Source organism: Marmota monax, unplaced genomic scaffold, assembly GCF_021218885.2.
Source record: "Marmota monax isolate L192 unplaced genomic scaffold, Marmota_monax_Labrador192_F-V1.1 WCK01_AAM20220418_F8-fsc00038, whole genome shotgun sequence".
Taxonomy (NCBI): domain Eukaryota; kingdom Metazoa; phylum Chordata; class Mammalia; order Rodentia; family Sciuridae; genus Marmota; species Marmota monax.
Window position 1 is genome coordinate 11,314,606 of NW_026692498.1, and position 69,275 is coordinate 11,383,880.

At 52.5% G+C, this 69,275-nt stretch overlaps 2 protein-coding genes across 4 annotated transcripts; one reads left to right on the forward strand and one right to left on the reverse strand.

The window, feature by feature from the left end:
- Positions 1-3,370: 3,370 nt before the first annotated feature.
- On the forward strand, positions 3,371-32,490 carry Vps37c (VPS37C subunit of ESCRT-I). 3 transcript variants are annotated; one of them, XM_046445626.2, is made up of 5 exons: positions 3,371-3,589; positions 24,824-24,922; positions 28,305-28,476; positions 29,079-29,161; positions 30,201-32,490. In XM_046445626.2, the coding sequence occupies exons 2-5, from the start codon at positions 24,830-24,832 to the stop codon at positions 30,927-30,929; spliced, it is 1,077 nt and encodes a 358-aa protein (XP_046301582.1). In that variant the 5' UTR covers positions 3,371-3,589; positions 24,824-24,829; the 3' UTR covers positions 30,930-32,490. The 3 variants fall into 3 exon arrangements, with proteins under 3 accessions (XP_046301582.1, XP_046301583.1, XP_046301581.1); XM_046445627.2 differs by lacking the exon at positions 3,371-3,589 and adding an exon at positions 3,756-4,049; XM_046445625.2 differs by lacking the exon at positions 3,371-3,589 and adding an exon at positions 12,185-12,313.
- A 2,594-nt stretch (positions 32,491-35,084) lies between these two features.
- On the reverse strand, positions 35,085-54,963 carry Cd5 (CD5 molecule). Its single transcript, XM_046445629.1, has 11 exons — positions 54,851-54,963; positions 45,135-45,173; positions 42,701-43,012; positions 42,251-42,313; positions 41,681-42,019; positions 39,671-39,961; positions 38,651-38,776; positions 37,903-37,956; positions 36,733-36,852; positions 36,097-36,188; positions 35,085-35,834 (listed from the first exon to the last, which is right to left on the reverse strand). Exons 1-10 carry the CDS (start codon positions 54,900-54,902, stop codon positions 36,100-36,102), a joined length of 1,485 nt encoding a protein of 494 aa, XP_046301585.1. The 5' UTR covers positions 54,903-54,963; the 3' UTR covers positions 35,085-35,834; positions 36,097-36,099.
- Positions 54,964-69,275: the final 14,312 nt, after the last annotated feature.

Sequence of the window (69,275 nt, forward strand, 5' to 3'; positions counted from 1 at the left end):
CTGATATGCATAGCTCAGAAGGGTCTGTGGCAAAAACAAGGTCGTCGGCCCTGGCTCTCCTGACCTAAGTGAAATAGTTCATCTTAGTTTTCTGGCACCTACCGTCAATGCTAGTTCTTACATTAGGCTCAAAGTAAAATGCTTGCAAAACCAACAACAAGGTACCCCCAAGGAATTGCCAGGCACTGGGGGCAGCAGCTGAGTTGGCTTCTTCACTGCTCCCTTCTAGGATAGGCTGTGCTCTGAGCGGTGGCCACTGATTAGAGAGGGTGGCCACTTGATGCAAGGGGCATGAGTCCATAGGCTCTCTGGTGGCCTGTGAGGTGGCAAGCATGAGGAAGTTCTGTTCCATGGGGGTCTTGGATATGAGGTGTCCCCCCCAAACTCCCGTGCTAATGCGGGGACATCCAGAGATGCAAGGCTTAGGTGAGGAGAGCTCTGACCTGATCAGTCCATCCTAGTTCAGATGGATTGTGGGAAGGTGGGGAGTGGCTGGAGGTGAGTCCCACCGGAAGGTCTGCCCTGTGGCCCCTTCCTCTCTCTGCTTCCTGATGCCACGAGGTGGACAGGACCCCTCCACCATGCCCCTCCACCATGCCCCTCCACCATGATGTTCTGCCTCACCTCGGGCCCAGTGCAAAGGACCCAGCTGACAGGGACTGAAACTCCAAAACCATGAGCCCAAATACACTTTCCCTCCTCTAAGTTGTTCTTGTAAGGATTTCAGTCACAGTGACACAAAGCTGGCTATCACAGAAATTGGTAGCAGAAGTGGGGTCGTTGCTGTTACTAACCAGACCATGGGATTCAAAAGCCTCTGGAGCTAGTATGCAGGAGGAGTTTGGAAAAGTGTGGTGGATGCAGGCTGGAAAAGGGTTTGAATGTTGTAACGGGAGCTAGATGGGTGATCATGGTGGGAACCCAGCAGACCAGAAAGGAGACACGAACCCTCCTGAGGTTTCAGAGGGGAATGAGGACTCTATTAGGAACTGGACTAGAGGCCACCCATGTTACATTTTGGCAAAGAACTTCTCTACTCTTTGTCCATGTCCTGGGATTTTATGTGAAACTGAATTTAAAGATGATGGATTAATTAATCTGGTGGAGGCAATTTCAAGGCAGCACACAGTATTTAGGCAGTGACTTGGATTTTGCTGGTAGATTTTATCTGGGTATAATGTGAGAATTGGGAACAGAAAGCAGAGCTAAAGAATTTTTAAAACTTGTGGACTGGCTGAAAGAAAAATGTGTGTAAACCTGGGGCCAAGGAAGCTGTGATTGCTAAAGAGGTTATAGACACTAAAGAGATGCTGAGTACTTTGCACAAGAGGCCCTAGGGAAAAAGCCTTGCAGGCATCTCAGGAATTTGCAGGACCACACCCATTGCAGGATCAAGGTTGTAGAAGGGAAAACTCCTTTGAGACCTGATCATGGGGGCGCCTTGCTCACACAGGGTGGGCTAGGAAGTAACTGTGCTCAGCTTCCCGGAGGCCACTACAGCCATGATCAGGATGCTGGAATTAAGGAGTCATGGAGGCTTCCACTGAGATTTTCAAGGAAGGCCTGGGAGGCCAGGCAAAGTGAAGCAGGGTCAGAATCCCTGTGGGCTGCCTGGAGAGGGTGATGCAGGAAGCTCTGAAGGTGAGCTGAAGCTGGAACGGAGACCCCAGGAATTAAGAGAGGCCAGTAACATGGATTGTCTGCCAAGAAAGGCAGCTGGCTGTGGAGAGAGCCAGGCTAAAAGAGCCCATGTGCATTGCTACCCGCCAAGGGAGAGGGACCGCTCTCTTTTGGAGAGCACATCTTGCTGTCATCTGTGCTAGATGTTGTACAGAGTTACAGGACCTGTTTGCCTGGCTGGGTTTTGGTTTTGTTTTGGTCCCATCCCTTCTTTCTATGCCTCTATTCCTCCCTTTTGGAATGGAAATGTTGACTCTGTGCCACTGTATGTTGGACCTGTGTAACTTGCTTTTGATATTTTGAGCTTGAACTTTTGGGCAATGCTGAAATTGTTAAGACTACGGGACTTTTAGAGGTGAGCTAACTGCATTTTGCATTGTGAGATGGACATGAGCTTTTAAGGGCTAGGGACTGAATGTTCTGGTTTGGATATGAGGTGTCCCATAAAAGCTCCTGTGAATGCAGGAATATGCTAAGGTGCAATGATCACAAGAACTGTACCCTAATCAGTCCACCTTAGTGGACTGAATGCAAGGTAACTGTAGGTAGGGGGACATGGCTGGAGAAGGTGGGTCAGTGGGGTATGACCTGGAAGGGTTCATCTTCCCCGAAGCCCCTTCTCTCTCTCTCTCTCTCTCTCTCTCCACTTTCTGGCTGCCATGAGCTGAGTGGCACTTCTCTGTCCCACCCTTCCGCCATTATGTTTTGCCTTACTTGAGTCCAAAGCAATGGACTCGGCCCATCATGGACTAAACCTCTGGAACTGGGAGCCCAAATAAACTTTTCCTCCCCTAAGTTGTTCTTGTCAGGTATCTGGGACACAGTGTCACAAAGTTTAATAACACTAGGGGCAAGATGATTATCTTAGCCAATCAGATTCATTTACTGTAGAATTTGAAAAAAAAACAAAAACAAAACACTTTTGAGGGAATTTACTGAAAGGGTGCTGACATAAAAAAGAAAGAACGCTGTCAAGTGGAGAAGGATAAGACCTGGGGTGATTTGGCGCTGGGTGCTACCACGGCCCCTGGATCCCATTTCCCACAAGCTGGTTGGAGTTGGTTTTTGAGTGAGCAAGAATGGTCTCAATCAATATCTAACTAGGTTTGGAATTTTAGGAGCATGGTGCCCTTGGGCTAAGCTCACAGCTGCTGAAAGGCAAAAGGAATGGCATTCGCCTGCAGGCCTGGTTGATATAAGCTGCACAGAGCAGATAGCAGTAGCCTCAGAGACCTGCTGTGTCACCATGGGTCTTGTCAATGCTAGACAAGTGAGGATGCATAAAAGGCCCGCTGCGGTTTAAGAAGCACTAACCGCACAGAAGGGACTCTTGCAATCTAGGGGCTTGGAAAACGGGTTACTTTGGGGAAAACGGAAGTTGTCCGGGGACACTTGGATCCATGGCCAGTCCTATAGCCAACTTATGGAAAGGAGTGCGCGGAGGCCCCGGGAGTCCGCGGACTGAGCCTAACCCACCCAAGGCCTTCCCTCGGTGCTGGGATTCCGCTGGTTCCGCCTCGGCGGCTCCTCCTGAGCAGCTCTGAGCAGACCTCCAAAAGTCCAGAACCGACACCCAGGGCCGAGAGAGAAGCCGCGGGCGTCCGCGCAGGCGCACTGGCTCCGGGAGCCCGTGGGCGGGGCCGGGCGAGGGGCGGGGCCAGAGGCCGGCGGGGCGGGGTCCGGTGGGCGTCCCGCGAGCGCGGCGCTGGAGGCCGCGACCGGTGGGAGACGGTGTCGTGGCAACTCCGAGGGCCCCGGAGCGGGCGCCTAACGTCGCGGGACGAGCAGCGCGGCCTGCTCCGGCGCCCGGACGCGGGAGGAGAGTCACATCCGGCGGGGGCGGGCCTCGCGGACCCCGGAAGTGTGGGCGCGGCTGCGGCTTTCCCGTGGCGGCGGCGGCGGCCCGCAGGTGAGCGGGGCTCTGGGGGGGGGGGGGTCCGGGTCCGCGGCCGGCGGGTGGGCGGAGCCGCGGGCGAGGAGGGGGCGGCGCCGGCCGCGGCTCCCGGTGGCCCCCGCCCGCCTCCCCTGGCCGAGGCCGGCGATTGGGCGCGAGGGGCGCGTGACTGCCCGCCGCCCCCGCCGTCCTCCACCTGCTGGTTCCTGGGCGGCTCCTGGCTCCGCGTCCGAGCGTCCTGCGGTCACAGAGGTGTCGTTAGGGCCAGTTTGCCCCTTGTACGGATGGGGAAACTGAGGCCCACGAGCGGCGTACGACTCTGGCCTGTGACATCCTGGCCAGTGCCCTTTCCCCAGGGCAGGGAGGGGACGGAACTTCCAGCCTGGACTCTGTTCGCGTCCTGTACCCAGGATTCCCAGTGGGATAGCCCAGCGACACTGAGCAGCCCTAACCCTGCAGGGGGTGTGTGTTCCCGGTGTGTGCCTGCTTCCTCCGCTGTCCCACTTTGTGGGCTGGGAAGGGGTTATCTGCGGCGGTGTTGAGTGACCGGGAGAGCTGGCCACACCTCGGGGTCTCGGCCACACCAGGGCGTGCATACTGCGAATGCCTCTCTTGACCTCGGGCAGCTTCACAGGCTCTGTTCCTTGGCCTCAGTAATATCCCCGTTCTTCAGTTGCTGCCCCAGGCCCTTTTCACCCTCTTCACCGGCTCTGCCCCTTCTGTCCTCGAGTCCCATTTCCTGCTGGTGCACCCAAAATGAGGCCAGTTGACTTAGTTCTGTGAACGTGGACCCTACAGCTGGAAGTGGCTGTGAGAAGGACTTGGGAGGGAGACTCTTTTGGGGCTGTTGTCCAGAGTCGCAGCCCTGGGCAGCCCTGATCCCTGATCTTTGGGGTTCTGGGTGGGAGGAAGGACTGTTGGGGTAAAATATTGGATGCTGACCTGAGTCTGTGTTCTTGGCAGTGGTCCTGCCCAGACAAGCCTTTTTCCTAGATTATCTTGGAACTCTGGCTCCCGGCCCCTGTCATTTCCATTAAGGAGGACGTTTTCATTAAAGACGTCTTCCTCTGGGCAGCTTCTAGAAGGTGGCTGTTTTGCAGAGCATTAGCTCTGATTTCTTGCTTGGCTGCTACACGCTGGTCACTATTGTGGCGGCAGTTTGAACATACTGGATTCTGAGAACACATCCAAGGATATGGTGATCCCACTTTGCAGATAAAGTGAGTGAGTCAGATAACTTCGCTAGTGTCAGCCAGTAAGTGACTGAACTGGAATTCCTGAACTTTGAGTCTCATTTCAAAGTGAGTGTGTCTTTAATTCTGTGATATTGCCCCAGGTTCCTCAGTTTTCCAAATTTGCTTGACCTTAAAAATCACCTCTGATGCTTGTTTAAAAAAAAAAAAAAGAACAAAACAAAAAACCCCAAACAGAGCCTTGCCTCTGGAAATTCCTGTGATATTTCCTGGAGGAAAACCCAGGAGGAACCGTCCCAGGAACCTCTTTTGAACGAGTGCGTTATGTGATTGAGAGTTTGTGGATTTGCTGGGCCACTGGTATCCTGGAAGTGGATTATTATTACTAAGGAGTCTTGTTTTCTTTTGCTTATTGCTTTGAAGCATGCCAATTTGTTGTTAAAAAGGACACTGGGATAAATAGCCATATTAATCATTCCTGGACAATGTTGGCTAGTAGTAGAGGGTTTTTCCAGATTGACATAATCAAGTCATTGAAGACCTTTTTTTAATCCAACTGGACCTCCGTTGTGGGAATTCTGTTGGCAGTTTCGTCGCAGGATCTGGAGTTTTTGGAAGGTTCTTGTTTGTTTCCAGATGGTTGCCCCATGGTGGAGAGATCTCTGTAATGGCAACAGTTTCGTAGCTTTTGCTAGCTACAGAGGCCTGTCTGCTAGTAGGTGCTGCTTCCATTCTTTCCTCTTTCTGATTTCACCAGTTGGGTGAAGAACCAAGCAAATATCAAACAGGTTTGTCTTGATTCAACTGAGGCTGACAAGTGGGGCCCCTGGGGCTTGGGATAGGCCTGAAAGAGGGGAGGGACCATCTTCAGGAACACCACATAACTCCAGTGAGGCAGGCCTAGCATCGAAGACCTGTCAGTATTTAAATCCCTCTGCTAATTTATCTGCCCCTCCTCAGCCAGAGTACAAGTAGTAAGAGGAACGACCCAAGCATTGTAGTATTACTTTATTCTCTCCCCTAATAAATATTGACTTCTAATTTAATTTCTTTATAAAAAGAAGACATACTTTGTATGATTTGATTTGCTTTAAATGTGCTGAGACTTGTTTTATGGCCCAGGATATGGTCTGTCTTGATAAATGTTCTGTGAGCACTTGAGAAGAATGTGTATTCTGTGGTCTCCGGGTGGAGTGTCCTGGAAATTTCAGTTAAGTCAAGTTGGTTGATAGTGTGGCCATGTCTTCTGTGCCCTTGCCGACTTTCTGCCTGCTGTTCTCTCAGGTGTCGGGAGAAGGTATTGCAGCTTCTGAAGGGGGTTGTGCGTTTGTCCAGCGCTCCTTATAGTTTTGTCAGTTTGGGTTTCATGTATTTTGAATTTCTGAAAGTGCATAAACATTTGTATTATATTTCCTTGATGAATTGACCTTATTATGAAATGACCCTTTTAATCCCTGGAAATATTCCTTGCTCTGAAATTTACTGCACCTAATATTAATTTAGCTAATTCAGTCTTTAAGAATTAGTGTTAGTGGCTGGGCGGGTGGTGCACGCCTGTAATCCCAGTGGCTGGGGAGGCTGAGACAGGAGGATCACGGAGTTCAAAGCCAGCCTCAGCAACTTAGAGAGGGCTTAGCAACTCAGTGAGACCCTGTCTCTAAATGAAATATAAAAAAAGGGTGGAGATGTGGCTCAGTGGTTGAGCACCCCTGGGTTCAATCCTCAGTACAAAAAAAAAAAAAAAAAAGGAATTAGTGGATCACCAGAATCCACAAATAACTCCTTCAACTCATCAACAGCAATCAGATAACCCAATTCAAAAATGGGAAAAGATCTTGAGTAGATATTTCTCCAAAGAAAAGAAACAGTAGCCAAAAAGCACTTGAAATGCAAATTAAAACCACAGTGAGATACCACTTCACACCCATTAGGATGATTATTATTTTAAGAAAACAGGTGTTAGTGAGGATGTGGAAAAAGTGAAATGAAACCCTTGTGCATTTTGGGTATGAATGCAAAATGGTGCTGCCAGTTTAGAAAACAGTACATTAATTCCTCAAAAATGAAACAGAGTTACCACAGGACCCAGCAATTCCACCTCTGAGTAGATACCTAAAAGAAGTGAAAGCAGGAACTTGAACAGGTATCTACACCATGTTCATAGCAGCACTGTTTACAGAGGACAAAAGGTGGAAGTAATCCCTTGTGCATTGACAGGTGAATGGTAAACAAATCGTGCTACATACCTTAGATAGACCATGATTCAGTCTCAAGGGGAAGGAAAATCTGATACACGCTGCAGCAGGATGGACTTTGAAGATGTTAAGCTGAATGAAACATGCAGTCAGAAAAGAACAAACATTGTGTCATTCTTAGAGGAGGTTTCCAGAGTAGTCACTTATATAGAAGCAGAGAGTAGGGGGATGCCTGGTGTTTGGGGGTTGCAGGGGGTAGTAGTGTCTAGTGGGCGTAGGGTTTCAGGTTAGGGGTAATGAAAAAGTTCTGGAGATGGACAGTTGTGATGATTGTGCCACAAAGAAAATGTGCTTAATGTCAAAGAATTGTGTACTTAAGCTGTGTACTTAAAATGCCCCAAATGGTAAATATTATGTGTATATTGTTACAGTTTTAAAATAGATTAAAAATTATGGTCTGTCTTTAAATCCTTTGACTTTTAAACTATTTGTGTCTTTATATAAAGTGGATTTCTTATAGGCAGCATACAGGTGGATGTTACTTTTTTTTTAGTTTTACAATTTGCCTTGTATTTCTATATATTTTATTTTTTACAATTTGCCTTTTAATTGACATGTTTAACATTTAATGTGATTATTGACGTTTGAGTTTAAATTTACCGGCTTGCTGTTTGTTTTCAAACTGTCCCGTGTTCTTCGTTCTCCTTTCCTTTATTTTTTCCTCTGACTTTTTTTTGGGATTGAGCAGTTTTTTACTCCCATTTCTTTCCTTTGTTGGCCTATGAGCTATAATACTTTTTAAAAAGCGGCTGCTTGAAGATACATGGTGTCGTCTGTCTTCAGGTGATTCTGTAGCACTTCACTGCAGGACTTTTCCTCCCTCCTAGTCTTGGTATTTTTATTTCTTCAAACAAATGTTACTGTCCCACTTTTTCTTCTACGTATGTTATAAATCTCACAATACGTTGTCATCATCTTTTGCTTTAAACAGTCATTTACCTTGAAGGAGATTAGAAAGAAAGGGGGGGCCTTTCGTATTTATTCTCTCGTACACTGTTCCCGGTGCTCCTTATTCCTCTGTTTTGATTGGGGTTCCAACTTGTTCCATGTTCCTTCTGACTTGAAGACTTCAAAGCCAGCCTCAGCAACTTAAGAGAGGTACTTAGGAACTCATTGGGACCCAGTTTTTAAATAAAATATAAGAAAGGGTTGGGGATGTGGTTCAATGGTTTGAGCACCCCTGGGTTCAATCCTCAGTACTGAAAAAAAAAAAAAAAAGATTAGTGTTAGTGGATCTCCAGAATCTCTAACATTTCTTATAGTTCTGTTTTGTTAGTGATGATTTCTTTCAGCATTTAGATGTCTAAGGAAGTCTTTAGTTTGGCTTTGTTTTGAAAGGTATTTTCCTTGAGTGTAGAATTAGTCTAGGCCGACTATTTTTCTTTCAGTACTTTAAAAGACGTTGTTCTAGAATCTCTGCTTGCATTGCTTCATATGAGTAATCTGCTGCTGAACTTAGTTTTGCTTTTTTTGTTCAAAACGTTTCTTTCCCCTTTCTAGATGATTTCTTATCATGGGTTTAAGCAATTTAGTTATGATTTTTTGGGGTGTAATTTTCTTGATGTTTCGTATGTTGGGATTAATTGAACTCTTTGGATCTGTGTGTTTATAGTTTCCATGAGATTTGGAAAATTTTCAGCAAGAAATTCTTTGAATATTTTTCTGTTCTTCTTTTCCCCCTCTTTTGGGAACTTCAATTATTTGTTTATAAGAGTGCTGCCTGAAGTTGTTCCACATCTCTCTGATCATTTTTTTCTCTCCAGTCTCTCTTTCTCTTTGTGATTTATTTTGGATGGTTTCTACTGTTATATCTTCAAATTACTGATCTTTTCTTCTCCTGTGTCTAGTCTGCTGATATTTCTATCCGTGTACTTTTAAATCACGGACAATGTAGTTTTCAATCCTAGAAGATTGATTTGGGCCTTAAAAAAAAAATCTTCCAAGTCTCTACTTACTGTGCTTAGTTTTTCTTTTAGTTTCTTGAGCATTTGGAATGTGGTTAAACTATTTTTTTTTTTTTTTAGAGAGAAAGAGAGAGAATTTTAATATTTATTTTTCAGTTTTCGGGGGACACAACATCTTTGTTTGTATGTGGTGCTGAGGATCGAACCCGGGCCGCACGCATACCAGGCGAACGCGCTACCACTTGAGCCACATCCTCAGCCCAATGGTTAAACTATTTTAATGTCCTTGTTTGCTAATTCTATTACCTATGTAATTTTTGGGTTTGTTTTCATTGATCATTTTCTTCATTATGGTCATATTTTCTTGTTTCATTGCTAGTATTTTTAAAAAATATTTTTTTAGTTGTCAATGGACCTTTATTTTTATCTATTTTTATGCAGTGCTGAGCCTTGAACCCAGTGCCTCACACATGCTAGGCAAGCACTCTACCACTGAGCCACAACCCCAGTGCTTGCTGGTAATTTTTGATTAGGTGTCAGATGTTGTGAATTTTACCTTTCTGGGTGCTAGATCTTTTTTACTCACATAAAATTCTCTTCATTGTTTTGGGAGGCTTTCTAAGTTACATGGAGACATTTGCTCTTAAGCTTTGTTAGCTAAGACCAGAGCAGCCTCTGGACCCGAGCTAATGCATTTCTTAGTATTTTCCCAATGACCTGTGTTCCATGAGGCTTTCCACGGTGGCAGGTGGCAACACATTCCTATCTTAATTTGAGACCTAAGGATTATTCCCTCTAACTCTGATGGGTACTGAATGGTGCTTAGTGAAGAAGTGGAAGGGACCCCCTGCAGGTTTCTGGAGTTACCTCATGTGGCCCTCCCTGGTTCTCTACCTTGTGAACACTGGCTGCCTTGGTCCTCCTGGGCTCCCCAATTCTTCCCAACTCCGTGCCGTGCCTGGAAACTCTAGGCAGCAGGCTGGGGCAGCTCTAGAACTCACCTGTTTCCTGTTCTCAGGATCACTCTTCTGGGCTTTCTGATGTCCAGTGTTTGGAAATGATTGGTTCATGTTTTGTGTGGATTTTTAGTTGTTTTAGGCATCCCTGTTCCTTTATGTTGGCCAAAAGCCAAAGTTCCCTATCCAGCGAGCACTTGTGGGTGCTCACGTGTGTTCAGCCTTGATTGTAGGTGCTGGGATGCTTTAGAAACGAAGATGACACAGGCTGAGCCCCCAGGGAGCTCACATTCTTGCTGGAGAACTTGCTGGTTGCCAGATCATAAAGCCTACGTGGCATTTACAGAGAACCATGGGAGGGCATGGGAGGAAGTGGCAAGGAAGCTCCATGGAGGGGCTGGCCCGTGGGGATAAGCAGGGTTTTCCTGATGATGAAGGGGGAGGAAAGAGTGTTCCTGTGGAGGGAACCGAGGTGTAAAGGCAAGGCGCTGGATGCCATGAACTCCCTGAGGGCAGGATCCCTGTCTTGGTCAAGTGACTGGAGCGTTGCTTTCTGTCCTGGTAGGACAGGGAAAGTTAGGGTGGAGTGAGCAGCCCAGGGGTGGTGGAGGGAAGGCTAGCTGGGAAGGGAAGTTCAGGGTCAGCTGATAATTGTCTGCAAAGCCAAGGACACAAGATTTTAAACAAAATACCAGAGCTTCACAACCTTCCATGGCTTCCAGTGCTCCCATATAATGCGTGTCTGGAGGTTCCTGGGATGTGTGGAAGAAGATGTGTCTCTTAGAATCAGGCAGGCGGCTGCTAGAAAGGAGGCCTGGGATGGGCATCCTGCAGGAGCCTGAGATGAGTCCAGAGCTCAGTGCAGCCCTGCTGCCACTACCTTTTGCCTGCCCGATGGTGGCCTGCCTGAGAAGTAGATATGAGGAGGCTCTGGCTCAGTTTCTCTTTTTCTGTGGCTGTCCTGTTGCCCTCACCACACCTTTCTGCCTGTTTGTAAATCTGCTGGACCCAGAAGTTCGTAGTGTCAAGCTTATCACTGTCAGAGGTGGGCTCTGCAGCCACCCCACCAGCTACAGCCCAGGATTGCCACAAACCAGTGGGAACAGCGTTCTCATCTTGTGCCTTGCAGAGACACACCTTGCATGACCCTGCACTGACTCCTGGATCTTTGTCCTGAATGTGTCTTTGCTTGGTCTTCACCTTCATTCTCCCTTAAGGGATGGTGGAACTTGCTTGCTTAGCTTGCTCTGTGCAGATTAGAAAGGTGGGCTGGGGAGGACTGACAGCTGTAGGTGGAAATCCTTTCCCGGCCCGCTGAGCAGTCGGGACACAGGAGAAACAAATGTGAGTTTGGTGGAAGATTTAGGATGTTCTTCTTTCAAGTCAGAGCCGCAGGCCAAAGAAGAGACCTCACCAAGTGGCTGGGTTTTACTGTCAGGGAGGCTACTTATTAAATCGCTTGTTTCTTGGCTGTCATATTGATCCAAGTTGGTAACTATTGATCTGATGACATCCAGCCATCGGAGTCATGCCACTCTGTTGACAGACGCTGTCTTGGAGGAATCTTCACTGTCTCCCTCGGAGTCCCCCGTGGGGGTGCTCGAGTTACAGAGCTAAGAATGAGGGGAGGCCCTGCGTTCAGCCACTGTGGGAAGTGCTGGAGCTTCCAGGTGCTAGCCCCCGTATCCCCACCACAGCCCTGTCCTGGAGAAGAAACTGAGGCACAGCGAGGTGGTTACCCGCACGCGGCCCAGCCAGCAGGTGATCCAGCACGCAGGGTTGTCCGCCTTCTGGACGCTGAGCTCTTCCCCCTGGGTCTGCCCCTTAGAGCTAGGGTCTGGAGGAGGCGCCGGGTCCCTTGTGCCTGCCTGAGGATGTGGGGCTTTAGCCTGGGCCCTGGTAAAGGAGTGGAGTTTCAGTGCTTGAATTGGTCGGGACTGCGTTGTGTTGGTTGGATTCTGAACACAATCTAATGGGTCGTACTCTTTTTTAAAAATATTTTTTTATTTGTAAATGGATCTTTTATTTATCTTTATTCAGTAATGAGGATTGAACCCAGGGCCTCACACATGCCAGGCAAGTGCTGTACCACTGAGCCCCAGCCCCAGCCCTGGGTCCTACTCTTTAGGAGGCTAGCGGCAGCTGTCAGTAATGACATTTATTAAGTTCATCCCCCCAGAGCCAGGCACTATTTTTCATGTGTGGTGCAGAGAACCTGGCCCCCTGCCAGGCCACCCAGGTTGAACTTCAGGCTCCACCACCGCCTCTCCTCTGCGAGAGCGCCTTCCGGGCTGCAGTGCTGTGGGGGTTGCGTGCTCTACTGCGCCCTCAGCGCATTCAGCATCCGAGCACTCTGTGAATCTTGTCCGCAGGGACTGTCATTGGTCCTGTTTTACTGATGGACTGTGTGGCTCGGGAGGGGAACAGAGAGGTAGTTAGTAAAGCCTGGTGTGACCCTCCCTTCTGCTGCAGAGCCCTTTCCTGTGCCCTGCTGGTAAGACATTACTGCTGACAGGGAGTGGAGAAGGGACTTGGGCAAGGGGGCGGCGAATGTGGCATCCGCAGGGCAGTGATTTGAGACTCAGCTATTTGGGGAGGAGGCAGGAGGAGCTTTTTAGCCTTCGGAAGGCAGAGGGAGCAGGAACAGTATTTTAAACCAGACTGACCCAGAGGTGCGTGGCAGCAGGTTGTAAGGAGGAGACGCCGGAGGCAGAAGTCTGGTGCCTGGGGCAGGGCGGCGATGGTGTGCTGGAGAGGCTTCCAGAGACTGACCAGGCAAAGCCATGAGCGGCCCGCTGAGTGACTGAGGCTGAGCTCACAGTGGCAGTGGTGGTTGGGAGGGGAATGGGGTTTGGGGGAGAGAAAACTTGGAGTTGGAGTCTCAGGACTGCAGGTGAGAGGTGGTCAGGTTTGGGAGGAGTCTTTGTACAGATGGGCGGGGTCACGCAGGGACAGCAAAATGCCTGGGTCCTTGGGTCCTTGCTGGGGCGTGGGCTCTGCAGCTTGCTGTCTGCACCCTGAGCAGCTGGTGGTTCTTCGCAGGGAGTGGAGAAGCCACTCCCGAGGGCCCCATGGCAGATGGGCTCGTCCCTCCAGGACCATTTCACTTGGGGACCCTGGTCTGGAGTTCCCAGTGGACCTGAGGAGCTGTAGGTCATTACATAATACCTCCTGGAAGCCTTACCCTGAGAGTGGACACGGCCCCACAGACGGACCTCTGTGCTTATTTTTGCCAGCTTTTGTTCTGTCGATGTGGTGCCTGTTTTAGAAGGCCACACCCTGTGCTGTCCCCTGGGATCAGCTCGTTCAGAGTCCTTTGGCGTGTGCCTCGCTGGCTGCCTGGCCGTAAGGTGTGAGGTGTGTGAGTCAGCGCGACCCAGTGCGGCTGGGCTAGCCTGCCTGCAGGCTCCTTCCAGCACCTGGCGAGTGGGATTCTCATGAAGTCCTTGCAGCCTGTGATGAGGTGGTGTTAGTCCATCTTACAGTGAGAAAGGCTGAAAAGTTTGCCCAAGGTTATACAGCTAGTAAAAAGGTCAGGCGGGGTTAAATCTGGAAATATTAGGCTCTAATACCTCATACTCTTTCTGCCACACTTCAGGCTGACTTAACTAGTCAGTGCTGAGGGCGGGGCGGACTTCCAACTCCCAGCCCAGCCATTGCGTAGAAGGAATGAAAACCAAAAAAATCCTCTCTTTCTATGGCTTATGCTCCAGTTTCTTACTTTCTTTTTTTTTTCTTTTAATCTTTTTTTGATACTGGGTATAAACGCAGGGACACTTTATCACTCAGTTACATCCCTGGCCTTTTTATTTTTATAAATTTTGAGACGGGTTCTCACTGAATTGCTTAGGGCCTTGCTGAGTTGCTGAGGCTGGCTTGAACTTGTGATCCTCTTTCCTCAGCCTCCTGAGTTACTGGGATTACAGGATGTGCCACCGTGCCTGGCATACTGCGGCTTTTCAATCTTGGGGAAGACAGAGTCAGTGATGTTTTGGGAAAGGTGGGGAGAACAGGACGGTTTGATTTCTTTTTATTGCCTCCTCTGGGAAGCCAGGAGTCTGAAACTTGGGTATGTGTCTAGAATCATTCTGTGAAAAGAAAAACTAGATCAGGTCAGCAAATATTTCCTCCTTAAGTGGCAGGATTAGGAAAGTTTCCAAGACAATAGTAGGTGTTTTTGACGTGAGGGGTCAGCTGGGGCCAGTTCCTTCAACACGTGCAGATTGAACTTTGCAGGTTGCTATGAATAACTTCTTCCAGTATTGTAGGTGGATGTGGGAAATTTATAAGAAACAGAGGGGCTTTATAACTCCCCTTGCAGTGTGATTTCAGGCTTGCTGGCAAGTTCAGTTGACTGGCAGCATGAGGAATGCGATTGGAGCTGCAGCTACCCTGCCCCGTTGCAGGGCCATTGGGAGATTCAATAGTAGCAGCCAGTTTGCTCGACTCAGTAGTGCACCCCAGGGGCCTCATTGCCCCTAATCATCAGGTGACCCCAAGAGGTGAAAAAAACAGTATTTGTTAAGTGCTTGGGAGTTTGCAAAGCCCTTTCAGGGTGCTCGCTTATCTGAATCACACAATAACCCCAAGGGAGAATTATCATGGTTCCCCATTTTCCAGGTTAGAAATCTTTGGTTAAGGGACTTATTCAGGGTCACACAGTTAAAGAGCCTGGAGTGAAGCGTGAACGCAGGTTGGCTGTGTGGGAACACTGTGCTGTTCCCTCTGCATCCTTGCAGAGAGGGCTGGCATTAAGTGGTTGGGCAGAGGAAAGGAGCAAGGGGTCCTGAAAGACTCTCTGACTGGCATGGACACTGTGATCTCAGTGTCCTCGTGGCTTAGGAATGTCTGCGTGTTGATTTTTGGCTGTACTTGGTCTTTCAGTTTTTTCTGGGGAAGGCTGCCTGACCAGGTGAACTCTGTTCTTGCTGAACAATCATGGCAGAGTTCATTCTTGATCAAGAATCATCAATACATTGCTTTTTTGTTTGTTTTTCCTATTTTAAGAATGGATCTGGAGGCTGCCTCAAGTTTGGGCCCTGGACTGCTCCCCCCAGAGGTTCTGCAGCTGCTTCTGCTCAGGAGTGGCTAGACATGGCACCACCTTTGGTCTAAATCCACTGGCCATTGTCTGCCTTCCGGCCTCCCGCCTTCCACTAGATCCTCCACTAGATCCTGTCACTCTTGCTCAAGGCATGTGGAACAATTTAGTTAAGACACTAAGTAACAAGAGCTGGTACGGTGGCCCCACCTGTCATCCCAGCAGCTGGAGGGAGGCTGGAGGATGGCAAGTCTGAGGCCAGCCTGGGCAGCTTGGTGAGACGGGCCTCAATATGAAATAAAAAGGGCTGGGGATGTGGCTCAGTGGTAGAGCTGCAAGCCCCTGGGTTCAATCCCTGCTGTCCTCTCCCCCCCCCCCCCCAAAAAAAAAAACTAAAATAATGAAAAGAAGCTGAAAGCTGTGCTCACAGCAGCAGGTCTAGATGCAGAGGGCCCCCTCCCCTCGGAGGCTGGCCTGTGAGGCCTGGGCTGCTGGAAATGCTGTCTCCTTGGCTCTGATGGTGACACTCTGGCTTTAAAGTCTCTGCCCCCCCCCCCCCAGGGGTTTGTGGCCAAAGGCAGTGTCTGCAGGCTGCCTGTGACATGTCTTTGCACTCCCCTCTGCCCATTTCTCCTTCCCACTTCTCTGTGCTATGTCATCCCTGCATACGTGGCTGGCAGAGGGTATGGTTTGATTTCAGGCTACACACCATAGCCCATGGGTTTTGGTGGTCCGCCGAGAGAGAGAGAGAGAGAGAGAGAGAGAGAGAGAGAGAGAAGCATTTATATTTATTTAACATTTATATTTATATATATTTGTACATGCATGCATCTCTCTTGACTTTGAATTGTCTGCTGAAACTTACAGCTGGGCGATGCGCCTGGGTCTGGGTCTCGGTCTCCCCCAGGGAGCTGGCGGGCCTGGCTGAGCTGCCTGCCCTCTTCCCTGCAGGAGGAACCTGGAGCCAGCTGGGTCCGTGCTCTGTGCCAGCGGGACACACTCCCTGGTGCTTAGCCTGACTTGCTGGCCAGGGCTTCGTAGGTGGCTGGGGTTGTCACCTCTGGTAGAGGTGAAAACTGGGGAGGAGACAAAACTTAAAAAGAAAGAACAGGGGGAAAAAGAAAAAATTCTTGCTCCTTCTCAGGGGCCGTTAGGCAGACAGTGGGGACTCATTTCTCTTCGTGGTGCAGAGACGGCGGATGTGAGCTCAGGCATGGCTTCTCTCCTCATTCCGAGTCTCATCGCCTCTCTACTGATGGCATCGCCCCCCCAAAGAGGTATTGTTCTGCTGTACCTGGGAATGCTGTGCAGCTGGGCCTCGCCATCCGTCCTGGCTCCCTGTAGGCCACTGAGATCCCAGTGGCTCCCATGCAGCAGGAGTAGCCCCTTCACCCCTTGCCCCACACCCTGCTTCACTGACCCGCCTCTCTGGTTCCTTTCACTGTGTTCACAAGGTGTGTTTTTTTTTTTAAATTGGCTTTTTAAAACCAAACAGTTCCTTGAGAGTAGGTTCAGTTTACACGTTAACGCTCTTAGGAAGAACCCAACAGATACATCTCTCTGCACCGTTTATCCTTCATCCCTTGATGTCGGGCCTTGCACAGTTCTTGGCACATAGTAATTGCTTAGTAAATGTCCCTTCGGTAAAGTCATGGAGAAGTGAAGGAAGCATGAGTAAGTGGAAGGAGGCTGTGTTCTCAGGTCCCTGTGCCTTGTACTTGTCCACCAGCTGACTGACTTTATTGGCAAGCTCTTTGATGTGCTGTCTGTGAGCCAGGCACGGGGGGTACAAAGGTGAATAAAGCAATCTTGTGTACAGGGGGGTTACCTTTCTCACCTTGCCTTCCTCTTCCCCTCCCCCAGTGGTTCATTCCAGAATCCCCCAGAGGAGCACCCAGCTCCGCTGGCCATTGGTGGTGGGAAGGGTCTGGGTCAGGACCCTGTGCCCACAGCCTGAGGAAATTGGACTTGTTAGGTTGTCCAGAAGCAAAAGCCCGTGGACTCTGGCTCGCCACGTAACATCCCACGCCCCCCCCCCGCTTTGTGACATCCCTGGTGGTGTGGCACTCTGAGAAGCAGCCGTTTGGATTTGCCCACCCTGTTGGCTGGCGGGGGGAGTGAGAGTGTTGCCAGCAGCAGATGGCCGGCTGTGGGGCCACTTCCTCAGACGCCTGCTCTGTGGGCCTTGGGCACAGTGGTGTCCGGTTCTCCCCTCCTTTTGTAAATTATGCACCCAGAGAACTGCTTGCTGCTTCTGCCCCTGCGGGGTGGCACTGAGGAGTGGGTGATACCTGACTTGTGAGAGCAGGGCACTGGCTGCCTCGGTGGCAGGTGCTGTGATGGATTTCAAAAGACAGTCCCTGCCTGGCCCAAGATGGGGGCAGTCCTGTGAGCCACCTCTACCTGGGAGGCGGGGCCCAGGGGTCAGTGGCTTGCTTGTGTGGCTGTGATCTCTGGATCTTATAAATAAACTCAGTCCCTGTCACACCCCTGTTATGGGCAGAGTAGGGACAGAGGAAAATACCAGAAGAGGGAAGAGACGGGGACCTCTGGCTGTTTGACCCCCAGAGGTTTGTAGGACCTTGAGCAATACCCTTTCTGTTTCTTCTGAGCCCCAGTTCATCTCTGGAATAGATGTGAGCAAGCCTCGTGCTCACTTTCCTTAGTAGGGTGGTTACATGAATGAACGGGAGGGTTTGCAAAGGGCTTTGATATCAGAAGAAATGGGCCACGTGACCATAAGGGTTGGTTTACCCGTTTTTAGAGGCGAGGAAAACTGAGCCCCTTTAGGGGAACTTTTGGCCTCCAGCTGTCTGGCAGAGTTGTTTGGAAGTCCTGAGCACCCTTCCTCTGGAAGAATTGAAGATGCGTGTCCCCACGGGTCAGCAGTGTGCTCTGAACCTGAGGAGAGAAGCCTGTGGGCAGAGGACCCTGAGAGAGGATGGAAGCACCTCGGCCCTTCCTTGTGGGCCTGGTTTCCTGGCCTGTGGGAAGCCTGGAGTATGATCCAATTGCAGTGGTATCAACCTAAGACAGGAGGCTGACGCCTAAAGGTCAGTTTTCCGATGACGGGTAAGAACCATATGTTGAATTGGACAACCTACCAGGCACGGTCCATAAGCCACATTAACCTCACTCCCCCACTGGCACCAAGGCCAAATTTGGGGGCCAACAGAGGTGAGGCAAAGAACCTCACCCCCCCACTGGTGCATAGACCTATCCACAAGTATGGCTGTATGCTGGACCGGTAGTCAGTGACGGGTATGATTCAATTGCAGTGGTATCAACCTAAGACAGGAGGCTGACGCCTAAAGGTCAGTTTTTCCCATGACGGGTAAGAACCATATGTTGAATTGGACAACCTACCAGGCACGGTCCTTAAGCCACATTGCTTGTTTAATTAATCAGAAGGGGGGAGATGCTGGGAGCCATTAGCCAAGTAGGTATGACAATTTCCTTGCCAGCGTACCCCATGTTGCTGACATGTTGCAGTGACATTGAATGTAAGTGACCTTGCTCAAGGACCAAGGCAGATTAGGGTGTTCCCGGTTTTAAGATAATCTTGTTTAGGGCGTTCCCAGTTTAGGTTCCAGGTTTAAGGTTTAAGATTATTCCTGCTGGGAATAGGGCGTATCCTGCTGCCTGAGTTCCCCTTGAGTTCTCACGGGATTCAGACAGTATATTTTGGAGATAGAAGCCCAGTGGAGGAGAATTTGGGCAGAGAACGTGGATTTCCCCAGAACGTGATTGTAGACGGCTGGTGTGAGTTCGGGAATAAAGAGTTGCTGTTTGAATCTACAAGCTGTGTGGTGGCTCGTGATTGTGTGCCCAGCCAGACTGCGGCATTAAGTCCTGATGAATCCAAATTTAAAAAGTTTAGAGTAAAAAGCGTTATTTTAAGTTTATCTTTGGGGGATATATACCCCCTTCCAATTCCCTCTTTTTGCTTTAATAAGTATATGTCTGTATCTAATAGTTGTCTTAGCTTTTTGCATTTTCTATCTGTGTAATACCTTACTTGACATTTTCAACCATTTTCTATCTTATTTCTATCTTCTAGTTTTTTTCCCTAAGGTTTGTATTTTTACCCTTAGTTGCTTATTTTCCTCCTAGTTTTTTTTTTTTTTCCTATTTTGTGGGTATAAAATTCTTGTCTTCCTACATTTTTTTTTATCTTTCTACATCTTCTTTATCTTTTTTCTTTTTAACTTTCTATACTTCTGTCTTTAAAGTTTTTCACTTCAAATTTTTAATCTATCTTTCTACATCTTTTCTCTTTTTTTACCTTTCTGTACTTCTGTCTTTAAAGTTTTTCACTTTAAATTTTTAATCTTCTTTATCTAAATCTTTTATCCTATTATCTTCCCATTTTTTTTAAGTAATGCCTTTAAGATTAATTAGGCTTCGAATGATGCAATAAAGCAATCTTTTTTCCGCCATGAAGGTATCTCGACCACCTTCAATTTAACCTTTTAAAGCCTTTTAATTATCATCTATACTGTACTTTTAAATGTACTTTTTCACCACCTACAACTTCACTCTTTTAAACGAGGCTTAGATTCTGATTAAATCGCTTTAATGTTAGTTTACATGGCTGCCCTTCAACCAAAGGCTTTTTTTTTTTTTTTTTTAACTCCATTGAGAAGCTTTGTCTCAATCTGCCATGTACAAATATCTTTTTTTTCTTTCTTCCTTTCTCAAGCTTTTAAAGTAAGTCTAGTTTCCTCAAAATCTTTTTAAATGGCATTTTACAACTTTTACTTTACCACATAGAGATTATCTCATCTAGAAACATTTCTTTTTCCTTTAACCTTTTATTATATTAAAATATATTTCCACATCTTGAATCTTTTTCTCTCTTTTTTAACCATTAACCCTTTTTATAAATTCACATTTTGAAACAACTCTTATAAAATTTCTGATTTAGACAAATTACTCCACTTTAATAAGATGAAAGACTTTCATGTTTTGATACTATAATACTATAATTGAAACCCAACTGAAAATTTTTCTACTCTTTGTATATAAATTACACATGATAGAATCTTAACACTTAGTAACCTTGTTTTAGCAAAGACACAGACACAAAGCAATATTAAACATTTTTCCATTTACCAATTTATGAAAACACACATAATGTTTAAATATATTACCTTATGGAACTTAATAAGTAAAGAGTACTTGATTTTATATTTAGTGGTTGATATTTTAACACTTCAGCTTTGTAAATTAATCAGATGTCTGTAAAAACCAAGATCTTAGACAAGTGTAGCAAACAGAACTAGCCATCTCTTTCTTGTTGAAGAAAAATCCTTCTGCAGGATACCATGATGGTCTCATTAATATACTTAATAACTCATCTTTAAAAAGCCATTTGCTACATTTTTGTATTTTATCAACATATGCCTTAACTGTTCTTGGTCTTACTGGGGTGCCTCCTTTCTCTAACAATTTCTCTTCCTCGGAGGCGAACAACTTCAAACCTTGAGTCAACCATTTTCCCCAGTTTGCCTGAGAAAGTTCTAGGAACAGGCAACTTGAAATAAAAACAAAATAAATCAAAACAAGAGCATATTGTTTTTTGAATTGGTCACCCATTCTTTCGCTCTTCCTCAAGGGTGAGAAATTTCACTTACCTCTAAGCTTCAGAAGTTCCCCGTACGGGCCACCAAATGCCGCAGTCTGGCTGGGCACACAATCACGAGCCACCACACAGCTTGTAGATTCAAACAGCAACTCTTTATTCCCGAACTCACACCAGCCGTCTACAATCACGTTCTGGGGAAATCCACGTTCTCTGCCCAAATCCACGTTCTCTGCCCAAATTCTCCTCCACTGGGCTTCTATCTCCAAAATATACTGTCTGAATCCCGTGAGAACTCAAGGGGAACTCAGGCAGCAGGATACGCCCTATTCCCAGCAGGAATAATCTTAAACCTTAAACCTGGAACCTAAACTGGGAACGCCCTAAACAAGATTATCTTAAAACCGGGAACACCCTAATCTGCCTTGGTCCTTGAGCAAGGTCACTTACATTCAATGTCACTGCAACATGTCAGCAACATGGGGTACGCTGGCAAGGAAATTGTCATACCTACTTGGCTAATGGCTCCCAGCACTGGAGTAGCAGAGGCGTCATCTTTTAATGCGCCTCCTGTGTGGTGTTGGCCACAGCTTGGGCCCTCTTCTCATGAGCAGTCGGTCAGTGTCTGCTCTGGGATCCTGGTAACGCGGCGGCCGCCTCACTTGGCGAAGCTCCTTGTTTGTGGGACTGCTAATCTGGAGCCCAGGCCCAGGTGTGATGGGCAGCTTGGAATCGTCTCCACGCTCACACAGGGCAGCCACGGGAACCGTAGGAAGTGCGTTTGGGATTCTGGGCAGAGCCTCACTTGGCAGGAACTGCACAACTCACATTCTCACCTGCCTCTGCTGTGACCCTGTTGACAGACCCCTTGTCCCCTGGGGTCCTTGCCTTTTCATGTCGGGGGGGCTCTATCCACCTGAGTTCCTGGGGAGTGTTGAGGATGGGGAGGATAAAGACAGTAGATGCCAAACCAGCTTGACCCCAGCAGCTTAGTTAAAATTAAAACGGCATTTAAAGTTAACTTCTGTGCCCTGGAGATTCTGAAGTTCTACATCTGGAGGAGGGCTGAGGTCTTTGGCTTTAAACGAGTATCCCAGGTGATTTTGATGCACCTGCCAAGAACCCAGGACCCGTTAAGACCCTGCCACTTCCAAGCTGTGTGGCTAGTGGCTTCCTCTAACCTTCCTCTTTCGGGATGGGGTAATATCCACGCCCACTGTTGACGATGGTTGTCAGGCTCTTCAGATGCTCACACAGTACTTACCATGTTCCAGGTCCCCTCTGTCAGATGGAGAAACTGAGACACCAATAGGTTAGATAACCCAGCTCGTGGGGGAGCCAGGATTCCAACCCAGGTAGTCTGAGTCCAGAGTCTTTTCTCCTAACCTCTAGGAGGCCAGTGACTCTCATAAGGACCCCGAAGGTCTCCCAGGCTCTTCCTGGTTATGCATGAGCTCAGAGCAATTTTCATAATAGTTCTGACACCTTTGCCTTTTTTACTGCCTTCTCGTGTGCACGGTGGCGTTTTCAGAGCATGCCATTCTGGTGGCTGATGTGCTGTGTGCTGTGTATATTTGTGTGTGAAACATTTCTCATTTGTAGTTTCTAATATGGTATGTACTAAAGCTGTGATCCACATGAGTGAACTTTTTGGGGACCTTAGTAATATTAGGAGTGAAGAGGGTCCTGAGACAAAAAGTTTGCCAGTCTCTTTGAGACTCTGTTGCCTTAAAGTCCAGCACCTGGCAATACCATTCCAGGGTAAGTAATTGGGGGAAGTTGGGGACTGTCCCAGGGCTCCCGAGATGAGTAGGAATTTCCATTGGTGAGAGCAGGTCCTGACCCTGTGGGCTGCTTCTGCAGATGGAACTGCTGTCGGTGCTCTTGGTGTGTGGTCAGCCAGCTGCCCATGCGGGGCTTCCATCCTCCACCTGCAGCACAAGCTGCACGTGGCCCTGACTGCAGGAGTGAGCAGATGCTGTTTGGTGGCAGGCCTCTCCCTGGATGGTGCTGTTCTGCACATGCTGCTGTGGCCCGGCAGGTACTCTGGAGGCCTTGGTAACCCCGCACAATCTCTGTGATGTTGAAATCTTGCACTCATACTTGTTTTAAGCAAGGCCTGCGCTGGCCCAGGCTTGGCTGGTGTTATCTCCTTGAATCTGCGAGGGAGGCGCTGTTGCTTGGCCCAGTTTGTGGATGAGGTGCTTGAGGCTCAGGGAGGTTCCAGTTGGGTGAGGCCCACGGCTGGCAGTGCAGGCTCTAGACTCGCTCTGGCTCTGTGACTGGAGCCTGTGAGCTCATGAGTCTTCATCGCTTTGCTCCTGGTTGTGGCAGGCCCGCGGGCTTGCGCTGGAACAGCAGTGTGCCTCACAACTCTGCTGCACCCCACGTTCTTCTCAGGCTGCCGTTCTCTGCTCTAGCTTCTAGAGCGAGGGTTTTGGCACAGCAGGGTGAGGCATAGACAGAGGCCAGTCTTGAATTTTGGCTTTGCTATTGCTGGCCACAACCAACCTAATCTTTCTGATCCGCCATCGGTGTATGGGACAGTTGCTGCCACCTTGTGTTCTTAACTGTGCAGGTGAAACTTGTGCTGTGGCTGTTCAGAAGCCAGTGAGCTCCATTGTGACAGGACTTTCCTGAGGCGTTCTCTTTCCAAAAGACTGGCCCTGAACCAGCTGCTTCATGACTGCAGGAGGGACTGTGGGTCCTGGCCCTGGCCTGGCCTGCTGAAGGGGAGGCTGCAGGTGGGCTGGCTACCTGCAGGGTGATGGGTTGGCCATGCTGGCTAGTTCAGTCCTGGACTAGTTCAGTCCTCAGTGAATGACCAATACTGGTGATGCCTTTTTTGGATAGCTCTTCATTAGTAGGGTGACCACATAATTTGTTTTTTAAAGCAGGATATTTTTGAGCATTAAAGGCATTACCATCAATAGGGCATAACCAAGGGTGGAGACCAGACTTTCCTGGCAAAAGGCAGGAATCTCGCCTGTCAGTCTCCCCTTTCACCTTCCCAACAGCCCTAGAACATGCCTTTCCCTCCCTATTCTGGTAGAGAAGCAGCCCTGGAGAGGGGACTTCTGTCTGTCACTGTGGTTCTTGCTTCCCAAACACCTTGGCTGAGCCATAGCGTGGCTCCCGAGCTGAGTGCCCACAGAGGGAATGGTGGGGACCCTGGGACCCTTGATTGCTGTGGTGCTGGAAGCTTTTGAAAACTAGCAACGCTGGTAATGAGAAGAGCCCAAACTGCAGCTAGAAAATGCATGGCTAGAAAAGATAAAAAGCATAAAAATAGCCAAGCGCCGTGATGTACACCTCCAATCCCAGTGACTCGGGAGGCTGAGTTGGAGGATCGCTTGGCAAGTTCAAAGCCAGCCTCAGCAGCTTAGTGAGACCCTGTCACAGAATAAAAAACCACACGGGCTGGGGATGTAGCTCAGGGGTAGAGTGCTCGTCTAGTACGAGTGAGGTTCTGGGTTCAGGCCCTGGGGAGAGGCATAAAGATGGAGAATCCTGCCAACAGAAAGGAAGGGCATGCCTGGTCCGTGCTTCCTCTTCTCTGTCCCAGCTTCCCTTCTGGGCTGGCTGTGATCCTTTTGTCACACAGATGATGGGTGACCCTCTGGGCAGTGGCAGGGAGAAGACCACTGACACCAGCTCTCTGTCAGAGCAGGCGGCCTGTTTGGGTCGGTCGATTTCTTTTCCTCCTGACTGCCTGAGAGGCCAATTCAGTGATTCTTTTTCTGCTCTGATGAGGCCATACATATGACAGTTCATTTTGGTGACGCGTGGAGAGGACTGCAGTGGCGGGGAAACCTGGTGCTCTAAATATAACAAGCGAGGACACAGCGGAGCCTGTGGTGTGGAAGCAGCAGCGCTCCCGCATGTGGGGTTGCTGTATTTCTGGTTCAGACAGAAATAGATGCCCACGAGAGGGCAGGGTGGCCTCCGCACTGGCAGGTGGCCTTCGGGCAAATTTAGTCTCCATTCCTACTGCCTGACGCACTCCTTCCTTCCTGCCGCTCCTCAGAGCTTTATCTAGTGCCCCTGCGGACGGTGATCTTGCCTGTGGCGGTGCAGCGGCCTTCCCATGCCTGTTGCTCATGGTTTGGGTGAAGGAGGCGCCTTGGTCTCCCTGGGGAGAGCGCGGGCGGAGCTGCAGGAGTGTCTCCCTCCACTCTGCCCCCCCTGAGTTCCCCTGTGAGGTGGTGCCATGATAGAACTCCTGCTTGTTTTTGACAAGTAATACGTGGGCTCAGGTCTACCTTTCTCCCTTCCTGCTGCCCCTTCCTCACTTTGGTGTCACTCTCTGTTCGCAGGGAAAGATGGAGACCCTGAAAGATAAGACCCTGCAGGAGCTGGAGGAGATGCAGAATGACCCGGAGGCGATTGACCGGATGGCTTTGGAGTCCCCTGAGGTAGAGAGGCTGTTGCAAGGCCCAAGGAAGACCAGCAAACTTTTCAAGGGTTTTATTTTATTGGGAGTTTTAGCTAAACTTATCTCCCTTTTCTGTGGATTTCAGAAAATCCACAGAAAAGGGAGGTAAGGTTTGGGCCAACCAGAGGGTCCCCTGAGATTGCATGCCAGTTCTTGGGTCATCTGGGAACCTAGGGAATGGTAGGGAGCCCCCATGTGGACTTGGACCCCTGAGCCCTCCTAGGGACCCGGCAGCCCCAGGAGACTGCACACTTGCTCCAGCCTGAGTCAGCAGGTTCCTCAAGGTGTGGCTTGGTGCCTGCCTTTTCCCCACAGTGGACCTGTGTGACCCCGAGTTTTCAGTGACTCTTACACTTGTAGGCACCCTTCTTGGCTGGGTGTAGCTCATTGCTGTTTGATCTGTTCCCGTCAGAATCGGTACCTCATCTTCTTAGCTCCTAGTCAGAGTCCTCGTGGGAATACACACAGTTTTACACTTAACATTGGACTTTCCCTGCTCTCCCTGTCTCTATCTACCTCCTGTGATCCTGTGACTTCCTGCAACGTGAGAGAGGCCAGGTGACTGACTGTGGCTACCCAGCTGGAAATATGCTTGGTCGCCCCTGAGTGGCTGCAGCCTGCCTAGTGCTCTAGATGCTTCGGCCTCATGGCCCTAATGTGGGGGAGACACAAGCACAGACAGCACCAGCTCACCTGAGTCACATTTGGATCATATTCTCATATTCACTGATGAACTGGTACAGTGTCTTCTGTGGATTCACAGTGTATTAAAAAAATCAAAGGAAGCTGCCCTGTCCAGCACTCCCTGCTCGTCCCTCCCCAGAGTACTTCCCTTGCTCTCGGGATGCCCAGTTCGATGTGTTCCCTGCTTCTGCCCTCACTGTGCTCTCTGTCCACCCGCTGCTCCTCCACCTGGGGGACAGAGGAGGCTGGGGATTAGGTTGGAAGCTCTCCTGGTGGGCAGAGCGCCAGGAGAGGTCCTGAGACTCCTCATGGTGTGTCCTGCTGTCCTGAGGCAGGGTGAACTTATTCATCCGGGATGGGAAGCAGAGGCTGTCTTGGTTAATTAAACTTACGGCCAATTCCTATGGTTAACTGGGCTGTGAGCTTTGCCCGCACCTGTCTTAACCTGGCACAGGTGCTGAGCTGGCTCAGGTCTTCATTCTTTTCTCTTCTACTCATTTCTCACACGTGGGTTGACTGTCCTTTACTCAAAGTGCTTGGGACCAGAAGTATTTCAGAGTTTGGAGTTTTTTGGATTTTGGAATATTTATGTAGACTTTACTCCAAAATCCCCAAATCTGAGATCATCTGAAATTCAAAACTTTTTAAGTGTCTGTAGACACTCAAAAAAGCTTTGGATTTCTTAGCATTTCAGATGTGGATGTTTTGGATTAGGGATGCTCCGTGTGTGTTAAGCACCAAGTACTTCATGAGTCTGTCATGAGCACAGCGTTATGGGGACTCCAGTTCCAGTGGTGCATGGAGCTTGGCAGAAGCAAACCTTTACATAATTATCTTTAGTTGACTTCCAGCTGAGCAGGCTGGTAGGATCTGTGTGATTCAGCCTCTATGAAACACCCTTGAGGAAACAACCTCTTGGGCAAAAGGCACTGGAATCTTGTGGCATGTAGCTGTGCCTGACCAATCAATTTGAAGGCTCCGAGGGAAGGAAATTATTCAGTGTGGACTGGGCAGAAACAAAACAGGGCAGGCTACTCAGACTTTCCAAGAACCTTTGAGTAGCTCTTTTGCCATGGTCCATGGCAAAAGATAATTGAGTAACTGGAATTGTGAGAAGAGAGAGGAGCCCCTGTGGTTTGGAATGTGATCGTGGCTTGAAAAGGGAGTTGGTAGGAGCTGTTTTTTCTGCATAGAAGAGAGTGAACTGAGGGACCAGCGCAGGCTGAGTGATGTGCTTGGAGCAGGGTGTAGGATGCATGTTGACGGTGTACAAAGGAATAGGAGAAGGCTTCATGGTGACCCCCTAAAGGAGAAAAAATTGAAGTGATTGTGGGGAGAGGGAGCAGAAATAGGACACGTTTTAGAGGAGAATGACGCAGTCAGGCTTTGTAAGTTAAGAGGGGGCATGCGGTAGAGGTGCGGGCATGCCCACAGGCCCCGGCCCGTCGGGTGCCTGGACAGGAGGCCATGCCCTCTGACTCAGCCACATGAGTGAAAATGATTTCCGCGGCTGACAGATAGAGTGAAACTCACCAGGGTCTACAGGTCAGGGTGCCCATCTGGTTGCCGAAAGGGTGTGTGTGGCAGCAAACCCAGGCGAAGGGGCCGAGCGTTTGGGCTGTGGGCTGGGCATACGCTGGGCGCTGCTGTCCCTGAGTCATGGAAGCCTCCTTATGGAGGGGAAAGCTGTGGCTTTCCTTTCTCTAGCGGCCTGCCTCATAGTGTGGGCTTGAGGCCCTGCGGCAGGGGATCAGCAGGTGGGAAAACCTCCCCCAGCGCCCTCCTCAGGACTCCCTGGATTCCCGTGGGCTACTGTTGCTGGTGGAGCATGGGCCAGTCTGGCCTGGGTCCCCAGTGCTGGTGCTGGTGGCGAAGCTGAATGGCTCAGGGAACCCATCTTCCCTGAGGAAGCTGGTCTTGCTGAGCTGTACCCTGACCCCTGTGGTGGTCCCCTCTGGTGGTGCCACGAGGTGCTGTGGTATGTGGTCCCCAGCCTCTTGGGGTGGTGGGCCTGACTCTCCAAACCTCCTCAACAGATGGGTAGGGCTTCGTGCACAGGGTGGCTGGGCAGGGTTCTGGCAGCTGCACCACCCAGCTGAGGGGCACAGTGCTGCCTGGCTTGGGGAAGTGTTTTCAGCAGGGCACGTCCAGGGTGGCTCATCTGTACAGTTTCTAGGCAGGACACATGCGGCGGGTCTCCTGCATCAGCATCGTGGTCGATGCCAGGATCCTGGCTCCCCCATCCCCTCAGAATAGCCTGACTTCCGGGCATCATGGAGTGTCCAGCTTGTGTTCTGCTGGGCCATCTTAGTCCTCCTTAGTCCACTTGACTCAAGTGTGGGGTTAAGTGGTTGGGACTTTGATCCTGTCCCTCGTGTGAAGCCTCTGGCTTCTCCTACAAATCGCTTCCCTCCCTCCCTGGAGTTCTGCAGTCATGGTGGCCTTGGCAGGCTGTTAACCTTAATGCCAGTTTCTCGTGTGTGTCCCCCACCGGGCTGCCATGTTGTGGATACAGTGAGGCACCCAGGCCAGGGTGCCTAGTGCAGGGTCTGAACCCAGGCTCCTCTGCCTGTGCTTAAAGGCCGAGCATCACCCAGTGTCCCCAAGATGAGTAATGAACCCAGAAGCCCTTAGCCCAGGGACAGTTGTTCTTACTGTTCGTTTTCCTACTTTTCTAGGTCCAGGACCTGCAGTTGGAGCGAGAGATGGCACTAGCCACCAACCGGAGCCTGGCTGAGCGGAACCTGGAATTCCAGGGACCCCTAGAGATCAGCCGCTCAAACCTCTCAGACAAATACCAGGAGCTGCGGAGGCTTGTGGAACGGTGCCAGGAACAGAAGGCAAAGCTGGGTAGGGACAGCTGGCCCTGGAGAGTGCTCTGGTGGCTCCCCTGTTAATGCAGGGGCTGCATTCGAGGTTGGACTGGGGAGGGCAGCTGGAGGACAGGAAAGGGCCAGCAGCCAGGGAGGCCCTGAGCTGAGCGCGCTCCATACACAGAGGAGTGTAAGAGTAGGGGTCCTGCTGTTATTCACCTTGTCTAGATGAGGAAGATGAGGCTCGGAGAGGTTCAGGCACCCGCCTGAGGTTACAAAGCTAGAAGTTGGTGGTGTTGGGATTGGAGTCCAGAGGGCCTGCATGGCTGGCCAGCAGTGCGGACAGGTTGGTGAGCTTTCCCCTGTGGGGCGAAGCAGCATCAGGATCCAGTCCCTTCCCTTCTGGGGCTGGTATCGGGGAGCTGCTTGGCTGAGCCCTTGAGTGGGCTCTCCTGCCCCACTCTACTCAGGAGTGGGATCGTCAGAGGGAACGGGCCCAAAGGGCCCAACAGACCTACCCCAAGGGACTCTGCATAGATTCCAGGTGGCAGCTGGGCTCTGTATGTGCAGAGGGTATCCTGAGCGCCTCTCACAAGCAGTCAGTGTTGAGATGCCAATCTTTCCTGCCCTCCCTTCCAGAGAAGTTCTCCTCAGCATTCCAGCCAGGGACCTTGTTGGACCTTCTGCAGATCGAAGGCATGAAGATCGAGGAGGAGTCTGAGGTGAGGTGGAGAGTCGATGTTCCTCTGCAAGCGACCCTTGGATGGGGTGTGGGTCCATGGGGCAGGGCGCTCATGATGAACACCCGTGTCTGTAGAGCAAGAGATGGGGGTGGGCTTGGTAGGTGGCAAAGGAAGAGGGTATCTGGGGTCCAGTGGAGACCCTTTGGAAATAAATACATAGTGCCTCTTATCCATGGGGACACTTTCTGAGACTCCCAGTAGATGCCTGAAACTTTGGCTAGTACTGAGCTCTGTATACATTATGATGTTTTTTTCCTGTATTTGTACATCTAATATAGAGATTAGGCACAGGAAGAGATGAGCTATAACTAATAATAAAATAGAACAATTATAACAATATGCTGTAATGAAAGTTATTTAAAGCTTATCAAATGTTTATTTCCAGAATTTTCCATTTAATATTTTTGGGCCAGGGTTGTCCTTGGGTAGCAGAAACTGGAGATGAGTTAGGAGTACTGTGTCAGGGACCTGTCCTTGCTAGATGAAGCAGAGCTGGATAGCTGGCCGCAGGCCCTGGGCCGCTCACAGACCCGGATGGAAGGGCGGTGCACCAGGGGCCTCGAGGATCTCGGGCCTGGTCCCCGCTCCTCCCTTCCCTGTTTGCGGCTTCCTTTGGGCATTGCTTTGGCCTCTGTGGGCAGTCTCCACCTGCCCCAGGTGGAAGCAGCTCCCAGGTCCTCCTCGCCCACAGGCTAGCATGCATTTGCCACCCAATAGCTCACACTCATCCAGCTGTGCAGCACACGTGCAGTGACCACTGTGGGCCTAGCAGGTCAGCGCAGGCCACTGGGGTGACCATGACAGACGTAGTTCTTGCCTTTAAGGAGCTGTCGTTCTCAGGAGGAAAACACGGAACACAGGTCACAGGATGGGTCAGAAGAGGAGGGCCCTCAAAGAGAAGCTCCAGGGTGGGGCTGGGAAGGCTGGGGAGCCCGAGGTGGGCTCAGCGCAGGCCTCGGCAGAGTTCTGACCCAGGGGCAAGTGGGAGGCCCCCATTGTCACTTGACCTGTTTTCCAGGCCATGGCTGAGAAGTTCCTGGAGGGCGAGGTGCCCTTGGAAAAGTTTCTAGAGGACTTCTCCTCTATGAGGATGCTGTCCCATCTGCGCCGGGTCCGAGTGGAGAAGCTCCAAGACGTGGTGAGGAGGCCCCGAGCTTCCCAGGAACTGGCTGGAGATGCCCCTCCACCCCGTCCGCCACCCCTGCCCCTGCGACCAGGCCCTCAGGCGACACCCCCTGTGGCCGAAGAACAGCCGCCTCTGCAGCCATCTGTTGTGCCTCCCTACCCTTTGCCCTACAGCCCGTCCCCCGCCCTGCCCATGGGCCCCACTGCCCAGGGAGCCCTGCAGCCGGCCCCCTTCCCTGTGGTGGCCCAGCCCTCTGCCTCGTACAGTGGGCCTCTGGGCCCTGCCTACCCGTCAGCCCAGCCGGGACCCAGGTCTGCTGCAGGCTACCCCTGGTCCCCACAGAGGAGCACTCCACCTCGGCCGGGCTTTCCTGTAGCCCCGACTAGCACCTCTGGCCCTGGGTACCCCTTGGCGGGGGGCAGGGCCCCTAGTCCTGGCTATCCTCAACAGACCCCCTACCTCCCCACAGGAGGAAAGCCTCCCTACCCAACACAGCCTCTGCTCCCAGGCTTCCCAGGACAGCCCCAGCCCTCAGTGCCCCCTCGGCCCCCATATCCCCCAGGGCCCACTCCTCCATATGGGTTTTCCCCACCCCCAGGCCCTGCCTGGCCTGGATACTAGCCGTGGTTTGGCTCCTTGGCCCTTCCCTCCTCCACCTGCACCACGGCCTCTAGCCCACCTGTCGCTGAGATTTGAGGTTAATGGGAAGTGAGTTAGTGCTCCCCGTGGGCCTGCATCAGCACAAGGAGGCCCCAGGGGCACCTGGCCAGGGGCATACAGGACCCCCAAAGGCACTGAGGGTGTGTGTGACAGGTTGGCTATGACAGAAGCCCGCAGAACTTGCTGATCTTCTGGCCAGAGGCCCTCCTGGGAGCCGCTCCTGTCGGTAACTGGCTCTAGGTTGCAGGTCCTGCAGGCCAGCGGGAGCCAGGGCTAGTGGCGTGTGCATGCATTTGTGCACATCCTCTCGTGTCACTTCCAAGAACATCTGAACTCCTTGCAGAGTTATCTCAGTGACAAGGTGGCCTGGGGTCCCCACCCCGCCCACCCCCTACCTCTCCCCTGGGATTTGGCATATTTGACATGGAGTCCCAATCCAAGGGATACAGCTCTTGGTGTAAGACCATTCAAGAATGTTCTGCCTCACATACCCCAGCTAGGGGTAGTCTGGAGGGAGAGAACAGAATTAGGAAAAAACAGTGATTTTATGTCCTGTGAAGCCATAATTTAACCCCAGTAGGCTGGGGACAGAAGCTCCGTGTGCTGCTCTGAATGCCAGCAGCGCCTGCATAGCGAATGGGCTGGGATGTGAAGCCGACCCTAACCTTGCTTGCAGGTTGGAGGATCCAGGGGTCATCTTGGACCCTCTGGCTGGGGGAATGGAGAAGCTCTAGCCTGGGAGATTGTGGTCACGTTTGGGCTCAGCTAGGAGTTGGGGCACCTCCCAGCCACCCTTTCCTTCTCAGGGCCCCCCACTTCTGGCTGGCTTTTCTGAGGCCCACCCACCCACCTACCTATTCCTTTAGTGCCTTGAATCTCATTCTCAAGCAACCCCCTCTGTCCTTCATCTCCCCATGTATGCCTTCCTGGTCCCCATATCCCTGTAGACATCGTCGAAAGACACCCTAACAGTGACTTCCCAAATGGTGCTTTCCAAAACACCATCACTACACCGGGGTCAGTTTCTCTGCACCTCTCGTCTTCAGAATGTAAAGGGCAGGGATTGTGACGGTCACATGCAGCCCTAGCACACTGGGCTTTTAAACATGTGCAGTAGTAAAAATGACTACACTAGGCCAAAGGGGGTGACGAATGAAGCATTAACTTTGTACCAGATGTGAACCAGGTCTCGGCGGATCCTGGAGCTGCTACGGGTTAGGAAGTTGTATGTGCCTTGAGACATTCACTCCCCGAGTACCCAGCCTCTGGTGGGCCTGGGGGTGTGGGGGCCAAGGAGGAAACCTCACCTTCTGGTGCCTGCCCCCGTCCCGGGCCTGTGTGCCGTCTGTGGGTGTGCGTGATGCTAGATTAGCGCTGCCAGTTCCTCTCCAACTGTGCTTGCTTCTCGTAAGTTATTTATGAAGAGAAATCACTAATGGAGTCTGCTGAGTGCTTCTGGACTGGATGAATGACCGCCTGTGTGTTCGTGTAATTAATTGCCCTAATAAACTTCCATGAGTAACTTGTAGTGTTGTGACTCTGGTGGGCTTAGAAATGGAAATGTGGCTGTTTGGGGGTCCTGAATTTCTTCTGCAGCCTTCAGAAGCACGCTCTACTGAAAGGCCTCTAGCTTCTGTCCACAGAACACCTTCTGGCTGGCTGTCACTCTTGAGCTGCTGCCCTCCCCAGCCCTTCACCCGCTGGGCCTGGCTTTTCCTGTTCTTTGGTTCTCATTATGTATTTTCTGGGTGGAGCCTGCACCTGTGCCTTGTCCTGGGGGAGAGCTGTTTCATACAAGGCCACTGGCTCCCACTAGGGGGCGCCTGGGCCCCAGCCCAGCTTGGGACATGCACATTACTGCCACCTGCTGGGCTGGCAGCAGTGTCTGCTGGTCAACCTGGCCATGGCCCATCCAATTTCGAAGCTGGAATTGCAGGGCTTGCTCAGAGGGGCAGGGGACACTAAACTGGCTGGTCCACTAAGGACCCGCCTGCCCTCTTCCTGGCATTTCCCTGTGCTCCGCTGCTGGTTTTCAGAGGCCGGGGAGGACGTTGTGCTTTCTTCAGGACCAGCAGCTTTGCGGGAGTTGGGAGACCAGGTTTTGACGGTCCCTTAAGTCAGCCCTTCTGCTGTTCTTTCCCACAAGGTGACAAGGGCAGCCTCCTGTGGAGGGCACTGGGGTGCCCAGCCGCCAACACCATGTCCCCGCAGGGCTGCACAGCATTGTCGTGCTCATGCACGTTTTCTCCTTGAGCCTCTGGTGGCCCTTTCAGCCCTACTTTTAAATAGGAAGGAGATGCAGGCCAGGTGGGACGGTGGCCAGGTTGTCCAGCCTGGGGGCAGAGGTGGACAGGGGCCCGGGTCCTGGGGGCAGAGGTGGACAGGGGCCCGGGTCCTGGGGGCAGAGGTGGACAGGGGCCCGGGTCCTGGGGGCAGAGGTGGACAGGGGCCCGGGTCCTGGGGGCAGAGGTGGACAGGGGCCCGGGTCCGTGGGATCCCAGAGGCTGCAGGACTCTGCCGTGCCTTTGTGGTGCCAGAATCATCTCCAGGATGGCTGAGTGCCCCCAGCCCAGTCCAGTGCTCACTGCCCTTGTCCTGGCTGCACACTGGCCTCACCTTGTGGGTGTCTGTGGCTGAGGACACAGGACCTCGGGAAGAACCAAAGATGGCCCAGCTGTAGGGGAAAGCTATAGACTGTATTGTGGCCACAGAAGCAGGTCACCTGCCTTAGTCGGGTGCCAGAGCAGCAGGAGCACCAAGGACCAACTTTCTAAGGAAAGACTTGTGAGCTGCCACCAGCTGCGCTCCATGCTCCTTCCTGGGGCTGCACGCCTGAGATGGTGGGGCACACTCAGGCGTTCCTCAGGCCCTCACCAGACCTCGGGGGGGCCTCTGCCTGCACAGGGGACAGACCCTTCATGTCCAGCCTGGAAGGGATTCTGAGCCTAGTGGGGATACTTGGGTGAGGCCCTTTGAAACGTCCTTTCTGCTGTGATGCCAGGTCCGTCCTGAATCCCCAGGCCCATCCTGAACCCCCAGGCCTGTCCTGAACCCCAGGTCCCTGAATGCCGATAACTTGGAAGCGAGGCCTGTTGCTCAAAGGTTAAGGGAGCGTTCCTTCTGGATTGCCTTCCTCAACACGAGGCAAAGGTAGCAGATCCTGGGCTGCACACCAGTGCTTCCAGGGGTTGTCCAGTAACATTAGGGTGGTGGGTGACCCTGCTTCTGGATTCCCAGCACGGCTGGGCACATCTGTGACCTGGACTTAGCCATCTAGGCTGTCAGAACCTGGGTGGAAGGTGTATGGGGGCAGAGCGCCGATCAGACATTTTTCTGGAGTGCTGCCCCCCCACTCCAACTCTGCACCCACCGCTGCACACACCACAGCATCTCCCCTTTTTCTCTCTCAGAGTTGGCTGTTGTGACTTGGATCATCAGTTTTTGTGCTCCCAGGAGGTACAGGGCCGTGTTGAGTGGAGAAGGGCCCCACCCAAGACCGGTCACCACCAAGCTGCTTCATCTTTTGAGGGGGCTGCCAGATGCCAAAGGCCCAGTGGCCTAGCACAGCCCCTCCCTGTATCAGATGTGGGGCTCCTGGTTAGGTACCCTCCCCTTGAAGTTAAGGAACCGTGCTGCTGGATTTAGCTGTATGTCTGGGATCTCCAAGTGGCAGAGGAGACTATTTTAGCTGTAGGAGTTATTTAATCCAAAGGAACATATGAGGCTGTTTCTCTGACTCTCGTGTTACAGGTTAACTGTGACTGGCTGAAACTTCCTTAGCTTGGGACTTTCAACTGCCACTTAAAACCAAAAGCTTAATGGGCCAAGACTCACTAGGTGCCCCTTTGTGCCAGCCTCTGGGGTGGCATCATTGCCCTTGATAGCCCTTCTGGAGAGGAAGGTATCTTCAGATGTGGGGCCTGGAGAGTCACAGACGTGTGGCATGTGAGCCTGGGTACCCACCCCTCCCTAGCTGGTAGATGCTGAGGCGCTGAGCTGTCTTTGTGCAGCTCTGACCATGACAGCTCCAGACTTCCCCGGGAGGTCTCTCTTGTGGGCATTCCCAGAAGGATCCATAGGAGTGGACCCTGGACAGAAGAAGCCAGAACCCTTAAGTTCTCAGGAAGTAGAAAAAGCATTATTTACAAAGAACAGATTTAAACTACACAGAGAAACAGCCTCCCACCACGTGTGAGTTCCTCCCCGTTCTTCACGTGGCCAGAGTCCAAGGAAAAGGCCAGATTCTACTCAGTGCTGCACCCCAGTGGACGAGGAAGGGGCTGCCCAGGCTTAGGAAACAGGACCCTTCTGGACACCCCGAGTCTGCCTGGAAGGGCTCGCCTCTGGGTGCCATCTTCTCACCGCGATGGTGCCCGGAAGGTGCCAAGCTGTTGCAGCTGGCTTCCCCTGGGTCAGGGCCTGGGGGTGAGCGGGGCTGAGAGCTGGCCTGCCATGGAGGGCAGAAGACGTGTGGGAAAGGCACCCCAGTCTCTGTCCAGGCCAAGTCCTGCTGGGAGTGGAAACGGGGGCATCGCTTCCAAGTGGTGACGATCATTTCCTTAGGACAGGTCGGCTGGCTCTAGGTTTTTTTTTTTTGTCCCTGGTTCCCAGTTCTTTGGGGTGAGAAGGACAGGAGTTGGGGGCGGTGGGGGAAAGCCCACACCAGCTCAGTCTTGGGACAGCGGCTGTCCTGCTGCCAGGGGCTTCTCCACGCAGGGATCTTTTTGCGTTGTCTTCTGAGTTGGATTTAAGATCCGCGATTCCGGGTTGGGGATATGGCTCAAGCGGTAGCGCGCTCACCTGGCATGCGTGCGGCCCGGGTTCGATCCTCAGCACCACATACAAAGATGTTGTGTCCGCCAAAAGCTAAAAAAATAAATATTAAACTATCTCTCTTTCTCACTCTTTCTTAAAGAAAAAAAAAAATAAGATCCACGATTCCTCTGCTAGTCGCCAGGTTGGCCCCGTCGCCTCAATTGCTGGTGCTTATTCTTGCCCTTTTTTGAGAATCGAGGTGCTCAGGCCCCCTGTTCACATATGGGAGTAGGATGAGGAGAGCAGCTTCACCCTGGTGCTGTCCCCAGGACTGGGGGTCCTGGTGCCGGCGTTAGACCAGGGACAGACTCACCTTCTACAGCCTCTGAGCCACGTGCAGGTCATAGTCGCTGTCAGAGGAGTTGTCAGGCTGGGCAGAGGAGCGATTCAGGGCCCCTTCCAGAGCTGGGGAAAGAAAAGGGCCTTCAGAAGATCACAGGGGCTTTATGAGCTGGTGACAGCCCCTGGTATCTGTTTTGATCAAATCAGCCAAGCGATGGCTAATGATGCTGAACTCCAGGCTCCCCGGGGCTTAATTGTTAGCACCAGCGAGGAGCCTTGGTTCAGGGCTCCCGCAGGCCACTTAATGGCTCCCTTCGAGCTGAAGGAATCTGAGGAGCCTCATTTACTATCCAGCCTGTACGGCCCTCCCTGCAGGGAAATAGTCCCATTAGGTCCCAGCGAGGCTGGGGTTAATGACATCCATCCAAGTGCATTCTTCTCTCTAGATGAGTGGTTCAGGCCTCAAAAGGGACAGCTGAGGTCCATGAAGACTGTCCCTCCCACAGCCCTGATGTGACCTGCTGTCAAGTGGGTAGTTTGATCCCCTGCCCCCTGGGGTCTCCTTTCTCTCTTTGGACAAGGACTGGAGCTTCAAGGACATCACGTGACCATCGTGACAGGACCGGCCCAACTCTGCCTGCTGGCCTAGGAGCCCCCTGTTGCTCACCTGGATAGGCCGACAGGTGGGAGTTCCTGGGGGGCTGGCTGTACTCATTATCCACACAGGAGGCTGTGGGGTTCTCGACCTGGGACCGGACGGTCGCAGTGTGGTTGCGATGGAAAGACACTGCACAGATGCATTAGATAGATGCTTCATTAGATCTGTGCTCTCTCCTTCCCAGCAAGGGCCCAGAGCTCATCCTGTTCCACTAGGTGGTGCGGGGGGTGGGGTGGGGTGAGGAGGGCAGGAACACCCACAGTCCCTTTAACGCACCTCCCTGTCCTTTCTCCCTGGGGGGGGGGTGTCAGGCTAGCAGGGTAGTGGCAGACTTTGGGAGTATCTTGAGGTTGGCTCGCAATCTAATTGGCCAGCTGAGGCCGTCAGTCCGTCCATAGGCATTTACCCAGAGGGACTTGGAGCACAGTGATAGGAAGATGGAATCCCTGTCCTCCAGGAATTTTGAAATGTCATTAAAAAAAAAAAAAGACTGAACAACTTTAGAATCTTCTTGAAGGATTTACCCCTGGACTTGTAAAGGGGAGAAGGATGCAGAACGGGAGTCAGGAAAGAGTTAGGCTCGGATCCATTAGGATAGTGCTGGCTGCGACCAGAAGGAGAGGCTGAAGACCAGGCTGGAGCGAACTGATTGCATTGAAATTTTAAGTTTCTCTATGACAAAATTAGCTGGGGCAACCTTTCTTAATGCTCCCCTGCCTTGGAGACAAACACTGCAAAAATGCCCTTGAAGGCTCTGGTAAGTCCTGAAACGTAGAACCGTGTTAGCTTTGCTTAACTCCTGGTTTTCCAGCTCTCTCTGATCATGCAGTCCCTTTTGTGAGTGCTACCTATCAGCGTCTCTTGATCACTGTGTTGGAGAATTTTGCTAAGGTAGGTGAAGGCTATAGGGACCGCTGTTTAAGTCAACCACAGAGACAGAGGGACACCATGGTGTCTGAGGCTTCAGAGGCAAAAACCACTCAGTTGTCTGCCCCGTGAAGAAGCCTCAGCCCTCCCGGGTGTGGGGATGTCTGTTGGCCACGGTCACAGGTCACACCTTAACCAAATGCGGTGGAGATCAGAAGCCTCCAGTGGCCACCAGCTCTATGATCGGCATTGACTGTCCCCGTGGCCTGAGTCCTGGGGCTGAGGGGGGACCCGACCTCTGGGGACACTTACTATTCTGGTTCATTCCTGTGGGGCCGATCCACTGGCGTTGCTTCTTCTGGCGAACTGGGCAACAGACAGGAAAGCACATCAGTTCAGGGCACAGGGCATGATGGTGGGAGGAGGGGGGAGGGGCCCAAAGGCAGATTGTGGGTCCTGCCCCTCCAGTCTCTTAGGGCCTCCTTTTCTGACTTCCTAGGGAAGGGACTTGGAGTCATCAGGGGCCAAAGGAGGGTGCCCAGGAGGGTGCCGATGCAACTGGTTTCCCAGAAGAGCGACCACAGATGTTTAGAGCCAGAACTGAGACCTGGGTGAGCATTAGGGACCCAGCACTGCCCACCTCCGGGCTCTCTGTTCTCAGCATCCTTAATCTCACTTCCTTGTCTCTGAGTAATTTTCTCCTTAGTTCTGCGGGGCAAGGCTCTCAACGCCCTGGGAGGGGTGCAGTTACCTATTGTGTAGATGAGCACTCAGGGAGGAAGTGGCTCAGTCAGTGCTGCAAGCAGCTGACATATGGTTGGTGGAGCTGGGCCTACCTAGGCCTTGTGTCTCCAGCGCCAGAGGCTGTGCTAATGATCCAGCTCGGGCCTGCCACAACCCAGAGGATGGCCACAGCCTCCATCTGGCCTGTAGTGGGCCCCTACTGGGCCCCAGATATGGGCCAATTGGAGAGTATGATTTTCCTGACATTCTGTTACTTTGAGCAGGAGAGGAAAGATGGGGTGATGAAGGGCAGGCGGCTTTGGGTACCAGCACCTACATTTCTTCACCAGCTTCTTATAGGCGAGAGGGCCACACACGACCAGCAGCACGGCCAGGAGCACCAGGGCTAGGATGATGCTCACCACGGTGCCTGCAGCCAGGCCTGCAGGGTTGGGGTCCTGGCCTGGGCAAGGGAGGGCTTCCGTCAGTCCCAGTCCTGAGGGACCCACAGCTGTCCACTCCGAGGGCAGCTACCCCAATGCCCCTGCTCCTCCTGGAAACTCACCAGTATGTGTGGAAGGGAATTCTGTATGTGGCTGTCCCTGTATCCTTCTCTAGGAGTCCCTGCTACCAATTGGCCCATCCACAACTTGTCATCTAGAGTTGATTATCCAGCTATTGGCCACTCTTGTCATCAACTCTCAACTTTTGTTACTTGCAAGTGACCAACTTCCTCTCATACATCATCTTGTACCAATATATGACATACCAATAGGCAGCCAGCTCTCTATCCACTACCATCCACTACCCACCATCCATCCATCATCCATCACCATCCATCACCATCCATCACCATCCACTATCCACCATCTACCGTTCATCCATCCATTCATCATCTACCATCCATCCACCATCCACCATCCTTCCATCCACCAATCACCTTCCACTGTCCACCATCTACCATCCATCCACCCACCATCCATCTGTCCATCTTTCTCCTATGAATTATTAATTATTCTTTATGTAGTAAATATATACTGTCTGCCCATTGATCTTCTAGTTTCCATCCTGGAAGAGTAGGAGACAGAAGGAAGAGTTCTGTCACCCATCAATTGCCTAACGATGATCTGCCTGTGGCCTTGCCCGTCCCCTCTTCATCGTTCATGCTTATAGCTGCCTGAGTTCTGGTCAAGCTGTCTCTTGTTCCTTGACGCCCCCCTGCCCCCTGTACCCTCGCCATTTGCCATCCTCTTACAGGGCTCTGGGGCACTGTCCTTCAGAGACATGCTCATTAACCAGGTCCCAGAAGGAAAGTCCAGCCCTGCCTTCCCCCCACCATGGGCTGTGGCCAACTCACATGTGACAAACACCCTCTTGCAGAAGGTTTTTTTCTCCTGAAGTTCGTGGCATTGGGACAGCTTCTCCTGGGGACAGGAGAACCCGCTGGAGGTCTCACTGGCGTCCAGCGTGTGGTAGGAGACGAGGCCGTTGCACTTCTGCTCCTGGCACAGCTCCGCCCACCGAGCTGGGCCCCTGCTCACATGGCTGTCACACAGGGCTGCCCACTGGGTGGCCTGGCGCACCTCCACAGTGCCCTTACACACACTGCCACCCCCTACCAGGCGGCTCTGGACCTTGGGCTGGAAATCTGGGGAGTGAAGACCATGAGAGGTGAGGTGGCAGGCTTGGCACCAGCCCACGTGCCTGGCCCCTGGAGCCGGTGCCACCGGCAAAGCTGGGGCCCTGGCAGCGAGGAGGCTCTGTGAGGACTCGGGGGCAGATGCCTTCCTTTCGACCTTCCTTCCTCCTGGCATTCTTTCCAGCACTTGCCCTGACCAAACTCTCCCTGGGGCCTCTGGATGCCAGCGTCTGTCCTGAGATGCAACGCAGGGACAGAGGGCTTTTCAGAAGGGGGAAACTGAGGCGCAGGCATGGGGAGCTGAGACCCAGCTCTAAGTCCTCATGCTTCGCAGGGGGCAGAACCCAGGAGTCCTGCTGCCAGCCCTGGGCCCTGAGGGCTGGACTGTCAGGGACTCGGGGCTGGCTGGAGACTCATTCATTTCTGCTCGGCAGGGTGGAGATGGGAGCCCTTGGCGGAGGCCCACTCGGCTCAGTTTCGAGTGAGTTGTGATCTCACCAGCTTTGGGCCAGTTTCCATGGTAACATCCATCTTCAAAGTCCTAGTAAATCTTCTGTTTAGAAGAAATTTCAAAGGCAAGGCCCCTGGGTATGGTTTTGCAGCTTGTAGTCTGCATTATGAGGGCTTCTAGCTGAGGATGAGGGGCTGGGGGCCAGGCCATGTCCCTTCCTCAGACCAAGAGACCCTTGGAGGGGATTTCTGCCTGGAGGGGACAGCCTTTTACTAGTTTGCACCAGGTACCCCGGGGGGTGGGGGCAGCCCTGCTTACAGGGGAACCCAGGGGTCCAGAGCCATGCCTTCTATCGTTGTACGGGAATCTCTGGGACCCTGCCGAAACCCAGAGTTAAGAGGTCCAGCCAAGGCGAGACTCTGCATTGCACCAGATCCTGGGTGGTGCTGGCACTGCCACAGGAGGACCGAGCTTCGAATAGCCAAGGCGCAGCAGTTGACTGGATTGGCCCTGCCTGAGGAGAAACCCCATCTAATGTTCTGTGATGTCGGGCAAGAAACTGAGCCTGTCTGAGTCTCAGCTTCCTCATCTGTGAAATGGGAATAGTAATAGCTTCTGCCTCCTACAGTGGTGGTGAAAACTCAAGACTGCTGGTGGCGGTCCTGGAACCAGGTAGGTGAGCGGCTTCACATCTGGGCCCACGGCCTCCCCGCCTGCTGCGATGGCTCTGCCTTACTTTGAACTATGGTCTCTTTGGTTTTGTCTACTGATCCTGGTTTGGCCCCTTAGAGTCCCATAGACTCAGCCTCCCTGGTTCTTGCCTCAACCACATTACCACCACCACCTCTGTCTTTTGTCAGAGGTGACCCAGGGACCCGGGCAGAGAGCCCTCTTGGGGGCTTGCTCTAGCCCCAGGCCTCAGGGACCCCCCAGCCAGCCCTCATGATCCTGTAACATCATCCCTGGGGACTTTCACATTCCCCTCCTGCAAGGCCCACCCATCAGGTGCTCCCTGCAGGACTCTCTCCCCTTTGCTCTGCCAAACCCACCAGGGCCCTGCCTCCTCCTGGAAGCCCTGCCGAAGCTACTTCCCCAGGGGGCAGCTGAGCCATGGTCACGGAGTCCTGTCCCCCTTCCCGCTCCCTGTCCTTGCCCGAGTCTCAGGCTCAGTGTGCCCATATCCTCTGGTGTCTCTGTACCCTGGAGCTTGCCTGGCCATCTGCCCATGGCCACTTCCGGGCCACAGGAGGCCTGTGGGCTTGGCTGGGCTCACTCACCTGAGCAGACCAGGCTGAGAGCCTGGCCGCCCTCCTGGGCCGGGGTTTTCCTGAAGCACTGGTGCAGGGAGACGCAGCTGGAGTTCTGGATTTGCCATCGAATCGGCAAGAGCCTGCGTGCCCAGCGCTCTCCTGGGTCTTGGGGTTCTACTGCCTTGGCCTCGGGAGGCTGCTTCAAGGAGCCACACTGGAGGGCACCGCAGAGGAGGTCTCCCAGGCCCTGGAGCCCGTGGTGGTTCTCGTAGCTGATGGTGCCCCCCACGCTGCCGCTGTAGAACTCCACCACGCCGGCACACCGCAGGCCCCGGGGACCCGCCACCAGCTGCAGCCTGGGGGGTGCTGAGAGAGGGGGCGCGGGAGAAGGGAGCCGTCCTGAGCGCTGTGCCTGCTGAAGCACAGCCCACTGCTGGACCCCAGCAGATAATCCCTAACAGGCACGGGAGGTGGTGCATCCCAGACACTGCACAGGGCAGCTTATCCTAGATTTCCTCCCAAATCCCTAGGTGACGGGGCCTCCTGGGTTCTTCTTTGCTATGTCTGCACCCTCCAGGAGGCCTCCCGACCGCTTACCTGTGGGCTCTGGAGTCATGGTGGTTGGGGGGCTTGTGGGTGGAGGTGTCGTCGTCTGGGGCTCTGTAATGAGACACTCTGGTGAGAGAGGAAGGGGTGGGTGGAGGAGGGAAGGATGGGGTGTGGGGAGGGCTGGGGGCAGCCTGCAGTGTGAGGAAGATCCGGAGCTTGTGACATAAGTGCCCAATAAGCCCACCTGACCCTCACCTTCGCTAGGTGGCAGTCCTCCACTCTACAGATGGGAAGGTGGAGGTTAGGAATGAGGCTGTCAGCGGTTGGCAGGAACAGGGCCTGTGTCTTCATCCCCCAAGTGCCAACAGCAGTATAAATGACTGGGGGGCGGTTATCAACTGGGGACCCCTTTCTCTTCCACCTGCTTGCCTACGTCCAGAGCACAGACCCGGGGAGGCGCCCGGCCCAAGGGTGTCCGTGCGGCTGGCCAGTACCCACCTAAGCAGACGAGGCTCAGCGGGTGGCACTTGTATGGTGAGTCTGTGCTGCAGTTGGAGAAGGACACCCGGGGTCCATGGCAGATGATCTGGTTCTGGGGTGTGTTGAAGCGAGAGTAGGTGGTCAGGCCCAAGGAGTCCCCGCAGCGCAGCTTCCGGCAGAATCTGGTGGCCTGCTGAGAGACGTCCCAGTGGCGCAGCGCCCCCTTCCAGCTGTCACTGCACACCGAGTGCCACAGGTCCCTGGTGTGACTCAAGACCTGCAGCTGGCCCTGGCACCTGGAGTTGGAGCCGGTTAGCCTCACCTGGAGATCTGGGGTCAAGAAGTGGTGGCAGGGGTCAGTGGGGTGAAGAGGAAGGGCCCTCCCCTGGAGCCCTTACTGTCCCCTTCCCCTTTGGGCCCCTTGCCAGCCGGGTTCCCACCTGCCCCACTGCCTGTTCCTTCTGAGCTTCGTCCCTTCTGGGGCACTCCAGGAACTTTCTAGAAACCCAAGCTGGGTCACCCAGGAGGCCCTGAAGCTAGGGTTCCAAACTTGGAGCAGTGGGTAAGATATTCTAGGTACTTACTGTCCAGTGCAGTCACCCATTCCTAGAGATTCTGTGTCCATAGGTCTGAGATGGGGTCTGCCATCTTTTTTTTTTTTCACTTTTAAAATCCATTTTATTGAGGTACAATTTACGTATAGTGAAATGCACTCATTTTAAGAGTACTGTTGAAGCAATTTGACAAATGTATACAAGCATGTAACCACCACCACCTAGATATGGGACATGTCCATCACCCGGAAAGTTCCTGCATGTCTCTTGACAGTTAATTTCCCTGAATGTAGCCGTAGGCAACCACTGATCTGTTTTCTGTCATGAGAGATTAGTTTTGCCTGTTCTGCAATGTCATCTGAATAGGATCACAGAGCAAGGGTTTTATTTTCTTTTTGGTTTTTTTTCTTTCCCTCCTCATTTATTCATGTATTTGAGGTTTATGCATGTTGCTGTATGTATCAGTAATTCGTCCCATTTATTGCTGAATAATATTTCATTGTGTGGATTTGCCACTCTTGATTTTTTATGCACCATTTGGGTTGCTCCTGGGTTTTTCTGTGAACATTCTTGCTCAGGTTTTTGTGTGGGCAAATTTCCATTTCTCTTGGATAAATACCCCGAGTGGAATTGCTGGGATGTAAGTAGGTACGTGGCTTTTGTGATTTTATAATGCTTCATGAGCGGAAGGAAAAATATAGACACCCGTAAGCACAGATTGTTTTGGTGGGGGATTGGTCCTGGGACCTCCTATAGATACCAAAATCCATAGATACTCAAGTTCCTTACATAAAATGGCAAATGGGGGCTGAGGATTTAGCTTAGTGAGAGGCGGGGTCTGCATAGCATGTGCAAGGCCCTGGGCTCCATCTCCAGCAGCGGAAAAATAAATAAAAAAACATGCATTCAGCCTACATGTGTCCTCTCATGTACTTTGGTCATCCCTAGATTATATACAATCCTGATACAATGCAAATGCCATGTCATTTTCATAACAAGCAAAAAATTAGTGCATTTCAGTAGAGACACAGCCATCCTAGACCTGGCTACGTGTTTTTTATCTGCCGTTGATTGAGTCCACAGACACGGAGGGCTCGCTGTATATATATTTGTGTATGTACCAAGAGCTTAGAGAAGAATATACAAAAAAGAAATAAGCGTGCTGTTGCCTGGGGTACTGGGTGAGGAGGGGCTGGACAGAGGAGGACAGTGATGGAAGTGAGACTCTCCACTGCAGATCTTTTCATAAAGAATTGCCAGGCAATTTCATGAATTGCTTATTCAAGAAAGAAACAATTCAATGTAAAAGGCTCTTTTGGGGGATTCTGAGGCAGAAGGTTTTCCTGGTGGGGAACGTAGATGAGGACACTTGGGGCCTGGGCGCAAGGCTGGGGGCTTCCCAAGGTCACCTGGCTACTTGGATGCAAAGCAGGTTGATGCAACACCTGACTGAGGTAGGACACTTTGCAGACCCTGCGCCCAGCTGGCTGACTCCTCGAATCTTCCCCCGGGGAGGGACTTTCTCCCCATCTCACAGGTGGGGAGCTGGAGGCTCATAGAACACTTGCTGGAGCTCAGAGCTGGGTTGTCAGTGTGGGGTCCAGGTCCCAGCCCAGGACCCGCCAAGTCCCTGTGACTCCTTCGGATGGCACAGTGACTTCACAAGACTTGTGGCCTCGTTTCTCTCCAGTGCTATCCCAGCCGGTGTGAAAAACAGGGCGTGGTGAAATGTGGGGGAACTGCTAAGTTCACAAATATGTATCATGTTTCTTCGCTGTGGTGGGGTTCGCTCTGGTGCAGGTGACAACTTCTTAATCGGCAGGTCCCCCACAGCCTGGTGGATTCGCACCCCAGCCCCTGCGGAGCCCCAGGCCGCCCTTCACCCGGCTCTTCCTTACCTGGGTCCTCCAGGCTGAACCAACCGAGGCAGGAAGTGACTGCAGAAAGGAGAGAGGAAGGTCAGGAAGTGAGGCCTCCGCCCTCTCCCTCGCCCTCTCCCACGCAAACCCACCCTCTATTGAGCAATGGCCCTGGCTGCCCCCAGGGACCACTCTTATGGGTTCCAAGTCAGGGACTGTTATTCCACAGCTCAGAACCCCTAAGTGGTCATGAAATCAATTTAATGGATTGCAACCATTAATTGTCTTTCTTTTAAAAAAACTTAACTTTTTAAATGAGCACGAAGTGAAGCGGATTTTTCTTGAGTGCATGATTCTACGACCGTTAACGCCCAGGACCCATATGACCTCCATCCACGTCAAGACAGATACATACCAGTGCCGGGGCCCAAAGGGATCCCTCATGCTATCTTTCTGTAGTAAGGCAACCATTGCTTTTTCATTTTTATTTTTTCTTTCAAAAATGAAATGGAGAGCACACCTGTAATCCCAGTGGCTCGGGAGGCTGAGGCAGGAGGATCGTGAGTTCAAAGCCAGCCTTAGCAACTTAGCAAGGTTCTAAAGCAACTTAGCAAGACCTTGTCTCTAAATTATATATATATATATATATATATATATATATATATATATATATATATATATATATATATATATATTAAGGGGCTGGAGATGTGACTTAGTGTGTGAAGGGCCCCAATATAAAAAATAAATAAATAAATAAATAAAAGAAGGGACTAGAGTAGAGAATGACAGAGTGCATCAGGAGGGTGGGCATCACTTCTTTTTATGGGTTGGGGGTGCAACGTAAAACTGTCTCCTGTGTAGCTTTCACTCCAAAAGTTGAGCCTCTCTAGTTTTAGAGAACTGAGCCATCAGTTCGAGGGAACCCAAGGCTATGCTTGCTACTTTCTACACAGATGAGAATGGTGGCAAGTTATCTTTAACTGCTCCTGGATTCCAGAGGACAACAGGCTCAGATGGCAGGACTGGCCCAGGGCGGCACAGCACGTTGTCCCGTCTTCCCAGTGGCCATCTGGGGTTCTTACTCCCGGCAGCGCATGGCGTGGGGTGCTTGGTAGAGCAGCAGAGGCCAGCTTGCCTGTGGCTGTGGTGGGGGAGGAGGTATCATCTGGGTGGGGACAGGGTGGGACAGAGAGCTCCTGTGGCCTCAGAGACCCGTCTTATGGAGTGAAGCAGGTATTTCATTCCATCTGTCTGGCTCTTGGGGTTCCTTCTCTGTTGGAAGCTGGGGACAGCCCTGGATCCGGGAAGCTGCTTTATACATAGGAAACAGCTGTTTCAATGGCTCCGGAGAAATTATTGTTGGGTCTTAAAAAACTTAGGCCTGTCCTTGCCTGAGTGTTCTCAAGGGGCGGGGGTGGGGTGCGTCCTCCTCCCACACAAGGCACCTGGCAGTGAGCTGTGGTGGCCCTGTGATAAGTCCCCTTTACTTCAAGAGACGCCATCACAATCATCTGGACACTGTGGGCCTTGGAAGGGATGCTGATTCTTACAAACAGGGAGTCTTGGGCCTGGCGCAGTGGCCAGAGCTCTGGCTTGAGTGGAAAGGGAGGGTCCAGCTGTCCATCACATCTGATGGCAGTGGACCAGGCACCAGCTGGCATGTTGAGAGAGGCGGCAGGAGACCATTTGGCTCGCCTCCCCTCTCACCCCTGGCCTCTCGTTTCTACTTCCCCATGGTCAGTTGCCCCGTGGAAGCAGGGAGTCCAGTTCCTTTGGCTACAGCACGAGGGCTTAGGCAGCTGGAGGAGTGTCCGTGGGGAGAGATGTGTAGGTGTGCCCTTTGCTGCCGCATGACACAGGGGCTGGTTTTCAGGCACTCATGACTCCTTAGTGTTCTAGGCCTGAGCTGGCTCTGTCACTTCTTGCCTGTGGGCCTGGGGACCAAGTCTCATCGGCAGTGTGGCATGAGCGTGGGACCACCAATCTAGGGACATTGAGAGGATGTCCAGGGGAAGCCCCGTGCCTCCCTGGGCCCGGCTCAGTGCTGAGAGCTAGGGCTGCTGGTCTGGAGAGCCTACCCGGCCTGGGGCAGGAGTGGCCAGCATGGCAGGCCTTCCCGAGTTGCTCTGGCAGGAGAAGCCCTGTCTGGGAAGCACAGGGGGCCAGAACCCAGGGAGCACAGGGAATGCGGGAATATAGAGTGGGAACTTTGCCTTCTCAGAGCTCACAGTCAACTTTCATTATTAACCGCAGCTACCAATTATTGAGCACCTGCTGCACACAGGGAACTTGAGATGGTTCCTTACAGATATTATGGTGACTCTCCCACACAGCCCCATTATGGGATTTAAGTGTGTTTGTGGTATAAATGTTGGGAGAAGGCACGTGCCCAGCCAGTGTGACATGGCTAGCAAGTGGTAGGCCTTGGATTCAAACCATGATTCCGACTTCAAAATCGTGCCCTCAGCTCTCAGCCACCCAGCCGTTGTCTCCGAAGCATCACATTGGGAGGTGCAGAGATGGACACTACCTAGACCCCGACCCAGAGGGCTGGAGCCGCCAGACCCTGAAACCCCTGGAGGCAGAGACTGGGCCTGGCCGTCCTGCAGATCCCACACACCACAGCACAGCTGCTGCTCAGAGCATGTTCTCAGGAAAGACTAGAAGTGCTGGTGAACCAAGTGGAACTGAAAAAGAAAGTGCTCTTGAGAAAAGCGGTCTGTGCATTCCAGGGCGTTGCCTCCCTCTGGGCACCTGCCTGGTCCTCTTCCCATTGTCCACCACCATCACTATTACCATCACCACCACCATCACCACCACCATCACCATCAGCAATGTCACCATTGTCACCACCATCATCACCATTACCATCACCATCACCAAATTACCATGGTTGCCATCATCATCACCACCATCACCAACACCACCACAGTCATTGCCATGCCCACCATCATCACCATCACCAATATCACCATCACCATCACCACCACCATCAGCATTTTTACAGTTTTCACTCCCCTGGATATTTTTGTGCTTAACTCTCTCAATCCCCACCACAAGGCAGTAAAGTGGGTGTCATCATTTTTGGTCCTCATTTTGTAGATGAGGGAGGTTAAATAATTTGTCCAAGTTGCAAGTGGCAGAGGCTGTGCTTTGCCCGTTAGACCAAGCTATCTCCCCTCCCTTCCGAGGGAGGCCTGGGGTGCTCTGCTCAGTGTCCCCAATTCCTGCATGGTCCTGGCAGGCAACCCTGATGGAAGGGAATGAACTTATGGCTTTGTTCAGTTCATGCACGTGCCAGACTTAACCACGGACTTGCTGTGTGACATTGGCAGCCATTCAACCTCTCTGGACTCGGTTTCCTCATCTTAACGTGATGAAGTGCTATTCCATGACCCCTTACCTTCCTCTTGGTTAAAACTTCCGTGCTCTATAAGGTAGTTCCTAATGTATCTCAGGGCTGGGAGGAGGGGCAGAGGTGGGCAGAGAGATGCCGGCTGACTTGGAGTGCCTATTCTTTGCCTGTCCAGTGCTACTTTCCGGTTTTGATCGTCCACCACCTGTTTTCATTTTTCTAGCGATCCTCCCCGTGTCTGACTAATACCCTCCTTCTTCTGAGCCCTGTGTTCCGGGCTGCAGTTCAGTCCTGCCACATTCTTTCTAGAGAGAACTCCTGCAGCCCGAGGCTCAGGGCTGCGCTCTGAGGCTCTCAGGCCTCCAGGGGCGGGGATGGGAGCATCGCGCCATTTCCTTACCCACCGTCCACGACCGTCCTCCGAGCGGCGGGCTGGGCATGAGGATTCTTCAGAGGCGCTTTCCTTCCCCACCCACCTTCCCTCGAGCCCCCACGATCCAGGGCTTGGACTTGCTAAGCCCTAAAAGCCAGAGAGTCAGAGGGACTTCCCACTGTTCCCAGGCCCCAGTCTCACTGTCCCTGCATCTGTAGAAATTCGGTCACTTTGACCTGGCCTGCCCCGAGGTTTTGGTGAGGGTAGATGAATTCCTGAGGGCGGCATGGAGACATGTAGATCCTCTCCCCCTCCCCACTCAGAAGGATTCCCACTTTGGCCTTCAGTTCCGCATCCTGTGGAGGAGTGAACTCAGGGCCTCATGCATTTGAGCCAGTTTTATAAAAGATTCTCTTTTGTTTTGCTTTTAAACAAATCCTAAGATATTTTTGAAAAAGAGGGTGTCCTGGTTCCTGGCTGCTTCACCGGGAGCCCCGGGCAGCTGCCTTTTGATCTGGCAGCACCCGAGGGCACCCTTCTTTCTCTCTGCGTCTGGAGAGTTCTGGATTTAAGCACACAATGTCGTCTGCAGTGGAATATACGAATTTCCACACCAAGTGGGATGCAACGAGATGATCCGTAGCCTCCCATTGGATCGGGTCCGGCTCAACACCAAATGCATTTGTCAGAGACTGTCAGCGAGTCCCGGTTTTGGAATCGCAGATGGGTGTTGCTGGAGCGCCAGGCTGCATTCTGTTTTACAGACCATGTGGCTGCTCCTGTGCTCCTGAGGGGGTTCAGCAGAGACAGAATTTAGCCCAGGCCCGCTGATTGCAGATCCTGGGCCCCTGTCCCTGCCTCTGATCCACTCAGAGGTCCTGTGTGGTGTTTGTGGCTGGTACACACTGGGAAATGGAGACTAAGGGTGTGGGCAGCTTAGGATCTGGTGGGCAGCCAGGGAAGGGCTGGTACCTGATTGACCATGATCACAGTGGATTCGCTCCTACCTGGGGCAAACCCAGAGCAAAGAAGACCCTGACCCCATTTCTTCCTTAAAGCCTCATCGATGGGGACTGTCACCACTGTTACAGAGAAGGAAGCCAAGCAATTGCTTTTGTTTGCATGGGAAGTCAGATGAGCCTTTTCTTCATAGATGACAGTCCCCTCCAACTGCTGTACTGCTCTCACCAACCGTGGCCAGCATCCAACTCGGTGCCTGGCTGGCTCTGGGGGAGGACGCAGGATCTCTCCCCTGGCACCCTCCGCGCTGGCTGACTTGGAGGCTAGGATCCCCACCTTGCTGATAGAGCATTAGTCAGTGGTGACGAGTCCATCTTGAAATAGTAGCAGGGCTTCCGGGGAACCAAAGATCAGACATGACCAACATTTTGGGTCTTGCTAGAGCACCAGATGAAGGAGTTGGGATATGGTTGGGAGCCTTTTCAAATGCAAAACATTTGGAGCATCATCCAAGCCAGGAGAGGCGAGGGGAATGGAGCCTGCCAGAAGAAACTGAGAGGGCAGATTGGAGTTTAATCTGGCTCACAGGGCCTGCGTCCACACACAGACAGCGGATGGTGGCCAGAATGGCCTTTGCTATTTAAGCAGCTATTTTTCTCTCTTCCCGGTGCCTGGTGTGTTTAACTGAATTGGCACGAGTTTCATGACAGATAGTGCATCTCTGCTGTCACAGGGACATGTCCTCCCTTTGGTTCAGAGCCTCACATACCGCAGTGCTGTTTCCCACACGGGAGCTCTTTCACCCTGAGCCCCGTGGGGCAGGATCATGTTCAGACCCATTTTCAGAAGAGGAAACTGAGGTCCAGAGAGGACCTAAGAGATTGCCCAAGTCACATACCTAGCTGGTTGGAGGGTCAGAACTGAAGCCCCATCTCTGTGGCCTGTCAGGGCCCCGTTCAGGGGTCCAGTTGTGTGCAGTTTTTTTCTCACTGCACGGGTGGGAATGCGTTTGATTTTGGAGCGCCGCCCAGACCTTCTTGCTGATGTTCGGAGCACACAGAGCATGTGCGATTTACCTTCTGTCCTCGGAAAGCTTTGAATTCCCCAAGGCGTCTGGCCTGGGACTTGGGACGAGAACTTGAGGACCTGGAGAGGCCACCTCTGCTTCCCTGTGGTCCTCCAGTTCATGGGAGAAAAGGCCTCCACGGCGTGGGCCTGTGCGCCAAGGACCCCTCTGCTGGACGCTCTCCCTGGGCCCACATGGTGGGCTCACTCACTTCCTTCAGGACCTTTTCTGGAGGTCCCCTGCCTGCGCGGCCACAGGGGTCTTTGAGTTGTTATTAGGCCCCAGCCAACTGCTCAAATATTAGCTTCTGGCGAGACCCAGCGAGCCCTCCGTGTGTGCAGCCCACCCTCTCAGAGCGCCACGTCTCCCAGTCCTCCTTTATCAGTCTGTGCCCACACCGCGTGACCTGGCATCCAGACACTCCCTAGCTCACCTTGTCTCTTGTCTCTCTCCTTATCTCACCCGACCCTTCAGATCCACCAGGGCAGGGATCTTGTCTGTTTTGTTCACTGATCCCGGCACATAGTAGGTGCTCAATCAACTCTCCATAACATCATTATTACAATTATCCTTTGAGGTGGGCTCTACCACTGGCCTCTATAGAGGAGAAAGCTGAGACCCAGAGGTTTTTGTCACTTTGGGTGGCCAAGTAGAAATCAGATTAGATCTGCGTTGCTCCAGAGACCCCTCCCCAGGGCCGCACACAACAGTGCACATACACGTGCTCACACTCGAGAACCCTACACACACACAGAGCAGGTGTTCCATCAACTCTGTCAGGTGGAGCTGGATTCCCTCCCTGCAGGGAAACCCCTCTGAAGGGGTGAGGCCACACAGAGTGACCAGAAGGCCTCACTTGTCTTCAGGGGCCTCCATTCCCTGCAAGGGTGGGGAGCTCTGGGCCTGCCAAAGGCTGCCCCTTTGTACTCAGAGTCAAGGAGGGTCTCGGCTCTGCAGCCCGGGACAGTGGCTCTCCGCTCCCCTCAGGAGCCGGCTGCCCCGGTCTATCATGGACACCCTCCCTGTGTGTATCTCTCGGCCTGTCTTTCCCCGTGGCCTTCACCTCCGCCATCTCTGTCTGGGACCCTTTCCCTCTTTCTCTGTCTGGCTGTTTCTTTTCCTCCCCTGGCCTTAGATCTCAGGGAGATGTCATCCTCTCCCAGAGGTCCCCTGCCTGCGCGGCCACAGGGGTCTCTGACTGAACATTGTTACTAGGCCCCAGCCAACTGTCTCCTGGGTTGCTCTCGACAGCGTTTCCGAAGGTGTTAAGTGTTTCAGACACTCATTTCCCCGTGTCCCCTACAGGCCTCCTCTTTGCGCTGGGCGGATCCACCAGGCCGGAGACACTGGTCTCACCCTTGCCGTCTCCCTGATGCTTTGCCCAGAACTGGGCAGAAGATGCTCAGTAAATACTTATAACATGTAGAGATGAAGGAAGGAAGGAAGGAAGGAAGGAACAGCCTGTCCAAGAGGCCTGGGAGATAGGAGATCCTTGTAAAGGCCAGTGTCTGGCAAGACTCCCCCACGACCCGTCCTACCTGGTCTTGTTCTTGTTGACACTCTGTTGTTATGGTCACGCTTATTGAGCATGTACTACACTACATGCCAGGCGCGATACTAAAATTCAATGTGCACAAATTCATTTAATCCCATAAACCTCTGTGAGGTATATTATCATTTTCAATTTTCAGAGGAGGAAACTAGGGCTTATAGAACTAGTCCAAGGTCATCCTGCTGGCAAGTGGCAGAATTCAATTCAAATTGACTTCTGGAGTCCCATTGGCTGGGGCTGGCGGGTGGTGAGAGAGACCTGAGCCACCTCCCCAGCCCACCCCAGGCAGGTCGAGGCTAGAGGGGACAGCTGTGCAAAGTCCTGCCCTCCCCTTTCACCCCTGACAGGCTTTGGGCATCTCTAGGCCTCGGTGGCCCAAAAGTCCCCAGCCAGGAGGCTGCTGTTCCCAGGGCTCTGGCACCGATGCGCCTCTTCTTGGAATGGCTCCAGGTACCTGCGGTCTTGGCCCCCAGCCCCAGTGCTGGCCCGTGGGACCCCCACCCTGGTTGGCTGCTTCTCTGCTGGTCGAGGCCGGGCTCTACGGCCATTCTCTACCCCTGGAGCGGTTCCGGGGCCTTCACTCTCGGCTACGGGTGCAGAGAGCGGCTCTGTGAGACAGGAGGGTGGTGCTGGGCTCGGTTGCCCACTTGCTGCCCCTCCCTGGACTGTCCTTGGCTTTTCTGGGCCTGTTTTCCTCTCTGTAAAATGGGGCCAATGAGCCCGCCTGCTTCCTACTTCCCAGACTGGGTTCCAGAAGACCATGGCTTTAAAAATACTTTTGATCCCAACAAAGGTGGTGCTAATTATCATTATTATTATTGTTATGATCTTGAGGTACTGGGGACTGAACCCCGAGGAAACTTTACCACTGAGCTACGCCCCCAGCCCTTTTTATTTTTATTTTTTTGAGACAGGGTTTCTCTAAGTCGCCCAGGCTGACCTTGAACTTGCCATCCTCCTGCCTCAGCCTGAGTTGCTGGATTACTGGTATCTGCCACCACGCCTGGCAAAGGGAGGGAGCACTCATTACCTACCAGTTCACACAAACATGTCCCCAGGAGCCACATGCCCCTGAGGGTCTCCAGACTGGGTGAAGGCGCTGCTTCCAAATCTTCCCGACTCTGGGTTGCATGGACCCAGGGGACCTGCCAGTCCCACCAGCAGCCTCGCCCCACAATGGTGCTCAGGTGGGAAGGACCATGGAGCAGGACCCACTCTGGACCAGCAGGGAGTCTGTGGGGGATGAGCCACAGGGGAGGGGGAGCAGCATCTGCTCCTAGGAGCCTCGGGGACCCAGAGGGCCGCAGCAGCTCCTTGGCAGGGTGCTGGAAGCCAGCTGCAATCTGGGGCAGAGACACACCCTGACAGCGGTACAGAGGCATTGTATAACTGGCTGTTATGCACACGACCGCCATGTGAGCGTGTGTGCACAGGAGCCGTGTCACAGCACACTCACAGGGAACCTAAGCCATGCAATGCCCATGAAAGTGCACCCAGAGTGCTCACACTCAAGCACACAGCACGCACATACGAACTCACACTCAGACACGCATGCTGAGTTCCCAGCACACCCGCACTCCCGCACTCACACCTCACCACCTGAGGCTCTGCCGGGCAGGTGAGGCCCAGCCTGTCCCCTCCGCAGTGGGAAGCCCCCTGCCACCTCCTGTTCGGTGCTGGAGTCCAGCACCCCTCGCCCTGCCACACCTTCCAAAGCCCCCGGAAGCTCCCAGGCCTCATCCAGCTGACAGCCTGCTCCCCACCTTCTCTAAATGGGAGCTGGAGACCTGCCGAGGCTGGGGGACTCTCTGAGGCTACCCATGGTCAGGCTTAGAACTCAGGGCTTCCGCCTCCCAGGCCACATCACCCACTGCCCCCCACTTGTCCAGGAGCCTCCTGACTGGCCAGCAGAAGGACCCTGGGCCTGCGGTAGATCTGGTAGCTGGGGCCTTCTTTGGGGCCCACCTACAGCTGCATGCTGTAGGGACCACGAACAGTGAACTGCGTCCCTGACATCTGCTCAGCTGGGTCCCCGGAGGGAGTCCTGCTTTCCCTGGCTCACTCTGGCCCAGAGAGTTGGCAAGTTTCTCCTGGGACCAAGCACAGGCTGGGTCCTCACGGGCTACCCTGCAGAGGGCCGCCACGCAGGACGGGGCTGGACAGTTGACTTCTGGGCTGAGTCTGATTTGAGCACAAATGTGCTTGGCGGGGTTCAGGGGGGCCCTGGACAGCACAGAAGCGGGCTTGGGGCACTGACGGTGCCAATAGCAGAGCCCAGAGCCGAGCCGGCGCTGGGGAAGCAGACGGGGACCCTGGTGGCCCCAAACTTCCCGACACATCCGAGAGGTAAGCAACAGGCCTCAGAGGCAGACCTGGGAGGAGATGGCCGACTCCCCTGCACAGCAGCGAGCCCAGACGTCCCTACAGAGCTCGGCAAGGTACTCACCCAGAGTCCCCAGCAGGTACGCAGCGGCCAGCAGCAGATGCTGGGACCCCATGGGCGCAGCCTCCTCAGCCTCGGCAAGCCGGCACCCGTGGGTGAGGGTGTCTGGCCCGGTGTCTGGCTCTCAGGGAGGGAGGGGGCCGGGCGGGGCGGGCAGAGCAGGGGTGGGAGGGGGCGGCGGCAGGCAGTGGGGCCTGCGTCACCGTGTTTGAAGTTGAACTGTCAACTTCCTCCTGGCAAAACCACCCACCCCAGATTGAATGGAGGCCCTGGCCTCTGCCAGTTTCCTGCCTGAGGTGCCAGGACTGGGGTGGTGCCCCCGATGATGCCCGCACCTGGACGGGGCAGGCATCCTGGTGGGACAGGGCTGTGGGGTGGGGCCCTGAGTCGGAGGCCGCCTGGCTGTAGGTGAGCGCAGAGGAGTGGACGTGGCAGGAGAGGCACCAAGGCAGGGCTCCCACCAGGGGTCTCTGAGTGGGGCTGGGGGGCGCCAGGTGGGAAGTCAGGAACGCGACCTCGGTTCCTGCTGCAGGCTCAGCGGTGAGAACCAAAATGGAAGAAGCCCCACTTCATCCCTTGATGAGGGATGAAGCTGGAATCTAAGGGAATCCGTGTGATCTCCATGTTGGTGCGCGCGTGCGCGTGCATGTGTGTGTGTGTGTAACCTCTGTGTGGAGGCTGATCTTGGAGGGACCGGAATCAACCTCAGGTCTGCTGAAGAAGCAGGGTCTCTAGGATTCTGCAGAGCAGATGGGGACCTGGAGCAGGACAAGGAAGCAGGACAAGCAGTTCCTCTCTCACGTGCTTCAGGCTCCAGGATGAGTGGGCCAGGTGCCTGAATCTGGCTGTCCCAGAGCAGTTCAAGGACATGACGGCTGGTGCCTGTCCTCTCGGCCCCTCCCTGTGCACTGTCCCCCTCTCCCCCCAGCAGCTGGGCCTCCCCTTCCTGGCATACCCACTAGGCTCCCCAGCCTCAGCCCTTCTCAGTTTCCATTAATCGAGGCCTGAGGGTTTCAGGTGCCGCAACCTGTTTAGCAGAAGGAAAAATCAAGGAAAGGGGAGGCTGTGGGAGCCGATATTGGGGGCCACACCCACCACCTGGTGGAGGTCTGGGAGGTGCCTCCGCCCTTCCCCAGAGGTGGCACTGCCTTGGCCCAGCTCTGACTGGCCAGGCCTGGCCTGGATCCCTGCCTCACATCCATCCTTCCTGGCCCTGCGAATCGGCAATCCCAGTCCAATCCTTGCTCCAGGCTCAGCTTCAGGAAGGCAGAAATGAGAGTTGCACCCTCCACCTGCTTACACTCCAAAGACCCCTTGGGTTAGTTTGCTCTTCAGGACTTAGTGTTTATCGGGCCCACGGATGTGTGTATGAAGGGGCCCCTCAGAGGCCCTGTTCCAAGCTCCCTTTACCTAATCAAACCAGAGAGGGAGAAAATGGTTTTACTGAGCACCTATCTTGAGCCAGGCAGTACCTTTCATCTTCCCAACCATCATGGAAAGTTGGCTCAGCTTCTCATTTCACAGATGAGAAAACTGAGGATCAGAAAGCCCCGTCCTTGTCCCCAGGAGGTCTAAACTGAGTTTTGAATCCCCCTTATTTTTGTCCCGCATTACCTTCCTCACTGTCACTGGCTCTGCACCCTTACTAAAAGCAAAGAGGCTTTTTGTCGAGTTTTGGAGTCTTCATCATCTGGGCAAGGTTACGGCTTCGGCTCTTATTTTTGTTTGGTACTTTGTGTTTGAGAAACTGAAAGTAGCGCAAGGCCTCTGCTTGCTGCCTTGGGGTCGGGGACCTTGGGACCCTGGGACCCCAGCGGAGGGGCGAGCTCCACCCCAGGCCTCAGCCCCCGCTGTCCCTGTCGCCCACCGCACCCATTACCTCCGCGGGGCGCGCGCCCCTCCCACCCCTCCGGGGCCCCCTGTCCTGGCCCTGTCCCCGCTCAGACCCCAGATCCCTGGCGGGAGTTTCCGGTCCTCATCACTGCACTTTCCATGACACGAGAGGAAGTCAGCTGAGCCCGTGGGTTTTCCAAGCAGCCGCCGGGTGCGTGCCCAAGGTGGGGGAGGGGCTGGCGAGCCCCCGCGGCCAGGCTGGGCGACAGAACCTCCGCGGCCTCCGCGGGGACAGACACCTGCCAGTGCTGCCCTGGGCCACACCAGGTAACCTGGGGAGGGTGTACGGTGCCTGTCAGCCGGTCAGCCAGCCGATCAGTCCCCTGTCCCTCTGGACTGGTCACCCCCCTCTTGGGCCAAAGGGGCCACCAGGACGGGGAGGGGGGAGGAGCTGAGAGTGGAAGGGAGGGGCGGTGGGAGGGGAGACGTGACTGTGCGTAGTAGGACCTCAGTGTGTGTTGGGTGAATGAATGAAGGTTCTCCCTGATGACAGGGTGGTGTGGTGATCGGAGGAGATGGGCAGGATGAGGCCCCTCCTGTGTATGTTTGTTGAGTGACTCTGTAGCCTGAATCCCTGAAGCCTTCAAGTAGAACCAAGTAGGCAGCCTTGGGGAGGGCCGTGAGCACCCAGGGGAGCTGGTTTTCCAGGACCCTCTGACATCCCAGCCCAGAAGTGCATGGACTCCCCCACCTCTCTTGCAGCCCACGGCAGATCACTGTGGGGTGGGCATGTGTGTGGTGGAGGGGCGCTGGCCCAGGGCACCTGCATGGGAGTGCCATCTGGGCTGCATGACCCTGGCAAGTCCATGTCCCACTGTGGGCCTCAGTGGGCTCCTCTGTGACAGGAGCTCCCTTGTTCCAGGAAAGTGGTGGGGGTGGGGCGGGGGTCTCTCTGCTCTGGGAGCTGCAGGGTCTGGTTTTGGCTTGTGTGAGAAAGTGTCTTCCCAGTCTTTTGGAAAAGGACAGAGGATTCCAGGTCGCCTGGATGGGCCAAGGTGGTCTGGGAGGTGTCTCAGTGTGTGCACTCCTCCTGAGCGCCCGTGGGGGCTTCCCATTGTCCCCCGATTTTCCCAGCCTGGTTTGGACAGTTCGGCCTCCAATGGCTGTGGTGAAGCCTCCGTTCCTCTTCCGCGTAATGTGATTGAAGTTGAAGAGCGGAGCCAAGGGCACCATGCCATCCTGTCTCAGAGGGCTCTAGAACCCATGTTGCTGGAGTATGATGGGTTTCAAGGCGGGTGGTGTGGGACTTGGGGATCTGGAGGCCGACTTTACCATATAATGAGGTGAGTGACCTTGGGCAAGTCACTTCCCCTTTCTGAGACTCATCCTCTTCCTGCTTCACAGGGCTTCTGGAAGTTTCTGTGAGAGAGACATGAAGGCCTTGCAAACCCTAGTGTGCCCCTAGAGTCCCCAGGTCCACCCCAGCCTCCTGGGCCCTACTCAGGTTTCCTCACTGAAGCCCTGTGCATGGGCCCCTGAGTGAACTGATGGTCCCCTTCCTCTCCCACCGTCACCACAGGTTTACAGCATCACACTTCCTGCGGCCCGTGGTCCCTACAACCTGGCGTTCATGTTTCTCTACCACTGCTCTTGTGAGTTTGGACTTGTTCAACTGCAGGGTGTACATGTTGCTTAAGAAAATAAGGCCCCTTAGTAGTATAAGACAGGTGTTAACCAAGCCCATTTTTCAGATGAAATAATAGGACCAGAGAATCAGAGAGGTTAGGTGAATTCCCCAAGGCACACAGCTAACCAACAGTGAGGCTGGACTGCAGCAAACCTTTCTCTCTGTCTCTCGTCTCAGGCCGGTGCTTCCCCTGGCCTTTAAGAAGTTTTTCTGTGTGACAGTAGAGATCTTGGGGGGCCAGGAGGCTGGTAGACCCGGCTGTGTGTCCTGGGTTGGGGTGTCTTGGGTCCTGGTTATGAAACAGGTGAAACAGGGCCTGACTTGAAGGGCTGTTGTGGGCCTGGCTGAGGTGTCCATGGAAACACACCAAGTGGCCATCCAAATGGTCCGGGTTCAGAGCAGGGGACCCTCCTGGCCCCTCAGAGTAGCATGCAACGTGTCTAAAGCCCCCGATGCAGGACTTCCAAAGATATAGGCAACTGGGACACAGGGTGAGAAGGGCCGGGCCTGGGCCAGCTGGGGAGGAGGTGCGCCCATTGCGGCCTCTGGGAAAGTCAGGGAGGACTTCCCCAGCGGGTGGCGTCCAGACAGAGACTGCAAGGAGCAGGCATTTTCCGATTTGGTGCTGGAATGAGTTTTCTAGGCCAAGGGAAGGTAACGCAAAGGCTCCTGGGTGCTGTCAGGAGGGAGGTGCTGCTACAGGAGAGAGGCCACGGTCCTCACACCAGCACTCGGTCCTACTCGGCCCGCTGGCCCTGTGCCTGTGGTCACACCTCCCTGGGCTTCAATCTGTCTGCTCCAGATGGCTCCCAGGTCCCTCAATTTGTGACTTGTGGCTTGGAGTCTCACTTAGAGACCTGAACAGTGGACACAGCCTGTCTTAAAGGACAAGAGGACCAAAGCCACAGCATTTTTTTTTTAAAGCTCCTAGAATGTTCGTTTTAGGGAGCTCTCCCTGGCTGACCAGGGGGTGCAGACGCTTAGGTGTAACGAAAACACGGAACAGGGGCCCAGGGCAAATTCTGACCCCACCGCACTTGGGAGTCCTGTGTGGCCAAGGAAGAGGGGTGACACCAGTGTGCGGACGTGGGGGTGGCCAGGGCCTGGGCTCCGTGAAAAGACTCAATTTCAGAACAGTTTGCATATTTTAATCACCAGGAGTGATTTGAATGTTATATATAGTTTCTGCACCTACAGAAAAAAAGACAACTTTTTTTTTTTTTTTCGCAGAATAATCATCATCAGAATAATGATAAAAGATTAATAGTGAAAGTGGGATTTGGAAGAAATGGTGGCATGAGATTGGATGGGGTTTTATTTTTATTTATGCTCTTCAGAAATTAATTTTTCTTAAAGAAAGTATATTATAATTCTGTGATTCATTAAAAAATAGCAGTAAAGAGGGCTGGGGAGGTAGCTTAGTGGTCAGAGTGCTTGCCTAGCGTGCAGAAGGCCCTGGCCTGGGTTCCATTCCCAAGGGAAACAAAGCAGAAATCTAAAAAAAAATCTGCTAAAGAAAAAAGTGTAATTCTAGTGATTTTGGAGGCTGAAGCAGGAGGATCACAAGTTTGAGGCCAGCCTGGCCAATTTAGTGAGAATAAGAAATAAAAGGGCTGGGATGTAGTACAGTGGTCAAACACCCTTGGGTTCAACCTCCAGCACCGTAAAACAAAAACAAAACCCACACACTAACAAACTTTGTGATAAATGTTTCTGCACAACCATTTAAAAAATGTCATTTTCCCATTTCAGTGGAATGATTTGAAGGGCTGGGGTGGTGGCCCAGTCGTAGAGCCCTTGCCTAGTATGTGTGAGGTTTGACTCTCAGTACCATATGTAAATAAATGAATAAAATAAAGGTCCATCAATGCCTAATATATATATGTATATATACATATAAAATAATTAAAATATAGAATTATTTGAATCCGGGGTTATAATCATTTTATCTCTTCAAACCCTTTATCAAGTCTTTAGGATGAAAGGTTTCAAAACCCTTTCTTTAGCTTTTGGAAATACACAGGGTATTATTGTTTTTTATAGTCTTCATGTCATGCCATAAAACACTCGAGCTTTTGCTCTAGTGATGATTATTTTAATGAGTTTTTTTCCTTTAAGGTGGGGTCTTGCTGTATCGTCCAGTCTGGGCTCCAGATCCTCCTGCCTCAGCCTCCTGAGTGGTGTGGGTGACAGGTGTGCACCACCACCCCTAGCTTTGGTTGTGACAATTTTGAAGACCTTTAGTGACCTCCACCCCAATTTGGTTCCAGTGGAGGTGAATGCTGATTGGCTGAGCTTACTTAAAGAGACACTCTCCTGCATAGGCACATGACCACTTCAGGGATCAGGGGTTTTTCTCTTTCATGAAGGACACCCTGGGTACCCTGGGCTAGTGAGGAAGGGACCTAGACCAATGTCAGGGGCAAATTTGAGATAACATCAAGACACATTTCCAGTGGTTTCCTGAGTGTCGGGGCTCTCCTTCGATGACTCCTGTTTGTCTTTGGCTGTGTCCCTGCTCTGGCCCATTGGTGAGCTGTTCTGGGGTGCTAAAGCCACGTGCCCGTGTTAGGGATGGAGAGACTGACCTTCTGAGAGGAAGGGGATCAGGCTTAGGCCCTCAGCCTCGGCCTGGGGGAGGAGGCAGGCCACAGGGTCTGGCCTGGGCTGGTGGGGAGGGTGGAGGTTCGCAGCCCAGCTGCCTCCACAGGGTCTGGGCCCGGAGAGAGCCCTTCGAATGGACGTGCACTCGGGCAGCCCGAGACTTCTGGAAGGGCTCGGGTGGTTTGTTCCTTAAGGTCTGCTGGGCGCAGGGCCGCCTTGGGCTGACCCTATGGGATGGTGCTTATTTATTTATTTATTTTTAAATCGCTCTAAGTATTTTGTTTAGTTTATTGGTTCACATTAGTTATATGTGACATTAGGATTCATTTTGACATGATTATAAATGCATGGAACATAATTAGCTCTACTTCAGTCCCCCGTACTTCCCCTTATCCTCCCTCTCCTCCCTCCCCTCGTTCCTTGTCCTCTACTGGTCTTTCTGCTGTGCATTTACAGGTTTTTTTCTTTTTTTTAAATAAATTTTTTCTTGGGGAGATACGCAATGGTGACAGGCACTGTACTATACTCATGTATGCACATAGGAAATTAGTCAGAGTCATTCCATTGTTTTTCTCTTATCCCATCCCCTCTCCCTCCCCCTATTCCCTTCTTCTTCACTGATCTTTCTTCTATTTTGATGGAATCTCCCCACCACACTCCAGTCCCCCCCCCCCCATTTTAGACTAATGTCCTCATATCAGAGAAAATGTTTGACCTTTGACTTTCTGGGTCTGGCTTAGTCCACTCAGCATGATGATCTCCAGTACCGTGCATTTACCTGCAAATGTCATAATTTCATTCTTCTCTTTTTTCTTTTTTTAAATTTCTAAATTGGTTCTAATTAGTTATGCATGGCAGTAGAATTCATTTGACGCATTGCACACAAACGGAGCACAACTCCTCCTTCCTCCGGCTGAACACGGTGCAGAGTCACACCCTTGGCGCAGTCATACATGTGCACAGGTCCTCATTCCTCATTCCGCCTCCCACCCCAACCCCTCCCCTCCACTCACTCTCCTCTGCACAATCCAAAGTGGGATGGTGTTTGTTGATTGGCTTTGTTTGTGATGATAATGTCGATGATGACGATGATAAAGGTCACAGTGTGGAGGCCTGCCCGGCCCGAGGGCTCCAAGAACGTCATCTTGATGTTTGTTTAGAGTGAGGCTGCCTCCATCGTGGACCTGAGGCTGACCTGAGGTGGCTCATAGATGGACACTTGTGTCTTTGTAGGGATGAGTTGGTTTTAAGTTACGTTAATTGAATATACTAGAAAATAATTAATACCCAAACCGGTGATAAATGGGAATGATAGAAAGTTTCCTTTTTAGATGGTTTATTTAGATTGCAAAACCATGGAGTTTGTTTAAAGGAAAAATATGAAGAGAATAGTAACACTCTGCACTTGGGGAAAGGGAACGTGAAAGTGAAATCCAAATGGTTGACATTCAGGGCCACCTGAGGCAGATGTCATTACTGTCCCTATGTGGTAGGGGAGAGAGCAGAAGCTGAGCATTGAGTTAGCCTGAGGTCGTGCGGCGTGAGGTGGTACGGCTGGGACTTGAACCCAGATGCTTAATTTAAAAGAGCGTTACTTACATGCACCCAGAAGGCTCTGCATCCTAAAGAGCCGCAGGGACTTCACACCTGGACACACTATGTGACCAGCACCCGTGAACTCCCCTAAGTGCGTCCTCCCAGCTATCCCCTGCTTCCAGCCAGGTATCCCCTATCCTCTGTCAGCCCTGAGGGTTTTGCCAGGTCTTGGACTTTATCCAGATGGCATCACCCAGTTTGTATTTTTTTTTTCCTTTTTTACTGAGCATCATGGTTGGAAGCTCACCCATATTCTTTTGTCCAGGAGGTGTTTCCTCTCTTCATGACGGTACAGTATTCCATTGCAATCTACTCCACAACTGATTTACCCGCTTTACCAAGACAGGCATTTATGTTGTGCAAAGTCTGATTTTTTAATTCCCGTAATTGGGATTGAACCCAGGGCCTTGTGCATTGTAAGCCAGAGCTCTGTCCCCAAACTACATCCCTGGCCCTCAAAGTACAATTTTTAACCTTGGAGCATGCTGGCACCGCAGGTCTCTGCACACCACACAGGAAACAGGACTTTCTTTCCAAGATTGGAGCTGGGGGAGGTGTGTGAGGCCCACCCAGCCCCAGGACAGAGAAGGGTGCCGTCCTGGTGCACAGTGGCCTTGCGGAGATGTGTGGAGAGTGGGTTGGGCCGTCTCCATGCTTCTGCTGCTGTGTGGCTCTCCACAAGGCGCCTGGCAACATGTCGCCCGGGTCCTGGTCCCCCACCCCACTACCCACCTGCCCGCTCTGCGCTGGGGGGTGCCTGTGCCTGGGCTTTCAGCGGGAAACAAAAGAAAAACCAGGGGCCAGACTCAGATCCCCTGTGATTAGTCCTTGGCTGTTGGTGACCCAGGAGCTGGGCTGGCCTCAGAGATATTGCCCTGTCTCCTCCAGGGGACTTGGCGCCTGGAGGGTTGAACTTTCTTCTGTGAACGATTTAAAGCACATATCTGATTTTTTTTTTTAAGTGGAAACGCAGAGCCTCACTTTATTTCGTTTACAAAACAGGGGGAGGCCCTCCAGGGGCAGGACCAGGGTCATTATCAGTGACCGCACGACCGCACTTGTCCACTTGTTGTTATAATCAATGTGATCTTACTGCCCTGGGAGGTAGATGACAGTCGCCCTAGTTTCCAGAGAGGTGCAGAGGCCCATCTGTGGTCACACAGCCGGTTAAGGAACCAATAGGGACCCAGGGTCCTTGAGGCTCTGTTCAAGACGCTACCCCACCCAGGCGGCACTGGGTGTTCCCGAGGGGAGGTTGCACCCCGCCCTGAGACCTTGGGGCCTGAGGCCCACAGCAGAGTGGGTCGGGCTGGTGAGCGTCTGTGGCTTCCCATGTCCCCTCCTCTGCAGCACTGGGCCTGGCGAGGTGGCGGGTTGAGGGTCAGCAGAGGGCCACAAGAGAGACTGGTTCTGGGCGGCAGAGTCCTCCTGGGCCAGGGGGTTGGTGTGGCCTCCAGAGCCCCTTTGTGTCCCCTGCAGAACTCTGCCCCTCGCCACCCGGGCAAGTGTCCCTGTGAAATGGGATTGAGAGCAGCCCCACCTCCCTGGAGCCCGGGAGGGTGGACCAAGGTGAAGTGGGTCCACCTGGGAGCAGCCCCCAGCCTCACAGGGAGCATACACCGCTCCCTGGTAGGTATTCCAGAAGGAGGGCCCTCGGCACAGGGTCCACCCTCCAAGGCAGGTGGAGCCAGCGGGGGAACTGACCGAAATGCGCTTCCTTTAATTCTGTCACAGAACCCCCTGCTGACCAGGGTGAAAGGCACACCCACCTGTGGGCACTAAGCCACCTGTGGGCGCTCTGGGAGAGGCCACAGCGAAGCCCTGGGTCTGGGCTGTCTGTGGGGACAGGTTCCCACCCTGGAGGAGACCACTCTCAGTGCCTGTCCCCTGGGCCCCTGCAAGGTGGGGCTGGCCACTGTGCAGGGCACCGGATGAGTTAGGCGGGCCTGGGAAGGAGGTGGGCTGGGAGGAAGCAGGAGGTGGCCCCCCAGGCCCTCCCCAGGCTCCCTCCTCAGCGAGCGCTTTCTGGCTCCCACTGTGGGTGGACGCCTGGCTCCCCACCTCCATCTTCCCCCTCCTCGAGGCTGCCTCTGACCTCCCCGCTTGGACACAGAGGTTGAATGGAAACTTGAAAAGTCCACGGAGCTGTAATCCCGAGGCCTCCTTCCTCCCCGGGCTCTGCTGATGGCGAGATGCCGCGGAGCCAGATGGTTGCGTGCAGAAGCTCCCGGTCCATCTGTGATGAAGGGTTTGAAGGAAAGGGACAGCCACAGCCCGAGGGCCAGGTTCCATGTGCTGGTGGGAAGCCTTTCAGCCTCGGAGATGCTCAACAGTCCTGGGGTAGACAGCGGCTTTCTGGGGGTCCTGTTACCTGCCAATCTTTTTTGTGAATGAATTTAGAGGAAGCCCTTTGGGCCCCAGCAGGGGAGCCCACTTTGTTCTGGCCAGGGCTTGGAAATCCCTGGGAGTGGGGACGAGGCCACCCAGACACAGCAGAAAGGTACCAATACAGACCCCTGAGGGCCTGGCCTCCAGCTACTTTCCGCTTCCTCGCAGGGCGGCCCCCGGCCTGGGACGTGGTCTCCTGCTGCCTAGGAGGAGAGCGGTGCCTCCCTGCTGCCCGGCGTCCTGGGGACCGTGCTCACTGCCTGTGGAGAAGGCCACGCTGTCCGTCCAGCCTCCCGGTCTCTGTGCCTCCCTTGCACACACGTGCACAAAGACCCTGGGTCCCTGGTGCAGGGTCGCGGCACCGTGTGGAAGTGTGGTTTCGGGTTTTGCTAGTCTGCGGGGTTGGCTGCAGACGGTGCCGTCGCTCCCCACCTAGGAAACTGCCACCCGGAGATCTGCCTTGAGCTTTTTGTCTCTATCCCTCGGTTCCGTGTGCCATCAGTTGTTCTGCCAGAGGTTGGAGTGGCTCACCGTTCTGTGTCCCCCAGTCCTGTGACGAGGCTGCTCTGGCCGCCGGGGCTTATTTTATTCACATCCAGGGTTGAAATAAGTCCCATGTACAGAGAGGGAGGCCAAGGCCCCAAGGTCAAGTGGTGGCCAGTCTGGAGTGACGTGTGGAACTTCAGATGCTGGATCCTGGGCGGCTTCTCCCAACTAGTCCCTAGTCCTGGGCCTCCCCTGTTGCTATGGCAACAACAGAAAAGGGGCCAGAGTGAGTTGATACTTGCTAGTACTTTCCATGTGTTGACCAGTTTAATCTACTGCTCACCACAACCCTGTAACCCGGGAATCTCAGCTGGTGAACTAGGCTGCGACCCAGAGTGGACAGAAACAGGGGTGATGGCCCTGTGAGCTGACCCCAGAGTGCCTGTGTGTCCCTTTCCCCGTTTGCTCCAATTTGCATGACGTGTTTCTGCGTCCCTATCTCAGCCCCCGGGGACAGCTCACTCCTCTTACAGCCAGATTCCACATTCAGGGGCTCAGATGGCAAAGCCAGACAAAGAGACCTGGGCCCCTGGGAATCTGAGGCGCTCAGCGAGGAGGAGAGGGAATCGGGACACACAAACTGGCCTGTCCCTGCGTGGGAGAGAGTGGCCCTGTCCTGGTCTGAGAAGGCGTTTGTGGTGGTGGCAGACCTCGGTGATGTACTGTGCTTCTCCTTTGTTCCCAGGGTATTCGGGGACCTGGGACCCGTGGGTTTGAAGCTCTTGTCCTGACCGGGTCCAGCTTTCACAGATCCTGTGGGTAGGCTGGGGACAAGCACTCCCAGGCTCTCAGAGGAAACAAATCTGTCAGTGACAGAATCAGATCTGTTATCAGCCATGTGAACTGCAGGATGCAAGCTCCTTTTCGGTTTGCTCTGAGAGAATTCAGAGACGTTTTATAAGGTCAGAAAAATAACAAGGCACCGCTTCCCACTGCAGATTAATCTGCCCCTGTCACCGTCACTGTCACCTTGAGGTGTTGGTAGCTGCACTGGGCCTGGGTTCGTGGGGAGCTGGGGCATGTGCTTCTTTTAATTCTGTCACAGAACCGCCCTGCTGGTGGGCTCCATCTTGGCCATCTTGGGTGACTGTGGCCCCTGGGCTGTATTTGTCCTGACACTCCCTGTGCCTCCTGTCCCTCAGAACTGGTGGCTGTTCCACTCAGTCTTCTTTCTCACTGATGCAGAGGAAGAGAGCCTGGTTTTTGTTTCTTTATTGCTTTGTAAATTTTATTAGAAAATATAGTAGCTATTCACTACCCCTGTGTAAGTTTGGGAAATACATACACATGTAGATTTAAATCACCCCAGAATCCTACCGCCCAGAGGTCCCACTATTAACCACCAGGGTGGGTCCTCTTACTGGTCAGCTGACACCCTGGACTTTAATCTTACCTCTTTGGCAAAAACTTTACAAATTGTTTCCTTCATTGTGAAGGAGGCATTCTTCTTGGGGAGATATGGAAAGTACAGGAAGACGTTTTCTTGCTTCTTTCAGTAAAGGAAACTCATGATTCTCACCTTCCTCGTGGTGACCGTTGTTCATTGTTTGAAATGGCCCCCTCTTATCTTTTTGGATTTTTTAAAAAAGCATGTGTTTCCCCAATTAAGAGCAGATTTATGTAGGGTCCTGGTTTGTCATGCAACAGTGTAACATGAACATTTCCATGTTAAGAAAAACGTGGCTGTCAGCCCTGGGGTGCCATGGTGCTTGCTTGTGATCCCAGTGATTTAGGGAGGCTGAGGCAGGAGGATTGCAGGATCAAGGCCAGCCTCTGCAATTTAGCAAGATCCTGTCTCAAAAGACAAAAAGGGCTGGGAGTGTAGCTCAGCGGTAGGGCACCCCTAGATTCAATCCCCAGCCCTGCCAACAAAACAGGAAAGCGGTGGCTTTTACATACATAGGTCTTCGTGTAGCTGAGTGGACTAGCACTTGGCAGACACCGTCTCTCTGAATTCTGTCACATGGCCGGTGGCGAAGCAGGTGCTGAGCCTGAGCTGACTTGGCCGAAGTCTGAGAGGCAGGAAGCAGCAGAGGTTTGGCTGTGCAGCCCCAGCCCAAGTCTCTTGCTCTTACCTGTGGGTCATGTCTTGCATGAATTTTTAAATAGCCTTCCTCCTTTTATATAAACGCAACCAGTGACCTCTGTTAAAAATTCAGGGAACACTAAGCAGCATAAAGAACCCTCAGGCTGCTCTCACCCAGGGATATTCCTTCTGACACTCAGCAGTTTTCTGTGTGCACATCCTCCTCGTCTTTTTATGGTTGGTTTTCTCCTGTTCAGCTTGGAATGAGTTGTCGTTGTGTTCTGAATCTAATCTTTTAGGAATCTTATTTCCCAAGTCATTAAACCTTCTTGGAAACACATGATTTTTATTGTTCGTTTATCTTTTTGGGTGGTTAATCTTAATGAATGTAACCATTTTCCCGAACTTGGACTTTCAGCCTAGGTCTCTCTGAATTTGTGAATAATTCAGAGATAAATAAGTTTCTGCACAAAATGGTTTCGGTATTTTTATCTATTTCTTTGGGATGTATCCCTGGAAGTGGAATTCCTGGCCCAGGAATCCTCCGTGTGTGTTGCCAAATTATTTTCCAGACGATTACTAACTCTGCCGTTCAATTAGCAGTGTCCTGTTTACTCCTGATTAGATGAATATAAAATATTACCTTGTTTTAATCTGCATTTCTTTAATTCTTAGTGGAGTTGAATTTTTAAATGAGTTTTTTTGACCATTTGTGTGTCTTTTTTTTTTTTGTGAATTGTCTAAAATGGTTGTAATCAAACTTTCTGGGACATTACAAATGGCCTATTATTTGCTCTGTCCAGCAACTACAGCCAAATGCAGCTATGGAGAACTTGAAATGTTAATTTAATTTTAAATTCAGATTTAATTTAAATTACATTACTTTAAATCTACGTAGCCACTGTGACTAGGGGCTAGTGGGTAGCACACTTCTAAGCCTCTCCCCAATTAGGTATTGGGGTCTCAGTGGGTGGTTTTTAATCATTTTGTATAAGCTCTTTGTTTATTATGGCTATTAATCTATTTTTTTTTCTTTTGGTGGTCCTGGGGATTGAACCCAAGGCCTCAATCAATGCTAAGCAAGCACTCTACCACTTAACCAATCCGCAGCTTTTTATCTTATTTTACTTTTGAGACAGGATCTCACTAAATTGCTCAGGCTGGACTTGAACTTGCAATCCTACCTCAGCCTCCCAAGTAGCTGGGATTACAGGACTGTACTACCTAGCCAGCTTGAAGATAATAATTATATATATATATATATATATATATATATATATATATTTGTACCAGGGATTGAATGATTGAATGCAGGAATGCTTAACCACTGCCACATCCCCAGCAAATCCCCCCCCCCGCCCCCGCTTTTTTAGACTGGGTCTCAATAAGTTGCTTAGGTCCTGGCTAAATTGCTGAGGCTGGTTTTTTGATCCTCTGGCCTCAGCCTCCCAAGACCCTGGGATTACAGGGGTAAGCCACCATGCCCAGCAATCTTTTACAATATTTGTGGCAATTTTTTTCCCCAAGTTGCTACTTGACCTTTACTTTTTCATTCATGTTGTTCATGAAGCATCTGAATTACCAAATCTAGTGATCTTTTCTTTTGTGGTTTCTGCCATAGCCTTAGGGGTAGGAAGGCCTCCCCCACACAGAGGTTTGATAAATACTCTGATCGACTTTGAGTCTTTCTGTGATTCCCCCCAACCCCTTCCCCCCTGCAGTTCACCCAGAATTGATCTCACTGTGTG

What these genes read in the sequence shown, in the direction of transcription:
- Cd5 (XM_046445629.1), bottom strand. Translation starts at nt 54,902, where the DNA reads ATGGGGTCCCAGCATCTGCTGCTGGCCGCTGCGTACCTGCTGGGGACT. An exon ending in TAAGAAGCTGGTGAAGAAAT is followed by an intron (nt 37,957 to 38,650) that starts GTAGGTGCTGGT and finishes TCTGTTGCCCAG; the next exon opens with TTCGCCAGAAGAAGCAACGC. An exon ending in CCACCTGTCGGCCTATCCAG is followed by an intron (nt 36,189 to 36,732) that starts GTGAGCAACAGG and finishes TTCTTTCCCCAG; the next exon opens with CTCTGGAAGGGGCCCTGAAT.
- Vps37c (XM_046445625.2), top strand. Translation starts at nt 12,281, where the DNA reads ATGGACTGTGTGGCTCGGGAGGGGAACAGAGAG. An exon ending in CTCGGGAGGGGAACAGAGAG is followed by an intron (nt 12,314 to 24,823) that starts GTAGTTAGTAAA and finishes CTCTGTTCGCAG; the next exon opens with GGAAAGATGGAGACCCTGAA. An exon ending in TGGCTTTGGAGTCCCCTGAG is followed by an intron (nt 24,923 to 28,304) that starts GTAGAGAGGCTG and finishes CTACTTTTCTAG; the next exon opens with GTCCAGGACCTGCAGTTGGA.